The sequence below is a fragment of the Callorhinus ursinus genome, unplaced genomic scaffold (genome assembly GCF_003265705.2).
Source record: "Callorhinus ursinus isolate GAN/ISIS: 27379988/994484 unplaced genomic scaffold, GSC_fseal_2.0 scaffold7, whole genome shotgun sequence".
Taxonomy (NCBI): Eukaryota; Metazoa; Chordata; class Mammalia; order Carnivora; family Otariidae; genus Callorhinus; species Callorhinus ursinus.
Window position 1 is genome coordinate 61,046,270 of NW_027397069.1, and position 61,782 is coordinate 61,108,051.

Here is a 61,782-nt window from a genome sequence, read left to right on the forward strand (position 1 = left end):
AAAGACTTTATATTAATTTACTAAGTTATTATATCTTCATTTCAATAAGGAGAAAACTGAGGCACAACAGGTTAAATGACTTGTCCAAAATCACATAGATAGTGGGTAATAGAGCCAGGATAAATTAAATTCTAGTGCTAGTTAGTCTCTACTAAAAATCCAAAATTGATAAAAATTGGTATTAAGCTTCAGGTATATTTTATTCTGAACCTCTTGGAACATTACACCATTTCCCATGCCTTATCTGAAGTCCAATTTTAAAAATCCAAGTATTTTTTTCTCCAAGTACTTGAGAAAAAATGCACAATAGAGACAAAGTTTTTTTTCTCAGATATTTACATTACTCGCAATTAAAAATTTAAGAATGCAAGTGATAAAAATATTGCATATAGAAAACTATTTCATTTTAGTTCAGAAAAAAATCATTGAGCATACAAAAAAGACTGGAAATACTCTACAACCTTAATCAGTATATTAAGATGGTGGGACTATTGGTAATTTCCCAATGTTTTGAAACTAAAGTATACATTCGAAATAAGTTTAAAATATTTAAACACTTAAAAGACAATTTAAGCTTTTTGGAAACTTTTTTAACTCTACCTAAAATGTTTTTTTAAAATCAGATACTGGTTGGAAAAAAGAAGCTTTTGACCAACAGATTCGGAAAATAGCTGGAAAGAATTATAAAAAGTCTTGGGCTTGGGGCGCCTGGGTGGCTCATTCAGTTAAGCGTCTGACTCTTGATTTCGGCTCAGGTCATGATCTCAGGGTTATGAGATCAAGCCTTGCATCAGGCTCTGTGCTGGGTGTGGAGCCTGCTTAAGATTCTCTCTCTCCCACTCCCTCTGCCTCACTCTCCCTCTACCCCACGCCCCTAAAATCTTGGGGAACCCTGCTCTATTCCCAGAGCTCTTCAGGAAATACACAAACTCTTCCATCTGGTTGTATCAGAACTGAGACATTCTCTTCTAATACTATAGTTATCTTCCAATGGTTCTGGACATCAACCAGGGGAGTCATTTTTACCTTCCGTTGGCTCATGCTAAACAACTGATAGAAAAAGAGAAATTGCCTCACTGAAGAATAAATTTGGACCCCACCTTTTACTCACCATTTGCTTCACTGACATTAAGCTTTTCACAATTACCTAAATAAACCATGCCCTATACTTTTTTCTTTCCTTAAAATACCTTTTGTCCTCTCTCATCTCTACCTTGAATTTTTCTCATCTTCAAAGCCCCCCCCGCTTATGTCACCTCAACCTATGTGAAGTCTTTTCTGCCTGCTCAAGGCGAAGTTACTCACATCCACATTTAGGAACCCTCTGGGTCCAAGATCCTGCCAAGATCCCAAGAGATAATATACCAGAGGGAAACAGAATATGTACAAAATAGTGGGAATCCATGGGCCCCGATCTAGCAAGAACAGAGAAATCAAGAGAAAATAGTCTCTGGAAACCAAATAGCAGGAATGCCATAGTCTGTCCACACACACACACACAAACACACACACACACACACACACACACACACATACCATACCATGACTGTTAGTTACTCAGACTCTTCAACAGATTCTGACCTGTTATTGACCTTAAAGCCAATGCCTCAGATTCTTATTGCCTGAACCCCTGATACTGTGCCTGACATCTGAGTCTCTGGATCTTACTTTCCTTCCCTAAGTCAAAAAAGCTGCCTACACCTCCCTTAGCAAGTCTCCCTGGACTGGACCTGGGCCTAGACCAGCTTACTGTTTGAAGGATGCTTACTTAGCCAGTCCCCCTCCGGACCACCTGTGACTTATTTTCTCCGGGGTCCTGGTTTATTCCTTGAGAAAAAATAATACATAATGTCTGAACGATTTCTCTAAACAGTGTGGAATAAATACATAAAGGAAATAAATCCAGAAGATTCCAAAAATATTTTTGAAGAAGTAAAAATATGTAATCCTCCAGTGACCAAGTTCTGTCACCATGACCAAAATATCTTGCCACTATTCTTGACTCTCCATCTGCTTTGCTATCATCTTTTCTTGAAGACAGTGTTGCAATAACTTACCAACTGGTCGTCCCACCTCCAGTTTGACCTTCTTCTGATCCAAGGGTCTAATAATTCAGATGCTTATGAAGAAGAAAGAAGAAACACAAATGAATGACCAGAGGGCTGAGTATAATTATATATGCAAACACAGTGCAAATAGTGGGTTGGGGCCAAGGGGAAAGCATTTGTACCATATATAAGGGGACCCATTCTTCAGCTATAGCTTATGGTTTTCTTCCAGAAATGCAAGCCAGTCTTTCTAGAATACCTTATTTAAAAAAAAAAAGATAAAAAATTCAGACTTCTATGTAAAAAAAAAAAATCTGAACGTTGGCTGCCCCTCTTTCTTTTCTTGATGTAATAAATTCCTCCGTATGCCTGAGCTGTTTGAAGTTGAATTTCTGTCACAAGCAAACCAAGAGTCCTGACTAATATAGTTCCTTAATGAGCTGTTTACATGACTTCCTCCCAAACTCAAGGGTGAGTTCTCAGAGTTGGAGACTGTGGCAGGTTCACTTTTATACCTCTGGTACTGTACAGGGGCTGGCACCAAACTGGAATTAATTATTTACAAATAAATGGATACATGAATAAATATATATTCTTTGAAGACCTAAAAGCAGGGAATAAAAATTCCAAAATAATAGGCAGCAGGAGATTAATTCTTGAAATTGTAGAAAAAGCTTACAAACAGGATTTGTGTTTCTTCCTCAGGCTCCAAGTTCTTTCAGAGAAGGAGGGCTTGCACCTGACTCCTTAAAGACTGCCCTACAGGTTGACCCCTCATGAGAATGGGCAGTCAGCAAACACAAAATGTCAATGTGTTCAAGCAGAATGAACACAAACTCACATTTCCTTAGGGTACACATTTACTCAGAGTAAACAGGCAGATAATGGCTGAGTCTTTTTAGATACAAGGACAAATCAAAGAAGCTTTAAGAAACAAAACAAAACAGAAAAGCTTTTAGGTTACTATTTTGAATAATGCCTTGGGTAATAAGATGCAATTATCCACCTGTTCCTTGTCAGAGGCCACTTCTATGCCCAGACTTGTTCTTCCATTCTGTTAACATTCATTTATTCATTGCCCACAAGGAAGTGCCTGCTATATCAGATACTCTGTACAGTTTTGACCTTGGCCAGTTACCGCCAGGCATGCACAGTGCTTTCCTCTGTGTGTGTGAGACATAAATATCTTCTCCATTTCCTTCCCTGAGCCCCAGTTTCCTGCCCCTGACACACCAGAACAAATTGACAAGCACCTTTGGAAAGGTGCTGGCATATAGCTTGTTACAGTGGGAGGGCAGTTATCAATTGTCTGCTCCAAACTTCTAACTTTAAAATGAGGAAACCAAGGCCCAGAGAGGATAGCATCCACCTAAGGCCTGCAGCTAGTTAATGGCCAAGCCCGACCCAGCCTGTTGGTTCTCCGTGTAGTCACAAAACTGAAACTAATTACACAGTTCGGCTGACCTTGAGGAATAAAAATGCCACTCCTCTAAAGGGCATTTAGATACATTAGCCAAATTGTAGCAGTTAATTTGCAAGTGAGCAGCTTTGGTTTTCGGGTCTAGCTATCAGGGGAAACATCTGAACCTTACAACCAACTGGCCTTAAAACAGTCAAGTCACGAATTCTCTTTATCCACATTGCACTGGGAGGTCGGAAGTCCCCCTGCTCTGCCTGGAGCTCCGAGGCACTCGTGACTGAAGCTTTTCCTGCCTCAGCCTGCTGAACCTTGGCGGTGAGAAGCCGAAGATTGCTTTCCAGGCTGAGATTATTTTTCGGCACACAGAGTAATAAGGACGGCCCCAGGGCGGTTTGGCAGAACTTTACGAAAGCTTTGGTTTGCAGGAAGCCCCGAATCATAAGGCACTGGAAAAGGCAGGGCTGCAAAGGCAAGGTCAGCAGCTGCTTCCAGGAGGGTCCAGCTCCCTTTCTGAACTTGGGGCATTTCATTTTCAAAGATGTTATGGACACTTGGCAGCCAGGGAAATGCTATTGCCAGCTAAGTCCCCAAGCTATTATTGCGCAAAAACAAAATTCCTACTCGCCTACCCTGCTTGTCATTGAACTCTCATCCATCAGTCTGCTGAAATGCCCTCGGGGATGCCTGGGCAGCATTTGCAATAGGCAGGTACCTAAATCAATCCCGTCTAATGAGTGTCTGTCTTAACTGCAAAGACATCTGCAAAGACCTATTTCTTGCTCATTTAAGCTGGCCGTTCACCACCCAGAAGAAAGCTTGCCATTCACTGTCTCACCATTGCCGGGCCAGCCCTGCACAACTTCATGAAGAAAGATCGTTTCTTCCACGTCTGTGTGTTGTGGCCCTCCTCATCTTCTATCCCCCCCCCCTTACTACAACCCTTAAACATGTGCTGACGTGTTTTATCAAATTTCAGGGACGCAGGGGCTCAATGGCACCCCCATAATCCTGTCTCCCCAGCTCTGCTCCCACTACCATGCTAACATGTCTTTCTTACATATTTTCTCTTTCAAATAACTAGTTAATCTGATCAATAAAATTGGTATCTCCCAAGCTTTTGTCATTTGACAGCCACCCTATCTGAGAACCACCTGCCCTGTTATTTACCTATTATTTTTATTTAAATGGACTCACTTTTAAATGTAAATAATTACTTTAATCAATTATATCTGAAATTGCAGGTTTGATGTGCTATTTCTTTTCTTTTCTTTTTTTTTTTTTAAAGATTTTTATTCATTTGAGAGAGTGAGAGAGCATGAGAGGGGGGAGGGTCAGAGGGAGAAGCAGACTCACCGCTCAGCAGGGAGCCCAACGTGGGATTCGATCCCGGACCGGGACCTGAGCCAAAGGTAGACGCCTAACCGACTGAACCACCCAGGTGCCCATGTGTGCTATTTATTTTAAATGTATATTAGGAGGAAATATATGTCAAACTATTTTTTATATATGTAAAACTATTAAAATAAAAATATCCCTTAGGATTTGTATATTTTTCTGTATGTAGGCATCAGCTTGAATATAAGAATAAGTAAATAAAGCTGTAAGTTTGGTTTTTTTAATGAAAAGCTGATCGCTATCCAGTGTTAAGCAGGGCTTCTCAAATTGCAGTAAGCATCAGTGACCTGGAGAGCATGATGAAACAAAGATCCCAATCAGTCCCTAGAGAATCTCAGCCAACAGGAGTGGACTGGGGCCCCTGGATTTTCATTTCTCACAGGTTCCCAGGTGATGGCCTTGCTTCTGGTCTGCAGATCTTATTTAGTGGTGTTGAGGGAAAATAAATTGAGAAAACACCATCCACTTTTAGATTGCCTTATATAAAAATACATGAGGTCTAAAAAAATCTAGAATAAAAATTTTTTTAAAAAGAAAGAAAATATTTCCCACTCATGTGTATCTACCGTACACATACCCTATCAAAACGGAACTTTTTTTTACTTTTAATTTGGAAATAATTTCAAACTTAAAGAATAGTTGAAGGGTGTAAGGAACTGAATAACCTTCACCAAAAATCTCATTCAGATTTCTCCAACTATCCCAGTGATGTTGCTAGCATCTGATAGCAGAAGGACCCAAACTGAGATCACACGTTGAATTCAATTGCCACATTTCTGTCTTCTTCTCAGTGACTCTGACCTTCCTCACTTCCTGACCTGTAAGGTTGCAGGTAGGTTATTTTGTAGAAAGCCCTGCTTAACACTGGATAGCGATCAGCTTTTCATTAAAAAAAACCAAACTTACAAATGTCTGACATTTCCTCATATTTTAACTTTGATGAATTGATGAAGAAGGTTCTGGCAGTTTTCCCCACTGTGAAGTTATACTTCTCCCTTCGTAATTATATATCATAGGGAGATATTTTGAGACTATAATAAAATTCCCTTCCCCATCCCATTTTCGCCCACTAGCTCTAGCATCATCAATGTTTGTTTGTTTTTTTTTTGCCTGGATCAATTATTATTATGATGGTTAACAAATGGAGTTTCTTTAATTCTGTCATTACTTTTACATTTATTAATTGGCATTCCCTTGTGAAGAAGCTTTCTCCTTTTGTACCTATTTACTTATATCCGTGTAAATTCGTATATTCCTCTATTGCTTAATGAATTATAATTCACTGCTGTCATTACTTATTTTGATGCTCAGATTGACCCAAACTTGATCAGAGGAAGCCCTTCAAGAAGGCTTTTGTGTCTTTTTTACATAGCCCCATCATTCTGTGAGCACTTCCTTACTTTCTGATACAAAAAGGTGTTCTAAGTTGGTCTTGTTCTTTTCCCTGCCCACCTGTGGAGTCAGCCAATTCTTTACAGAGTGTTTCCTTTCAGTGTTTTGGTGGAGAGTGCTATTTAGAAACCAAGTGGCGTCCATTGCTACCAGGGCATTCACTGCTACTGGGTTCTTTTTTGTGTATTGTTGTACTGTTTAATTCTAGCCACGGCTCTGAACAGTATTCTAGTTACTACACAATATAGCTTTATGTGGGGAAATGTGTGCCTTTTGTTTGTATTTTTTTACTATGGATGTTGGCCAGATCTAGGAAATATATGTACATATATATATATATATATACACACATATGTGAATACATATACACATTTAGGTGTATACATATGATGTGTGTATATATGTGTGTGTACACACGTGCACGCCATGAGTTCACACAGATACATCTGGTTGCCCTCCAACACCATCGGGTTCACTCTAGCTCTCCCCCTTTCCATATCTCTACCTTCTCCAACAATAACAAACCTGGCTCCAGGTGCCACCAGTATATTTACTCATTTGCTTAATCCCCCTCATGGAGCCAATCTCTTGCTACCAGGCTGCCTCTTCACAACCTCCTTGTGTCGACCCCAGCCCCGCAAGGGCCCCAACCCCTAAAATACTCGGCCATGAGAGCTCCAGCCTCTGTCGAGTCACCTTCCCACCCTGCTTGAAAGGAAAAAAGGAAGGAAGGCTAAAAGGGAGCCATCGAGGACCAGAGGGAGAGAGGCAGGGAAGGCAAGGCAGAGGTGAACCGCTCTCTCCTTCAACCTTTGTCCCATCCTCAAATATTCCCCATCTCTCTCTCTCTCTGTTTTTTTTTTAATTATTTATTTTAGAGAGGGAGAGAAGAGAGAGAGAGCAAGCGGGTTTGCACGTGCTTGTATGAGGGGGAAGGAGCAGAGGGAGAGAGAGAATCTCAAGCAGACTCCCCACTGAGTGTGGTGGAGCCTGACCTGGGCTCAATTTCACAGACCCTGAGATCATGACCTGAGCCAAAATCAAGAGATAGACACTTAACCGACTGATCCACTCAAGCACCCCTCCCCGTCTCTTTTATTAGCACCACCGCCATCCAGCAGCTCAAAAGAATGCTGGAATCATCCTTCAGTCCTCTCCTTTTCTTGCACCATTTCCTTCTAAATATATCTGGAGTCAACCTACTCCTCACCATCTCCTATTCTCCTATCACCATCTCTTACCTGGGTTGCTGCAAAATTCTCAGGAGTGATTTATCCACTTCAATTCTTGTTCCCCTGAAAAGATTCCACTTTCGGTTCAGCTTCAAACATTAGGATTCTAAAAATGGATTAAATGTGCCAACAACAAGGAAGTTTAGTATCCTTGCCATGCTAGAAATAAATTGCTTTTCAATGGGATATACTCTCCAGTAAACTGCTTTTCCTCATGTTTAAATAGTTCCATGCAGTTAGGATAAGAACCTAAAAGTAATGGATCAAAACAATAATACAGCTCCCAAAATGCAACTGAAAAATATCTGTTCATAAAGTAATATTAAATGTGTATATCTGTTTTAAGAAGCACATATTAAATATGGCAGGATGCAACCTTTGTTTCTTATGCTTAGGCCTTCTTATTAATGTTTATTTAATCCACTAACTTCTTGTTTATTCAATTCAAGGAGTGCAATTATATGAAAGGAAAGGAGAAAGGATCATTTATCCAAATAACAGAAGATCTGTCAATTTCTTACTCTTCCTCAATTGCAGCTCCTTTTATCTCAGAGAGTGGTTTGGAAGTGAGTGCTACTCTTTGGAATGGAATAGATGGCCAACTTAGGTGGGTAGAACATGCACTTATAATTTCCTTTTTCAGTACAAGCCTCTTATTTTTAGTAAAACTCCAGAATGGCTTCCTTCCTCCTCTGAATGGTGTTGCAACATTTGCACTATTAGACTTGTCATCTTATGAAACAGCCCTTCCCAGATAGTATTTATATCTGGCAGCATGATGATTGGGATCAGCGTTTAATTAATTATGCATATTAAACATCTGCAATCACACATAGATTCTATTAACCTGGAAGGCTGCTGGGATGTCCAGAATAAAAAGAATGCACACATGTCCCATTTTATTATCTGATTTTCAAAGATAACATTTTAAGTACTTTGAAAAATTTGCTAGAAGCACAATTTGTGAAGTCAGATCAATTTTGCTCTTATACTGACTGAAACAAAAAAAGAAAAGAAAAAAGAAATTTGGAGCTCCCGGAATACAAGCTGAGAGCTGCGTATAATATGAACATAATTCCTTGCAACACATATCCCTTGCCTTTACCTCAAGATCTAAAAAGTTATTCAAGGGAAGAATAGAGTCTTTCCTGAGAGAACATTTTAAATTTTGTCAAAATACCAAGTGTTCTTCAGTGGTTATGGCAATGGCTTTCTTACCGCATGCAATTTCTCTGAACAGCCACATAAACCTTTATCAAAGCTTTCAGCAGATATTAAATTGAATCACTATAATTCCCTGATGTTTTGTCCTCCACAACATAATTGTGCTGAATTATATGACTGTTATATGTGTTAGCAAGTGGTCTCCTTTCGGATCAGGCTAGGACTTGAGCAGACAGAAATTTGAGCAGTCCTCTATCCATTGCTAGGGTAGAACCAGGTAGAATCAGGAAAACCTTCTTGTAGATATTGAGGATCAGAACCCCATGCCTCTAAGGATAAAGACTGCAATCTTGAGTCAAGAAGCAGACAATAGGCATGGGCAGAGGAGACTAGACGACACACATTTTTCCCTTTCTCATTTGGTGTGGTTATGAAAATGCTGTATGATAATATCAGCTTTGACCCTGGAGCATCCAATCCATTCTCCACACTGCAGCCTGGATGAGGTTTCAAAACAGATGCAATCATGTCCATCCCCAGTTTAAAATTATTCATTGACTCTCCATGGTCCTCAGGACAAAGTCCAAATTCTTTATCCCTGCTTGAAAGTATTTTACCATTTGGCATTGGCCTATATGCCTGGCCTCAACTCTTGCCTCTTCATTCCAGCCAAACAGAACAACCTGGGCTTCTTAAACCTAGCCAGGTCAGCTTTTTACCCAAATTATTCATGCTATCTGGATATGCTTCCTACAATCCCATGTCCCTTGCTGGGATAACCCCTATTTATTCTGCACATCTCAACTTTTCTTGACTTCCCAAGCCTGAGTTTGGGGATTCTCCTCTAAAACTCTGTGTTTGTCCTTGTAAGAGCATGGACCACATTGTATGTAATTATACCTGTTAACTTTTCCATATCCTTGATGTGTACCTTGTCTTGCCTAATATAGCCTAGTATAATCTTAGTGTATACCAGGTCCTTAGTCAGCGTTTACTGAACGAACAGAAGGATGACTTCCAAACCCAAGAGTGTGCCCATCAGTAGAAGAACCTGCTGTTATAGACATAAGGCCCTGTTCTTCATTTCCCATTCAAAATAGTCCAGTTCCTCCATCAGAACGCTGATGTTGAATAAATGATTTGCTGACCAACTCTCCAAAGTTTACCAAAACTGAAGATATTTTCACCTGAAGCCTTGAACTCTCCCTTCTCCGCTTCATTTATCCAAACCGTCTCTGACTTTAAAGGATTTCTAAAGCACTCTCTCCCCTCCATGGAGCCACCCCTGACTATTGACACCATAGAGCCTGCTCTCTTTTTTTCTTTCCAATCTTCACAGGTTTTCATTCTGCATCTGTAACTTAGCTCTTTATATCCTATTGCTTTCTTATAGTTTTATGTTTAGTTCATCCCCCAATTAAACTGCGATTCCCCAAGCACAGGGATCAGTTCTTATATTTCTTATTAAACATATCATGACTCTAGAATAATGCCCACTAAAGTGGCTATCCCTATATCTCTTACCCTATATCTCTTACTGTGTAGTACTTTCTGCTGAAATTTATGTGTTATCATCTTTGTAGTCATATTTAGTTTCCCCTATTACAGTCTAGAGTTTTGCTCTTCTGTGGTCTAATCCGGGTAATGTGTGTGTTACACACAAAATAAGTTTTTGTAGTTGATGACAAGGACGATGATGGTTTATCTTCAGTAAATATTTGTTGATTAGTTGGTTGATTTTCCGTGGCAATACATCTTCCATCTGAAAAGAGAAAAACCCATCTTTGTTCCCAATCATCTGATTAGTGGAGCCCCAGGGACCGGAAGATTTCATGTCCCATTTCTCTTTCACATTTGAGCTTGAGCATTTCCATGTGGATATCCAGGGACCCCAGGGATGGCACCCTTCCTGATAAGTTGCTCCCTTTGGCAGAAGGAGCGACATTTCTACTGTGGAACATTTACCTGTAAAGAATTCTTTTGTAATGAAGAGCACACATTTTGCTTAATGCAAGTCGCTGCATAACAGAAGGCAAGTAGTATTTAATTACCCCAGCTGCTGATGCTTCCTTGTAATTATTGTATTTATTTTGAGATTTACAGCTGTAACGAAGACATTAAGAAATGAAATCCTGGAACTCTGCTGCAGTCCCAAGATATTCAGGATTAAGTTGATGATTAATAATATTCATGCACAAACAGCCCAAGATGATAAACACCATCATCATTCTTTTGTTAGGTTATCTTGGGATCTAAAATTACTTATTCTACACTGATAATGAAGACTTAAAATCTTCCTCTTCCCATTGTGAAGACCTCACCTTCTCTAGATATATAAGCCCTTCTGTGAAGGAGACAAGCAGATGCAGGACATGCATCCCCATAGAACGTGACAGCAATGACAACTCTATCCTTTAATGATGAAGGAAAATTTTCCCAGAGATCCTTGGTTAGTATTAATATCAGTATATTATAATGGTAATATCTGTTCTGAAAATAATGTTGACACTTATATATAGCATTGACAATTCTTTCATTTTTTTGATAATTACCCTATAATCTTTAAGGACCTCAAAACCTAGGTTTGTGGTCTTGCCTAAAATGAAGAACAATTTGTACATATCTCCCTACTCCCCCCGCCATCAATCATATAATACCAATGAGAACAGCAAGTTATTCAATATTCCACTGTTGCACAGTTCCAGAAAGGACCATTCACACTGTACTGTTGGTGTACAACATAGGATACTGTATAATGTGAATCGATCCCCTCAAATTGAGCAACATGGCAGATGTGAACATCTCTTTCCTCCACAGAGGTGAGCCTCAGGCTGCTTACATTATGATTTGGAACCAGACCCTGAAAATGTAAGTAGGATAAGGTCTCCAAATTCTCCTTGTTTTCAGGTTAACAATTGCATTTCCCATGTATTCTTGCCAGGGGTATGAGACTTAAAGCAACAGTAAGAGATAATAGAAAGATATATAGAGCTGACCTACAACAATGGTGGTGAGTACTGGTCAGTGCAGTGATACTAATATACTGACAATGATGGGTGGGAACGATGCATGTGGTATGTTTGTGCTGGCTCAGAAAGTTGAAGAAACCCATACTTACCCAGTACCTACAAAGTGTCAGGCAGCTTAATGTATATTACCTTATTAAACCACCTGTCAGGAAGGCACAGTTACCCCTAATTTAAAATCAAGGAAACAAAGCCTCCAAAAGTTTAAGGAACTGGAACAAGCTCTGAGAACCCTTTCCATGACAACACGCTGGCAGTCTAGAAAACAGAGACGTTTCAAGGGGATCATGAGTACACTCTATAACAGAGCTTCCAGTGGAGATATAATGCAAGCCATGTATGTAATTGTAAACTTTCCAGTAGTCACATTTTTATTTTTTTATTTTTTTTCAGTAGTCACATTTTTAAAAGCAAAAATAAACAGGTGGTAATTTTTATATTTTATTTAACCCAGTGTATTACAGGCATTATAATTTCAACGTGTAAAACAACTATTGAGATTTTTTTTTTCATCCTAAGACTTCAAGGTACAGTATATATTTTATACTTATTGCACATTTCAATTTGGACCAGTGTACGTTTCGGACTTAGACCACATTTCAAGTGCTCCACAGACACATGTGGTTAGTGGTTACCATGTTGGACAATGCGGCTTTATATTGTGCATGATCTGTTGCACAAAAGGAATATTAAACAATATTAATAGTAAGTGGTGAGAGGTTGCCTTTGCTGTATTTTATTCATTCACCCATCTGATATTGGCTAAGCACCTAGTACACAAGCAACCGTAGGGGATGGATGGAAAACTAATCATGCTTTCAGGGAATTCAGAGTCAAGCAGGAGAGATAAGAGAAACAACAAATAAGAATAATGGGGGCGCCTGGGTGGCTCAGCCGATTTGATTTCAACTCAGGTCATGATCTCGGGGTCGTGGGATTGAGTCCTGTGTTGGGCTCCATGCTCAGTGGGGAGTCTGCCTATCTTTCTCCCTCTACTCCTCCCCCAACCCCCTGTAAAATAAATAAATAAATAAATACAATCTTGAAAAAAAAAAGAATAATTAGGATGGGGAGAGCTAAAAGTGCCAGAAGAAAAGCACAGGTAGATAAAATGCTACGAGACTTCAGCAGAGGGAGAGGCTCTTTCTGGCTGGGAGACCAAGGAAATTTTGGGTCATTTAAACTGAAAAAAAAAAAAAAAAGAATAGAGAGCAGGCAGACAGAGTTATGGAGAAGGGCACCACAAGCAAAAGAAACAGCTTGAGCAAAGGCGTGGAGGTGGGTCAAGCATGGAGTGTCTGCGAAAAATGGTGAAAAGTTCTGTAAGCTTGCAGCTTAAAATGAGTGAAGAGGAGGAGGAAGGGGAGAGCTTTGAGGAGTAGGCAGTGGGCAATCATTACAGCTTATGAGCAAGAGACTGGTACCATGTTCTGGCAACACAGTATGTCATGTGGAACAAATACTCGGAGATGGTGAGGGGCCTTCTGTAATCACCTGAGTGAGAGGTACCGAAGTCATGAACGAGAAGGAGAATGGAAATAAAAAGGAGCAGGCCCAATAAGTAATATTGGAGTTTCCATGGACAGGATTGGCAGCTGTGTAGAATGAGGAGGAAAGAGTCCAAGATGCCGGGGTGCCTAGTGTCATGTCAGCACCAGGAACAGCAAGCACGTGGAAAAGAGAATGGAGGAAACAAATCTGGGGAGGAAAGATGATGGTCCAGTTTGGGGCCTACTGAATTTTACCGGTAACCTTTTATTGGATTGATAAATAAGTAAATAATAAAATACAGATACTTGATCTCCGCAAGTGCAACTTAGAGAGAAAATGAGCTAGCGTTTAGGGAAGTTGGAACTTTTTATTTTCCACATCGGTAACCTCGGCAAGGAGCCTCATGTTTCTGTGTCTCATTATCCTCGAATGTAAATGACGATGATGGAAACTCCGTCTTGGGGTTGAGTGACAATCCAATGAGTTGGGACAGGTAAAAGTTGAGAACAGTGCCTGGTACAGAGTAAATACTCAAGAAATGCCAGCTCTTATGACTATTATAACAATTCTTCCATTTGGGAGATAAGTGAAGACCCACTGTACCTGTGGCCGTGAAGGTTTCCATCATTTCATTTCTACGTGGAAGGCAGAATCAGCAAAAGCTTCTTAGATGGACTCAAGGCCTGGGATTCCTTGCACTCTCTCTAGTTTGCGGACAGTTCTAAAAGGTAATTCTGCTTCTGTGGTAGAAGAATCAGTGTTAAGGCGCCTGGGTGGCTCAGTCGGTTAAGGATCTGCCTCCGGCTCAGGCCCTGATCTCAGGGTCCTGGGACTGAGCCCCGCATTGGGCTTCCTGCTCAGCGGGGAGTCTGCTTGTCCCTCTGCTCCTTCCCCCACTTGTTCTCTCTCTCTCTCTGTCCCTCTCAAATAAATAAATAAAATTCTTTAAAAAAAAGAAGAAGAAGAAGAATCAGTGTTGGTGGGGGAATATCAGAGTCAAGAGTTGCAGCATCCCCTAGAATAAGTGCTAAATGTAGTGGTTTGGGAAACCACCTTGTACCAACGCGCAGAAGCCAATTGTTAAGTTTTTGAGAATTTTGCAAGTTGGTTGTTGCCATTATTAAAAATGAAATCATATAATCTTACAAATAAGTGAATAATATAAAAGTAAGGTAATAAATACTCAAAACTCAGAATTTCAAATTATTTTACTATGATCTATGCTCTTGAGGTTATTCTTACCTATTGTATGTATGGGGTGGAAATACAATATAATGTTGTGCTACTCCTCATCTCTTCCCAACATTCGGTGGTGTCACATTGGTAGCTTGAAATCAGCCATAGTGGTAATCTTTATACCACGGGATTGGCAAATGCTGCAAATCAGAGCTTAATTTACTGTTCTGTGGCCGGACAAGATTAAGGGAATGACAAACTACAGCTCATAAACCAAATCTAGCCCACTGCCTGTTTTTGTATGGCTTATGAGCTAAAAATGGTATTTATATTTTTAATTGTTGAAAAAAATCAAAAGAAGAAAAATATTTCCGGATATATAAAAATTACATTGAATTCAAAGTTTAGTGTCCACAAATAAAGTTTGGCTGGAATACAGCCATGCTTATCTGCTTACATGCAGCTTCTGGCTGCTTTCATACTGTGATGGCCGGGTTGTACAAATAGAGATAGTTAAGATAGAGACCTTATGAACTAAAAAACCTAAAATGTTACTATCTGACCCTTTGCAGAAAACACTGGCCAATCCCTGGTTTGGACTTAAGAAAGTGGTAGAGAAAACTTAAATAATACAGATTAAATTTTTTAAACGTGTCGTGTCTGGTTATTACAATGTGAATAAAAAATTGAGGAGACATTCTTCCAGTATTCCTCCAGTACTCAAATCATTGACAAGTGAGTTCCAAGATACGTCTTTCTTGTTTTACTTAGTCTTACTCACTGACTTAAATGAAAACATCCACTAACATTCACGTAAGAACCATATCTGGTTCTCAATTGCAACTATAGACTGGTTATAGGTATAAGAGTTTGGCACAAATTAACAAAAATATTCTGTAAGAATCAATTAGCTGTATGGGATTTACAACAAAGACTATTATGTATTTTATTATTATTAATAAATTGTGTGCTACATATCCTTTACACCAGTATGGCTTATAATAAACTTATGTCTGTAAATAGAGGCATACTCCCCCACCCCCCAACCCCGCCTCACGGAACCAGTTGTTAAACACTTAGTAGCACATCACTGACTAAGGTCCTTTTTTCACCTCCTCACATTCTTACCTCTCCTAAGAAATAGTGGGAAAATCCCAGTTGATTCAGTGAGCTGTAGCAATTATCAGTCTGGTATTCTACGGTGACAACAAGTTAGGAGTCCAGGGACAAGACGAGTCTAAAAGGAAGATTGGATCGGGGCTCCGCTGAGAGTCTTTAAGACTAGGCATAACAACAACCTATTATTCATACTTCAAACAGATTTCCTGAACAGTACTCTTGAATTCCCAACAGAGTTTTGGCTTCGATTATTTTCATTTGGAATTTTTTTTTCATTCTTTGTTCTCTTTCTCCAAATTGGACTGGAATCCTGCCTTCCAGAACCCCTGAAACATGGAACTCTTTTGATAGTCTCCCAGGTGACTTAAAAGATTGGACATCTCTTAAACCTGGAGTGCTTCCTCCATCTTTCTCTTACCTCAATGAAAATTACATAAACTGAGACCCCAGGAGCTATCACTCAAATTAAATCTAGCCTCTGGGCAAACATTAGGTAAAAGACCACCAGAAGGATGTCAAGCGGTTTTTGTTCTCATTGCACATTTCTCTAACCACACAGTCAAAGAAGGGCATGTTCAAGGCCCGATGGCAGAACTCGGGTGTTAATGTTTTCAGCATTTCTCTTTTTGAGACTGAGGGTTGTTGGAGTCACTCACAGAAAATAGACAACTTTCTTTTCTTTTTTCTCATACTGCAGCTAATCCAGTATCAGAAAGTAGGTGATAATAATATTAACGTAAAGACAAATGTAATAAAGCTTTGGGTTGCTAGAATCCATAAGAGAAGAATGTATTACCTAGTTGTTTTCTAAAGTGAAGACAATGTTCACTGCACATTTAAAAACTGCTCATTTCACCTCAGTGTGCTTTCTGAGGAAATGTGTCTCAGACACCAAATCAGTGCTTTTAGGTAATCATTTTTAAATTGGAGGCCAGTTTAAATTACGACCATCAGCAAAATTAATAGTGTAACACTTTTTGAAACATTAGGTGTCTGAGAGAACTATCCCTTGACTTCGCCATGGGACTGTGTTACCAATTGATTTTAAAACTACTCTGATGATCTCATGGTTATCTTGGGCTGTCATTGACTAACATGTCACATCCCACCTTTCATCAGCTAACCATGCTCTTGCCAAATAATGTGAAGTCAAACTGCTTATATTTTCTCAAACTAAGGAAATGCAGGGGGTGTGATGTTTTAAATTAAGCAAGATTGTTATTCTCATAAGGATAGAAGAACTTAAAAATAGTTGTACCAATCCAGAAAGCCTTTATTTGTATTTCATATATTAAATTAGCTCTAAATATTATATTCCATCCTTTTAGAAGTTTCAAATTGAGCAATCACTGTTTTTTTTTTTCCTTCTCATGGATGACTTGCAAAAATAGTAGAAGCTATTTTTTCAATATATTGTCCAAAGCAACAAGATTTCTAGTATGGAAGAAAAAGATTGCTGATACTTGTTTAATGAATTGTTGCCCTGAAATACTGCCCTAAACTTATGAAATTCCTCCTGAAAACTGTTTAATTTATTAGAATGGAGATCCATTTCATAAATGACTAATGGGCACATCTTTCAATGTGTTGTGTATAATAGCAGTAGCTAATGCTTGACAATGGGTTGTGATTATGACCTTTACTATATCACAGTAAGAAATTTGAATAATTTATTTGTAGTAATAACACCAATTAAGTGACACGACGGGCTTGTATGTCAAGGCTTTGCTACATAGGATGAACATTTCTAATTCCAGAAAACAAAGCATACGTACATCTATATCCATATGTGTGTGTATATCTTTGTGTATTCATATACGTATAATCTGCAGTGAATTTGATTTGCTCAAACATAATTCACTTCCCCCAAATCAGACAGACAAAGCAAAAATAAATAAAAGGCCATTGTGGCATCATCTAGTTGTTTGAAGTCTGAGTTTTGCGCTTCCTTTTAAGCACCTGACATTTTCGTCTTGTTCTAGCAGTCCCATTTTTAGTTCCTCCCTCCTGTTTGGCCAGAAATGAAACCTTAACAACGTGCCGCATTCCCCTGAAATCTGATTATAAATTGCATCTGTGTGTTTTCTCAGCAGCAAGCAAGAGCTTCATATTGGGTTGTAGAAATCTACACAGCTGGCGCTAAACTGATTTTATTCAAACTCTGCATGAGAATTGGAGAATTATAGACATAAATAATAAATAGGCCTCTAGGAGAAGAGCTAAAAAAGACAAAAGGGCAAAGAAACACAGGCAGAGGGGGATACAGTGTGATCTCGGCTGCAAAGATTGAATGCAAGACTGCTTCCTATCAAAATCCACATCACTAAGCCATACTGGAGTTAGGTTAACAAACACTGTGCTTACCAAGTGCTGGTGATGATCTAGCTCTGGTGATACCAAGACCAATAAGGAGGCATGATCCCAACCCTGAGGGAGCTTACAACAGTGGATTCACACACAGTGTGGAGAGCTAGTGATGTACAGAATGCAACTAGGAAGAGTGTTGGGGCACTTGGCCAGGAATGGGATGGGATCAGAAAATGCTTCCTGAAGGAGATGATGCTGGAAATGTGTCTAAAATCACGCACACTGCTGCAAAGTGAAAAGACCACTGGACTTAGAACCTGAAGAAGATGGTTTGAGTCCTAGGTCTAATGTGATCACACATTAGCTGTGTGATCTGTCAGTAATCATAGTAGCTAGTAGGTGTCACCTCTTATTGTGTTCAGGAAGCCACTATGCTATAGTCTTCACATGCACCATCTACCTCGTGGGCGAGACTCAATTATTTTCCTTCCCATTTGCAGATGAGGAAACTGTATCCATCCCAGAGACATTAAGTTACTTGCTCATGGTCAAGGAATGAGTGAAGTGAGTGAATTTAAGCCACAGCTGTCAACTACCACTACAAACTCTAACCTTGCCAAGACTTGGGTTAGTTTTCTATAAAATGGGGCTAATCACGCCTGTCCTATTTGATGTTGCAAAGTCTTTTGAGGATCAAATGAGATAATATAAAGTGCTTTGACAAGTGTAGGTCCAATAACATACAAGATACTAATTCTTTTTCCAGCCACTGTAGCATTGAATTACCACATCCTGTTGTTCTGTCAGCACATGCAATGACTATTTTCCCCAGCCCAGAGCTACAAAAGCTCTGTGTGATAGTATAGCATGTTTAACATGCGGAGGATGTACTAAGTATTGACTTTTCCAACCATGGGACACGTATCCGTGGATACACACCATTCTTGCCTAGATCCTCCACTCTCGATATTGTGATACCTGGAGCTCATATGAGTCTCAGGAAACACCACGAGGGGGTTGCTCAAGAGAAGTCTTGCTGAAGGATTCCATGTAAGGGCTATTCCTCCACCATCTCCCTCAGACCCGAGCCAGGTGCTGTCCTAGGAGGAGGAGCTAGGAGTCCTGGATGTGAACTTGGTTCCTTTCTATTTAAGCATCCTAGGTTGAGGTAGAGGAGTTGGTTGGGTACATAGGACTGTGATATGGCCAGATCTGGCAAGCTTGGCCTGTGAAGTTTAATGATGAGAGAAGAAGGGAAGGCAGACTGAAAAGCTTTGAGGGCCTACCAACTGTAATCAAAGGTCTCACCCATGGTCTTTTCCCCCTACATGGGTGTGGGACAGACACCTCAGAGCTGAGAAATGGTAACTGGAGTCTAAATGCTGACTTTTCCTCACGTTTCTCAGAGTTATACTGCCACATAGAGGTCATTACGTGGTCACAGAAAATGGGAGGGTGGCAGAGATGGTTCCATCTTCAAGTTGTGTTTTGTTCCAAGTGCAGGATGGAGAATCAAATAGAAGGTGCTTAAAAATCCCACTTTAAATTTATGTAAATCTGGGCTCACTGTTTATTTCTAGCAGATGTGTATTGGTGAAATCTAAAGTTCACAGCAACCCTAGAGCAAAGAAGTTAAATGCAGCTATCAATAGAAGATTCGAATCCATGAACAACAGCCAAACTAACATTCTCTGATACTTCTGAGGTAGGTGCTGTAGAACAGTGCTTCTCAAACTTTATAAAGTGCATGTGAATCACCCAGGTGTGTTATTAAAAGTATGTGTAGACTCAGTAAATGTGGGGTGCTTGTACATTTCTAACAAGCACCCAGACAATGCTGATGTTGTGACCCACGGACCACACTTTGAGCAGTGAAGCTGTAGGGGATGCAAAGATAAATAAAATAGATGAAATAGTATTTCTGCTCTTAAGGAGCTTGGATTTTGCCACAAGACGGACTAATCTTACATTATTGCTTAAAAGAATCAGTGTAAAGCTGATTCTCAGATTATTTTTTAGTTGTAGGAAAATACACATGTAAAATTTACCATCCTAACCATTTTTAAGTGTACAATTAATGTTAACTATATTCACATCGTTGTGTGCAACCAATTCTTAGAACTTTTTCATCTTGCAAAACTGAAACTATATCCGTTAAACAACAACTCCCTATTTTCCCTTCACCCAGCCCCTGGCAACCACCATTCTACTTTCTGTTTCTATGAGTTTGACTACTGTAGATGCCTCATAAAATTGGAATCATGCAGTCTTTGTCTTCTTGAGACTAGCTTATTTCACTTTGCATAATGTTCTCAAAGTTAATCCATGTTGTAACCTGTGTTAGAATTTTCTTCCTTTTTAAGGCGGAATAATACTGCATTGTATGTATATACCATTTTTATTTTATTTATTTATTTATTTATTTAGTTTTATTTATCCATTTATCCACTGATTGACACTTGGATTGCTTCCACCTATTGCTACTATGAATAATGCTACGATCAATATGCACGTATAAATAATTCTTTAGGATGCTGTTTTTTAGATAATTGTAAGAATCTTTGAATAATTTTCAAAACGTAACACCGGAAGGATTCTCCTAGATGCAATATTAGTATGTGCTGTGGGGGTTCAATTATTTTCTTTTCTTTTTTTAAAGATTTTATTTATTTATTTGAGAGAGAGAATGAGATAGAGAGAGCGCATGAGAAGGGGGAGGGTCCGAGGGAGAAGCAGACTCATTGCCGAGCAGGGAGCCTGATGTGGGACTCGATCCCGGGACTCCAGGATCATGACCTGAGCCGAAGGCAGTCGCTTAACCAACTGAGCCACCCAGGCGCCCCTCAATTCTTTTCAAAAAGCCACTGCCCTGGAGTTATAAATGTTTAGCATTCCATACTGTCAAATGTTAGAAACCAGAACTTTAGTTCCTCCTGAATGAGATATTATAATAAAAACTCTAAATGCCTGATAACATTCTTAAGGATTCCAGAAATCCCTCTTGCATCAATACTTAATATATGGTCACTAACTTGGTGATTTGTGTGACCAGCATTCAACAGAATACCCCCAGGGAACAGGAGGTAGAAGGCTGTAGCGTTGTCCTACCCTGATGCCCAGGGCAATAACTAGAGTGGTGTTGGGTCCTTAGTAACATCTGAAGGATTGTTTTAATCCAGAAAACTGAAGTAATTAGGTAAGCTAATGAAAGAATTACACTAATTAACAGAGAATTTAAACATATGTGTACAAATCAAATGATAAATAACATACAAATTAACATGTAGATTGGCTTAGTTAATTATTAATTAATCCCTTTTCTCTAGGGCAGCATTTCCAATCCGTGTTCCTTGAAATATTAGTGTCCTTTTTTACGTGCCGGGTTTGTGTAAAGAACATTTTCTCTGGCCAAGTACATTTGGGAAACACTGTCTATCCCCCCTTTACAGGTTTACAAGACTTCTGTGCTAGTCTGGGGCCTCTGAAAAGCAGACACCAAGATGGTAGATGCACAAGAGATTTATTGGGGAAATTGCCTGAGAGACGGAAAAAGGGGATGGAGCTGGAGGGAGGCAGGGGGAGCCTTCAGACCACAAAGCAGGCCCCATGAAGGAGAGAAGGGAGAAGTGAGGGTTGAAGATGAAGAGACTCAGACTGTAGTACAGTGCTAAGGAAGTATTTGGGAGGGGCGCCTGGGTGCCTCCCTTATTACTCGTCTGCCTTCGGCTCAGGTCATGTCCCCAAGGTCCTGGGATCAGCCCTGCATCGGGCTCCCTGCTCAGCGGGAAGCCTTCTTCTCCCTCTCCCACTTCCCCTGCTTGTATTCCCTCTCTGCCAAAAAAAAAAAAGTATTTGGGACACTGTTTGTTATGAGTCCTGGAGCCAAAGTCCCTAGTCAGAATCCCACATCTCTTTGCAATGGTCTTCCATTAGTATCCCTGCTCTGCCCAGTCGTCAGGAGCCGCTAGAGAAGTGGGCCTCCTCCACGCAAACACAGCAAGGGACCACAGAGCGCAACAGCTGGGCGCGCCATCAGTTATGTTCCCCTCACATCGCCTTTTGAAGGGAACACATCATGGCCACCACAGCTCATTAGCCAGTTAAAGCCTAATTCCAATAATAGAGAAATCGTTGAAACTATTTAACCACCAGGCTTATCTGACTACAAAATGCCTCACCACTACTCACATGCACATGCTTCCCCTGCCGGCCTCCATGAAAGAGCACTCATCAGCATCTCAAGGAGCACTCGGGTCCCCCAGAACACAGCCTGGGCAACACTACACCAGGGTAATAATACCATTCTTGTTCTGATTCTTTTGTCGTTCTTGTCCACCATCCTTGACTGTAATCGTTCAAACTTCAATGCTTGAAGAACATTTTTTGCTTTCATTGCAGTTCAGAATGCAGTTTTACTGCCCAGGCTATTTCTGTTTCTAATTCCCAACTCTCAGATTCAACAGAGAATCTACAGAGATGTTAACCATCGCAGCCCTTGGTATGTGTTCATCTAACCATTTCCTTTACCCGGGGAAAAAAAGTTAAGCTACTTTTTCCAGCCCCTGTGTCAGCAGAAATATGTGCAGTTCCAGCCTGAGGGTAGATATGTTCCTGTGTGTTTTCTCCATGTTCTCTTATCCACTGATGCATCTGAAAACAGAGGTCTCCAGGCTGGCAGAGCTGAAAAGATGGAAACTACTTGGGGCTCTGAGTCATGGTGTAAAGCAAGTATATAGGCAAGCTGGCCAACTTGTTTTAAGCCACTGGAATTTGAGCCTTATTTGTTATTTCAGCATAGCTTAGCCTAAACTGACTAACGTAACAATCCATACAGTACAGGAGTCCTAGGAAGGTGTGAATTCTGCAAAGCTTCTTTCAAAAACCTAAAAGCTTAGCTCTATGCTGTTACTGCAAGAAGGTCTATCTCCATCCCCCAGAATTTAGGGAAGAAGGAGTATCTTCCATGATGAATGAGCCCTAGAAGAGTCTTCCTTACAACTCAAAAGCCCCTTTCTCTGTACCTATTTCCTACCCACCCCCTATCCCCTACCCACCAAATCACTGTCCTCACCACCTTTGCCCCCTAGACTGAGCTCATTCTGGTTGCTTTGGCCTTTGCTACTTAACTGCTCCATAAGCACAAATAACCCTGCATCAGTCACTCTATTTCTGGTGAGCCTTGATGAAGGTGCCCCCTTACCACTCTGCCACAGAGCCAAAGTTTTTCTTTTCTTTTCTTTAAGGGATCAAAGAATAAATCATTCCATTAAAAGGACTTTTCTCTATGCATTTCAAAAGCGAGTATGATTTATGATAGATCAGAGCACATGCAAAATAAACCTGTTGTTGCTCATTAAATGGCAGCTCAGAAAGACCTCTTCTGAAGGCAAAAATCTTCTCTTTAAGGCAGATGGAGAAATATGTAAAGGCCAAAAGACAGCAAAGCCCTAGATCTGTCTCTCAAAAAGCCACTGTAGTCCCAATTCTCATCTAAGAAATGCCTTTTGTTTCAAGACCCTAATGAAACTTCTCCTTTTATTTTCTAGTTTCTAATGGTAAGAATTATGAAAAGAATGAATTTTGTGCAATAATATATTGGTACCTTCTACTCTTACCTTCAATCATGACTTCTCCCTTTTTCTTTCATTTAGAGAGAGAGCATGGGCGGGGGGGGGGGGGGGGCACGTGCAGAGAGAGAGGAAGAGAGAGAATCTTAACCAGGCTCCACACCCAGCATGGAGCCTGAGAAGGGGCTTGATCTCGCAACCCTGAGATCATGACCTGAGCTGAAATCAAGAGTCAGACATTTAACTGACTGAGCCACTCAGGTGCCTCGCAACTTCTTGTAACTTTATTTTATCCAAATGTACTTCGAAAAGCTTTATACTTTTCAGCAGTATCACTTTATAATTGATTAAGTTGAGGGCTAGCAATTGTCTATGAAAAGTATAATGCATTCATTCATTCAATAAAGTATTATTGAATCTTTAGCATGAAGCCCAATGCTAGGGGTACAGGGGTGAAATGTGTACTCTAGGGGGGGAGACAGACATGGGCAACCAGACGAGTAACAGCTGGTTGTAGTGAGAGACACTTACCCTAAGGCTGATGGGGAGTTGAAGCCAAAGCCGGGTTCTGAAAAATCACCTCAGCGGTAGCCAATAGGTTTTGAGAAGTGGGAAATGTTTTTCAAAGACAGAGTAGTCTGTGGGAGAGAGTAAGGGAAGAGAGAACATGGCCTATTCAGGGAACCACAAGTAACTTGGCAGGGTAACTAAAGCAGAAGCCGTTAGTTAAGGGTGGGCACAGTCTGGCTAATGAAGGGCCTGCATGCCCGCTATTTTATCCCACTGGTGATGAGACACTGAAGAATTAGATGCAAGAAAGAGATGTCATCAATTGCACTTCAGAAAACTCTGGAAATGGAAAAGGAAACTGAAGAGCCATTAGGAGGTTGCACAGCGCTTGATGCATATGAGAAATGACGGGGTCTCAGCTAAGGCAGTGACAGCAGGAGGATAAGGACAGAGATAGATGCAGGCATCAGGAAAATAGCCCCTACTATGTTTGATTTCTCTGGGAAATTCTAGTAGGACATATCATCTCAACTTTAGGCACCTTTCCCAGCCCTTTTCTTCCCTTAAATGTCAGAACTTCCACATCAAAGTGTCCATTCTAAACAGATATGTCAGTCTTCTGTCTTCCCTGGCTTTTGTTTCTAGTGCTTGAGGAGGAAGGAAAGGGCAAAGAAGTAAGGCTGAAATGAGATGCTATCCCATGATTTTAAAGGCCTGCATCCATATCACCCCTCTCTGTGGCCCTTAATCATCCTAAGATAGTGCCATTCTCAGTGTGGTTCACAACTAACCCTTCAAATACCCTCAAGTTTAAGACACATTAAAAAAGTGAATTCTTGTTGGCATTTACTTTCTGAAGCATTACAGATTTTCCACAGAACTGGACAGAATCTCAGATAATTGAATCTGGTGTTTCCCAAGGGGTGACATATCATACAGAATTTTAAGTGACTCACGTTCAGTAATTATATATTGGAATGTGTACTAGAAAATTTGTAACTAGCATATCACATCCATTATTTAAGGAACATTACTATTCAGAAAAGGTTTCTTTAAAGGGTCATTTTAAAGGAGATACTTAGATATAAGAGAAATAGTAAAAATGGATAAATAACTCAAAATTGACAAAGACTGATCCAATCAAACTCATCGTTCGTGACGGGATTAAAGTCAGGGCACTAAGTGAGATGCCCACTGGCAAGGACTGATTGTTTATCCACACTGAATACCCTTCTCGTCCCAGGCCTTACAGCTCAATTACATTCCCCAGGCCCTCACAGTAAGAATGGGGGTGTTTTTTCCATGTTTCTTCTCTTCCCTCACCTGCTGAAAACAAGAATCCAGTGTGGGGGCACGCCTAGGGAAGGATGGTCATGTGAAAACAAAAGCCCTCTTTTTCCTAATACATACTGGAAAGTGACACAAGAGATAAACCTTTAATGTAATGAGCCACACAGATTTGGGGGTGGTTAAGACAATCAACTTACCCAGTACCACCAACGTCATTCAGTTAATAGTCAAGTTGGAATTAAGAGTCTCATGCTCTACCGACTGAGCTAGCCAGGCATTTTGAAGTTGGAATTAGGACCCTGGTCTCCTAAGGGTCTTGGTTAAGGATAAATTCCTGGGTGAAAAGAGAGGCAGCTCTGGCCTTCTACCGCATGTATCTGCCTCTCAGTTTCAATTCCCATAAAAGAATGAGCTGCTGATAGTCACCAGAAGAGTAGAAAGGACTTTTTAAGATTTTATTTATTTGAGAGAGAGAGAGAGAGAGTGACAGAGTGAGAGAGAGCACAAGCTGGGAGGAGAAGGAGAACAGACTCCTGCTGAGCAGGGAGCCTGACACGGGGCTCCATCCCAGGACCCTGGGATCATGACCTGAGCCGAAGGCAGACACTTAACCGACTGAGCCACCCAGGCACCCCTAGAAAGGACATTTTAGATGACACACCTTTGAAATGAGTTCTCTGAAGACTGACGCACTCAACTCCACAAACATATCTGGATGTATTTCTCTCTCATCATTGATTAAACTGAGGAGAGAAAACTCTTCCCAGTAGGTTGAGCTTAAGCACATGAGCCCAAGCCAGCCCCCTTGCCTCCCTCCAGCACCTGATCCTAACAGTTTCCTGACTGCCTCTCTCTAGTTCAGTGTGGGGCTGAGGCAGGAGAGCAGGCACCCTGAGAACACTTTCCTTTCATTCTTGAGTCAGACTCTAGCATCAGCTACCTGGAGAAACAAGGGGGTCCAGAAGATAGCCCAGCTCCTGCAGCTGGTAGTTCCAGAATCCAGGCTTCCACTGTGGGATTTGAATGTGATGACAAATATGTCCTGACCACACTGCCTCCACGAGCTGAGTCCGGGCTTGGTAGAGTGAGCGCTGCTGTCTACTCAGTTGTATGTACTATATGCACGGTCCATGAAGTTGAAAGGAATTCTATCTGGCACAGGGGCTTGGGCAGATCTATAACAACTGCAGCCCAACAGCAGATTCCCTGCTGGGATTGTGGCTCTGGGACCCTCTTTCTCTCTTTGCCTACCAACCAGGGAGGGAAAAAGTTGGTTTTGTCATTGAACACGATGGCCCATGTGCTGGGCATAAAGATGGGAGACCAGCATGGATGTTACATGGAGGATGCTTCTACAGGTAAACTCTTGATGATGCAGGAAAGGGGCAGCCAATGTGATGATCAACCATGGAGAAAGTAGGAGGACGTTTAGGATAAAGAGTTACTGTGATCATGACTCAGTTGAGAGTATTTATGTATTGGCAGTGTGTGGCTGAAACTACACAGTGACCAGCCAACATTCCACGGTGTTCACTGTAGTGTGTGAATAGCCACACCTGTTACCTAGTTGATCAAGTTTAAAGGTAGCAAGTAACTTGATGCAAATAATAGCTTGACTGATGCAAGCAGGAAATCTAGTCAGAGTGAAGGGAAGGAAACAACTAAGGAGAAGCAAATGTGTAGCCTGGGTGAACACCTCCCCTACAGGGTGAATGGGACCATGGGCTCAGTCAGTCAGCTGCCTGCCCCAGTAAGCCTCCTCCTTATGACGGACACTCCATCCACAGATCCTGGTTTGACTTGTTTTAACTTGTGCGTGTCACACACGATCTCCTTCCTGTTGCCCCTTTCCCTCGTGCTTTTCCACTTGCACCTCCTCCACCATGATGCTCTTGAATTAAGATTGGCCATTCAGTTGTGTAAGAATACCATCAAGTCCAACAATCACTAATAAAAGTTATAATTTCTAAGGGAACGTCCTCCCTGAAGTAAAAACTGTAACAGGGTACTCTGGATTTTCCATGCTGGGCCTTCCCCAGCAGGCCGGAGGCTAACTGGGGTCATAGCCATGAGCCCCACGGGGTAGATCCCATCCTCCCCACCATCTGGACACGTGAAACAGAAAGCCAGATGGGAGCCGCGGCAAGGGCACTCTCGGCCAAATAGCGTGGGCTTCAATTTCAAGGTTGTAGTGGTGAGTCGGGTCTAGATGTTTTAACTCTCTGGTGGCAAAAGCTTACTGGGAGGACAGAAAGCTTACTGGGATGACGGGTATATTCGACCTCTTTCTTGGGCTCCTGATAACGGGTGGGTAAATACTGCTCCCACGGTCCTTTCTCATGGCCCACTTCACCAAGCGCCCTTCAATCTGTGTCCAGGGAACTTCCCAGAGTTCCCTGGGAAGGCCTGTACCTGCCTGAAGCCACAGGCCAAAGAGGCCACAGAGGCAGACAGGTGGGGCACTCCCACATCCACGGCCCTGTCCCAACCAACTTCCGACGCTGGCGAACAAGTCGTGCACGGGGAGCGGCAGGGAAAAAGATGTGAGAAAATCAAGAGAACAGATAAATCATGGTATATTCATTTAACATTCCTCAATTGTATAAATAACTAGGATTCTACTCTCATTCTACTCTCAACACAGATAATCTCAAAATGCAGTGCTGCCTAAAACACATAACACCGAAGGATATGCAAGGTCGTCAACAACCATTAAACTTTAAAAGCAAGCATTCATGTTTATGGACACATTCTTATGTAGTATAAAAACCATGTGTCATCAACACCAGATTCAGGGAAGAAAAAGAATGGGATGAAAGGAGGGACACATTGAATGAAGGCTGCTATTCTGTCTCAAGCTGGCTGGGAGGTCCATAGGCAGCAGTTATATACTAGTTCTAAATAAAGTATTTCAGGGACACAAAATAAGACAAGCAAATCAAAGTTGAGGACCAGTTCTTTGCAACCGGTGGCTGTGTGTGTTGGGGGTTGGGAATAAGTGCGTGTAAATCACTGGCAGCAAAGAACATAAGAATTATGGGTTCAGACCTCTATGTGCTGTAGCGTGGTTTTGTGACCTAAAGTCAAGGTTACATTTTGGATCCAGGTTAGCAACAAAATCCTCCTTTGCAAAATAACTCATAATGAAGGACTATTTCTCAGGTCCCGTCTAGCTGAAGCAAAACATTCTAAAACAAGAATACTGCTAGTAAAAGAAAACGGTATTTTGTCAGGATCCAAACTGCAGTTTGAGACAGGCATGTTTCACAGAGAGGTGGTTGGCCCATGCCAACTGGTGGAGAATGAGAGGAAGTTTCCCCGGCCAGGTCCCTCAAAACTTTAATGCTAAAAGGGGACAAACACAGCACTTCTGCCATGAAAATCTTAGCCAGAATTGCTAAGAGGAGGGGGCAATTTTGTGGCAAACACACAGCATGTCTGTCATGCTGCCAAGTGCAAAAGAATACCCACAGAGCTAAGTGTATACATGCGATGAACAGAAATATACCCAGACCTAAGGGAGAATGGGAGATTACAAATTGCTGATTATATAACATAAAAACAGAGAATTCACAGTAGCGACATAGGCCGTGTATCTCCTTTGTGAAACTTATGCAAAATAAATCACAGAATACTTAAGGAAATGTTGATCTCTTCAGTGGAACCAGAAATGGAGGCACCTTGAGAATGTTTATCTGCAGAGGGAAAAAAAAGGCAATGCTAAAACCTTTTAAGAGTTTGTGGGTACTTAAAAGTCTTCACAAAATATGTAAAATATGGCTGTATTTTTATATTAATAATTTCATTAGAGCTTGAAACAAACATAAAATTTGGAGTTAATTTCACCTACTACCATTTTACCAAAGCCTATCTGGGTCTACTCTTTTCTATGTAAAGGGATCTAGAAAACACGTTTCCTGTTGTTCTTGCCTCCATGGAGCCATCTGGGCTGAATCCCCCCCCCAGGGCAGGCCTAGAGACAGAACACAGCACAGAAAGTTTATGTGCCTCCTGGGCCTACTGGTATGAGATTTACAAAATTTATATTCGATCCCCAATAAGCGGCACCCTGCATCAGGTTAAGTGTACTCTGGATTTTCCTTCCAATCTTTATAAGAAAGTTAAAACAAGTATTTGGTTGCTTGGCTGTTTTTTCAATTCTCCTCATCTTAACGTACTATATAAGTCCTGTTGCAAGGGGCCATAAATGAACCTGTAGTGAACTGCAGGATCATGAATAATTTGAGCTAGAGCAGAGCTTAGCATGGGTATCTCCCAAGGGTTAAGTATGAGGCGTTAGCTTCATTATTCTGAAGTCCCATCCTGTGGTGAAATTTTCTTTTTCTATCTCTCTGAGCATCTTCTGAGGCTGAAATATACGCTTGATGGGTGACTAAATGAAAACACATTGACATAATGATATCTACAAAATGAGTGTCACATGCCTGGATTAGAATTAAATGTAAATCACCCCTCAGAGGTACCTGACCACATTTAGTCCTCAGCTCACTGTCTTTAGTCCATAGGGTCCTTGAGGCAAGCTAGAATAGAGAGGGCCTGTTTATATCCCTGCACTGAGTCTAAGCTTGGAGTTCCCTCCTTTGCCAATTTATGGAGAGCTGTGTGAAGAGTAAAGCAATAGGAAGGAAAAAGTCTCAGGGGGGCCATTCACCAAACAAGAAAAATCTCTGAATTCCTCAAAACACTTAATCCTAATAGCATGCCAGATTTATGAAACCAATTTAGGAGAATTCTTGAAATAGAGATGACATTTATAATGCTCCCCACTAAAATTCCAGGTGAACATAGGGGCCATCCTAATTAATAAATAAGTCTAACACATGGTCACAAGGCAAGTTGTTTGTTTATTCTTTAAAAAATGTTGGATGATATTACAAGCTACTAACGTCTAAGAGGACTTAACTACATTTACATTTTTAAAAATACAGCATCTATCTTGTAGCAACACTAGATGACCCAACCTGCAGAAACCTATAAAAGTTAAGGCGAATTCGGTTGATCTGGAGGTAAAGTTCTGAAAGTGCTTCCGTAGGAAACTTATTGCAGAGGGAGAACTGCAGGTGGTTCCATCAGAGACACGTGCATGTACCTGAAAAGAGACCCAAAGGACTTCAGTTTTGTAAAAGCTCAGGCCATGGAACTTTCCAGGAGTTTCAACAGAAATGGAAAAAGCTTTCTAACTGTATGTACTCCAAGCTGACAAATTATAAATCTAGGCCTCTCTACACTGATTTTCCTGATTTAACATGCAAGCCTAGCACGAGATTTCCAATTTGTTCTATTTTTAGTTCTGACATGACTATAACCCATTCAAGCTTTAAATTAGTAAGCCTAGAGAAGAAAATTTCAGAAACTTACTTTGAAGCCTTATACTTCTCCCTAATTGCTTGCTGAGGTCGATGGGGTATATCAAGGCATGCTTTATGCAGCTCACTCAGGCAGGGCACAATTTCATTTAATGAATAGCCTGTAAATGCAGCAAGGGTTTCTGGCTAATCAAGACAAAAGAAAAAAACTGCATCATATAACTTTGTATCAGACAGCTGAAGATAAAAACTGTGAAATAAAGGGAATTAATTACTTAGGAAGAAGTATCCACATTCATCTCAAAAGAAATTGTAATACTCCTCCAGTGACTTTAGAAATAAAATATTAGGAAGAACACCAGAGTTCTCCATTTGCTCATATTGTATATTTATAATGCTCAGTTTGGGGGCAGGTTACTTTTGCCAATTCCCTCATGAACAGGATTTCTACTGGTCCCTAAAAAAGCCTCTACTTACCCAAACAACCTATTTACACCTTATATATGAAAGTGAATTAGTGAATGCAGAATAATAAGTGTTCTAGAAAATAAAAGTAGGGGCGCCTGGGTGGCTCAGTCATTAAGTGTCTGCCTTCAGCTCGGGTCATGATCCCAGGGTCCTGGGATGGAGCCCTGCATCAGGCTCCCTGCTCTGCGGGAAGCCTGCTTCTCCCTCTCCCACTCCCCCTGGTTGTGTTCCTTCTCTCGCTTTGTCTCTCTCTGTCAAATAAGTAAATAAAATCTTTAAAAAAAAAAAAAAAGTAGATACCCCACTTCTTTTAGCACAAAAGTAAACCTTCAGAACCAAATCAAGGGGCCTATTTCCAATCTTGCTTCTTCTTGGACCAAGAGGGGCAGCACTAACTGCCCTATTCCCCTGAAAACCTGATGCAACCTTCTGGCCATCCTAATTGGATCCAGGTTGTTTTACACACAGAGGACAAAAGTCAAGAACGTTTGCCTGAAGTGCTCAATGCTTGCACCACAAGAGCACTCCTCACGTGAGGTGGGCGTTGAGGTTTCCAGGCCTGCTCCTTGACTATCTGCAATCTCTACTCAAAGCCATTGAGTCGAAGTCATGAACACTGACCTTCAAGACTCAGTGGCATGTTGGGGCGCCTGGGTGGCTCAGCTGGTTAAGCAACTGCCTTCGGCTCAGGTCATGATCCCAGGGTCCTGGGATCGAGCCCCGCATCAGGCTCCCTGCTCGGCCAGAAGCCTGCTTCTCCCTCTCCCACTCCTACAGCTTGTGTTCCCTCTCACGCTATCTCTCTCTCTCTCTCTCTGTCAATTAAATAAATAAATAAAAATCTTTAAAAAAAAAAAAAAAAAAGACTCAGTGGCATGTTGTCATCTGCTGGCAAGACAACCAGTTCCTTATTAAACTAACTTTCCCTCTTAAGAGGCCAGTCCATTCTAAATCCTGAGAGTTACTGAACAGATTCTTAGATGGGCCTGGAATTTCATCTAGAAAGTAGTAGTTCGAATCTTACCCAGAAGTCCCTGTTCACAGTATAGTTGGCCAGGCAATAAGCTGCTGCAGCTATCAATGAAGGAAGATATTTCAAGAATGGGTCAGCTTCAAGAAGGCTCAGTTCTGCTACATACTAAGCACAAGAGAGAAAATCCCAGTGGAATTAGAAATTTGACTGAGGTTACAAGTCAACCTAAAAATGTCAAGGGAAAAAATCGTCTTATCTTTGTTCATCCTGTATCTAGTGATGAGCAGAAAGAAATAGATGCTTAAAATTATTCACTGGGTTAATAATTGCTATGCCTGTCCATAACCAGAATAACATTTATGCTGTAGTAAATGTCAATATACAAGAATTTGGTCCACCTGCACAGTATACATGAGAGGTTACTTTTCTTGTCTTATACTACCAGTACAGGTGTATGTTAGTCACATAAAGTAGCATTGTTCTGGGCCACTGGAGAGGGACTAGAGTATTTGGTCAATGGCATAACTATGACCATATTGAAGCTATTAATTGGTCAGGCAAATGCATGTAGTTCAGAGGCTAGAACAGTACCTGTGAGAATAGAAGAAACACACTGGGAAATTTATACATACATCCTTATTACTCTTTGAGTAGCATACACATACCAGATATACTAGATCACAGTGGCTGGACACCAAGTTTTCCAAACCAATACTTCAGTGCCTTCAACTAAAGTACTATAACCCCAGATGACCAAATAAGGCTTTATTACTTAATACGTTAGGGTAAGATTAGAGTGAAATCAAACTGCATTTACTTTGCTCCCATTCTGTAAACTAAGAAGAGGTGTTGCCTGCACATGGTCTGTATTTGACAAGGCAACAATTTCCAAACTCAAATTTCTTTTAAAAGTTGGGTGCTCAGACAACCCGTGCCTATCAAACATGATCAATAATACTGTCTCGTAACCAGAAATCATGATCCTAAAATTGGCTCTCTTCCATTGCTAAAACGTTTTCTGGGGCCAAGACAAAGCACTGAAAAAGAAGGAAGAACTGAAGGATGATCGGGAAAAGCTACTTTTTATCTCCTTGGCTCCCAAGTTCCCAGAAGTCACATGGCATACCTTGGCCAGATTCTCAGTTCTGACGCATACTCCTTGTCTCCTTAAGTACTGAAGGAGAAACTGGTTGGTGGTTGGCACTGTGAGATCAAAAGCCAGGACTTTCAGGAGCAGGTGTTCCATTCTTAGCAGTTGGTGTTTTGTGTAAGTATCATCAGTTATGTAGACAAACTCGTCTACTTCAGGTGGATATATTTCTTCATATTTCCTATGAAAGGTAAAGAGTTTTTGGAAGTAAAGCTTGGAACCTGTAGTGCTCCTTCCTATGCTAAGCCTTTTGCAGACTTCTTTACTTTGTATCCACATATCCTCCTAAATATCACTAAATGGTACTGGCCTTAAAAATATTAGGGATTTCATACCTAAGCGCCAGAACAAGAACATGAGTATTACAAGGATATGTTGTACTTACTGCTAGCAGTAGTAACAGAAACAATTTCCAACTGAGAATTTTAGGTTTGGGCCTCTGATATGCTGAAAGATTCTGAATGACAGACACACAGATAAATTCGTCTTAATTCTATTGACCCCACTCATCTTGTGGAAAAGAATGTTACATTGAACACAATTGTAGAACAACAACTCCTTAGATCTTAGATCTTTAGAAAGATCATGTTCAAAATAAATAAATAATAAAAATAAAGAGATCATGTTCAGAAATCTCTACTAATTTAGCAAATGATGCTATGGATCCAAGAGTAAGATAATGATATAATTTCATTGTTACCAACTTTTTGCTTTTGCTTTTGTTTCTGTTTTCTGTAGTTGGCAAGTTTCTAGGCATTAATGACTAGACTGTCGGAGACCAGAAGAATTTAAGAAACTGCCATCCACCAACAGGTCACTGAATTTAAGGCAGCTCAGGCCCAAGCCAGCTCTTTTTCGTACACAATGATAGTTTGTTCACTGTAACCAAATAAACTGTGTTATTACAGGTCATTTGCTAGCTCGTGAAGCTGGCTTTTGTATAACCAAAATCTTTTATATAACCAAAATATTTTTGTATTAGAATGCAGTCAAAAAAACACCCTGCAAAATAGTTAAATTGGATCTTGAATTTGAGCCGATGGCTGCCGCAGTCATGATACTGAACTTGTTGCTATAAACCTTAAACACCTGAATTGAAGAGCGAACATGTGTTAAGATTCAGTTTCTCAGTAAATACTGCAAAAATGATGATATTTTATCAAGGGAGGCATGAATAAGCTTTAATTATCGAGCACTGGATTTCTTCAATAAATGGGAAAGAAAAGTGTTTTGACAGGCTGCAGTTTGACATTATTTAAGCTGAAAGAACACTTACGAAGCCAAAAGAATAGCTGCTGTTCCTACAAGCTGCAATTTCCCTCTCAGAACAGACATGCATGAAAGAAACCTGTCCAGAAAGTTGACAGCCAGGTAGAGAGTCTCTGCTCGAAGCTTATACTCTTCGCCGACCTCAACGAGCCAGTCCACCAGAATCGTTCGCATGCCTTCTGTGATGTCTGGTTGCTTCCTCATGTAGTGTGCTTTGGGCCTGTGTCTTACCTGTTTGAGAAAAGAGTTCTGATACTTAAATAGTTGCTATGTCAGAAAGATCACTCCACAGTACAGTTGCTATTTAAAAAAAGAATCTCCTGAGCAAAGGTTAGGAAGAAACTGACCAAGAGCCAAGTACATCTTGGTGGGGAGCGGAAATAGCAATATTTCCCCTTGGAGGGGGAAAGAGCAATATGGGTTATTCCTAAGAGTGCAATACTTATGTATAAACCCTTTTGAGTCATGGAGAAATAGTCCAAGTAATTGCTACTTGCCTCACAACTATTATTTTTTTTAAGATTTATTTATTTGAGAGAGATTAAGAGAGAATCCCCAGCAGACTCCCAACTGAGCGAGGAGCCTGACGTGGGGCTCAATCCCAGGACCCTGAGATCATGACCTAAGCTGAAATCAAGAGTTGGACACCCAACTGACTGAGCCACCCAGGCGCCCCATAACTATTGTTTTTCATAGATATTCCTGTGTTTAGATGTCATAAGAATGCTATTCACTAGTGGTTTTGGCCAAGAGTTTATAACTATCTTATTATTAAGTGTTTTGAGTGCTAGAAATTGAAATAGAATTTGGGCAAACTCACTTCAGCTTCTCTAAGGTACTGATGAATTTCTTCAGCATATTCAGTCACGTTTATCACATCTGTACCAAAATCTGATGCATCTTCACACTGGGACTGGAGAGATGAATCTACCACCATTGGGGAAACTGCGGGGGTTCAACAATACCAGGTAAGACATTCAATTTAAAAATTCATTCCATGCACTAACCCTCTACAGGTAGTTGTGAAAATAAGTCATTACTTCACGGTTTTATCCTGCTAGTCACATGCTATTGAGTGCTGCAGGCCATTGTGGGTATAGGGTACTGTCAGCCACAGGTGAGTCAGATTACCTGTGTTAAAATCCAGCAGGAAGTGAAGGTCCGACTTGAGCGTGCTGGTGTCTGCCTCATACACATCTCCAAGCGCCATCTCCTCTTTCCCTGTGCAGCTCTCCCTGTCCCCCTGCTCAGCCTCCTCCATGTAGATATCAAATCCTTGCTTGGCCGGCACCTGGACCGTGCAGTCAGAGAGCACGTTCTTTCCAGCTGGAGGGAAGACATTTTCTGATCCCGAGAAACACCTGATTGTTGTGATCCCCTAGAAGAGGGTTAAGTTTTTTTATTAGAGGTCACCCCAAAGACCGTATAGGTGATGTAAGCCTGTATGACTCAAACCAGCAGGCTGGGAAGACGAGAACAGGCTTAAATTGAAACATCTAGGTCTGCAATTTAATTTCAGAAAATGAAGCTTCCGAAGTATGACTCCTCCTTTATCTTTGTCTACATCTAACATTTGGGAAAAGAGCTACTATAATTTGTCATCTTCCTCACATATTTATCAAAGGAAACTCAAGATTATAGAAACAAGAGAAACCATAGCTTTCCTCCAAAATGAAATAGGTATGGGAGGGAAGAGTGGGGGGAGATTATTAATTGGCTTTCATACTTCTAGCCTTACAGGATTTTATAAGTACCCAGCAAAGCTCTTGACACACAGTCACTGAGTTCCTATAGTCTTCCTCTTTAAACAGCTTTTAGGCAGTAAGTGCCTTTATAAAGTTCCCATTTTATACCCAGATATTTAGAAACCTGATTGTTTTAGAAACTCATACTACTAACTGCTCTTATGAAGCCGTAGAATCTCTTGTATGACATAATGTAATTACCCTTGGGGAAATCTACCTCGCAATCGCTTCTCCCTCCTATTTATTCCTATAGCATTAGCAATGGGAATGACTACGTGCACCCCCTCCATGAACAAGCACATTAAGGTGAGTCATGGCGGACAGCCTGAAGGTCAGCTGAACCAGGGAAGGTGGCCAAGGTTTATGAATCTGAGTTATATTTATGCAAACGTTAGGTCTAGCTGCTGTATTAATATTTTACTGTTAATAATCTTGTTGTTTACTTTTGAAGCTACTTTCAAGTTAGTATGCATTCTCCCTTCTAGCTAGCCAGCTAAATATTTGGCTTATGTCTAGTAAGAAAAAAAATTTTTTTTGAAGATTTTATTTATTTATTAGAGCGAGAGAACGAGAGCATGAACAGGGAGGAGAGGGAGAAGCAGGCTCCGGAGCCCAATGCGGAGCTCAATCCCAGGGCCCTGGGATCGTGACCTGAGCCAAAGGCAGACGCTTAATGGACTGAGCCACCCAGGTGCCCCAAGAAAACATTCCTTATGGTAATACTAGAAAAAAAAAGAACAGGGAACATATAAAAATCACAAGTTACTAGAACCATGATTCCAGGTCACTACCAAGTTTGACTTTTGCTTCAAAGATGTATGAATGGGGGTTGAGACATATATTCATTAAATATTTACTGAGCATCTATTATGTACCACACACTGTTTTAGGTGCTCAGAATTTAGCCATGAACAAAACATTCAAGAAGGGCTGCCTTCATGGAGTTCACATTCTAGTTCAGAGTGTGGGGGAAGACAAATAAGACATTTTACGTCAGATGGTACATTCAGTGCTCTGGAGGAGACTAACAGGGAAAAGAGAGTCCTTGCCATTTTAAACAGTATGGCCAGGGAGGGCCCTAATGAAGAGGATAGACGTGAGCAGAGATATGAAATGAGGTAAGGGAGTAAGTCACACAGGTAGAGGGGGTAAGAGCATTCTGAGCGGAGAGAACGGCATAGGTAAATGCCCTGACGTTCAAGAGTGTCTTAGAGACTGAGCAAGGAGCATAGAGGACAGAATGAGAAAGAGAGGGGTAAGGTCACAAAGTCAGAAAGAAAAGAGAAGCCAGATCAAGCAGGCCTTACCACAGACCATTTAAGACTGTCTACTGCTCAGAGGTGGGAAGCCGTGGGAGCAGCCATGGAGGAGGAGTGGTATGATGATTTATGTTTTATTATGATCACCCTGGCTGTGTACACGTACAGAGAGCAAGTAAGATGACCAATTATGAAACTTGCAAATTCACGGTGAGACACAATAGGGATTTGAACTAGTGTAAAGTAGTAAAGTAATAGTAAAGTCTGAGAAGTAGAGATTCTAGACATTCTAAAAAGTAGAGCCAATAGTATTTTCTCAGCAAATCAGATGTGGGGTGGGAGAAAAAGAGTAAAAGATGACAAAGGTTTTGGGGCTGAATAATAGGATGGATATTCCATTTATTGATATGAGGAAGACTTTGGGAACAGCTGTTTGGGGCTAGGGTTAGTGTTTGGTTTTGCATAAATTTGAGATGCCTATTGTAAGATCCAAGGGGAGATGTTAAGTAGGCTGAATGTGGGTGCCTATAATACAGCTAAGAGGTCCAGACCAGAGATAAAAGTATGAGTCATCAACAGATAGATGATATTTAATGCTAAGAGTCTTGAAAGGTTGCTAAGGGAGTGAGTGCAGATTCAGACCAAATACCAAGCCCTAGAGCACGCTTTTAGATATTGAGGAATGGCCAATGAGGTAGGTGGAAAACCAGGAGAGAGTGGTGTTCTCCACGCAGAGTGAAAAGAAATTATTTCAAGGAATAAAGAATAATCAACTGTGTCAAATGCTGCTGGATCAGTCAAGTAAGGAAAGGACTAAGAATAAAAGAAGAATTAGAGACAGAGAGTATTCATTCAATAAATATTTGCATGCTACCCTGGCCAGACACTGGTCTAAGCACTGAGAATACAGCTGTGAACCTCACATCCCAATCCTCATCCTGATGGAGTTTACAGTCGAGCAGGATAGATAAACTCTCGAATTATTGCTATAAAATGGACACTCACTGCAAAGAGCTTTGTAGTTGAAAGGTTTTTAAGATGGAAAAAAAATACAATATATTTGCATGCTTATGAGTTTGACTTAGTAGACAAGACTGAGGAGAGAAAAGAGAATTGCCAGAAATGACATCCTTGAAGAGGCAAGAAGGCATAAGGTGTACTCACGTGTGTGTGTGTGGGGGGGTTCACCTTGCATAAGAGCAGGGACACGTAAGTCCTGTAGCAGGATGGGCATGGCAGAGTATATGACACGTGGGAACATGTGGAAATACTCTTCTGGTTGCTTCTATATTTTTAGGAAAATAGGCTAACAAAGTCACGAGCTGAGAGTGAGGATGGAGGTAAAGGTTTGGGAGGATTAAAAAGAAATCTAGAAAACAGATTTCTGAGGAGGTTGTAGAGAAACGGAGCAGGGAAACGTAGAAGTAACTCTAGGCAACATAAGAGGTTAACTAATTGTTATGAATTTAAACAGAGCCTGGGCGGCACAGGCAGAACTGATGATTCGTAAGAACAAGGTTTCAGTCTTCCAGTTTAAAAAAGTAAATATTGCTAAGCACATTGTTTGTTAAAACCGCTTTCATTTAATTTTTTTCCCAAAGCTTTGGACAGATCACTTTGGGTATTTTTCCCCTACTAATCAGATGCCACCAAAAGGCATGGACGGTCAGTGGATGAAGGGCTTCTAATCTGGCCTCTACCATATCTTTTTTTTTTTTTTTTTTAACTTTCCTAAATCTCTGAAATTTTCTCACCTATTAAACGGGAAGAATTCCTGGCCTATCTACTTCACTATACTATTGTCAGCATCATTCCACTACAGATGTGAAATATAAGCTTTAAGGCATCATTATGAGAGGCTTGCCTAATAACAGACTCAGGGAAGCTTTTTTCTATCCCAAAATTCATTCTTAAGGATCCAAAGCCCTCATTTACATTTTTTAAAGATTTGATTTATTTATCTGACAGAGAGAGACACAGCGAGAGAGGGAACACAAGCAGGGGGAGTGGGAGAGAGAGAAGCAGGCTTCCTGCCGAGCAGGGAGCCCGATGCGGGGCTTGATTCCAGGACCCCGGGATCATGACCGGAGCCGAAGGCAGACGCTTAACCAACTGAGCCACCCAGGCACCCCCTCATTTACATTTTTAAGTGTCTGATTTTGTTTCCAATCTGTAGAGGGAGGTACCTATGATCGTTTAAGCATAAGCAACTAGTATCTAATGGCCGATGATCAATTTGCCCAACTGCCTTTGTCCAGTCCTGGGGAGATGTCTACTTTCAAAACCCACTTTTGGAAGTAATTTGGTCTAGCCTTATCCAATCTGGATTCTAACATCATCTCCAATGAACATAGCAAAGATTATTCAGGTTTGCCTCAGGTGCAGTCTCGATCAGTCTGAACACCACTCTGATCTGGAGGAACCCCAGTTCCATAGTTTATTTTGGTACAGTAATACTTCCTCTTAGCCCAGCACTGAAATAGCTTTACATATACTCAAACAGTTCCTAGACCTATTTCCTTGATATTGGAAAAATAATAAAGAAAATTATTCACTATTTCTAGCTGGAAAAGGGACCAAAGTGATCTTTAACAAAACCAGGGTCCCTACAATCCAGATTCCAATGCTAGAATACTCAAGGGTATTTATAGGTAAAACTCCAAGAGAAACCCACCTCCCACCATGACATGATAGCCCTCCTCCACAACCACCTTCCATAGCAGTTCTCTGTCATTACCTGGCCACAGGTCCTCCTGTACTGCCCATTCTCAGTTAGCACCCCTAGTACTGTTCTCTGTGGGGGATCCTGGCCGAGCTGGGCTCTGGTTATCATCTGACAGGCATCAGGACCTCGAGGCACTGGAGCTAGGGCTACTCCGCTCTTGGAGCTGCTGCGATGCATACCCTCACTCTCCACAGAATGCAGCTAATCAGGGAAGGAGAAAGAGACAAGCCAACGGTTAGTCAACCTCTTCCACCACGGGCTCCAAGCATGCAGTGAATCTCTAGGAGGAAGAGGACGAAGGCATATGACCTTCTCTGCAATTATTAGGGCTGCACGGAAGGGCATGAACCTCTGTGCAAGCGATCAAAGCTCCTTGGAACCAAAACAGTGATTTGAATCTCTCAAGGCTTTCTTCCAAGACCTGGTTGAGGCTGGAGGGAGAGATTAATCCTGACAAACGTCTAAGCAAGGATATACTAAGCCCCACGTTAATTGGTAGTTTAAACCCCGAGTCTTTCCCTGACTGCGATGCTTATCTTACCCCTCCTACCCCCACCGTTCCCCCCACCTCCCTGCAAACAAAAGATCCAGGATACATCACTGCGGGAAAGTACGTCCCCTTCCCAAATGACAAGCAGGGTCCTCCTCCACGACCCTCCTTCCACCACACAGAAGGCCCCAAAACCTGCTTGGAAACCACAGCGGGCCTCGCTCTTCTCAGTCTTATATCTTTATATAAGTCTCGAACAATTAGCAAGTGCACACGAGGATTGGGGATGAGGGGCCGCCGGAGGGGGCGGGGCGGGGGCGGGGCGGGGCGGGAGGGGACCGAGGTGTTAATAGATTCCAGCGGGGGCGCCGGGCTCCTAGCCGCGGCGCTCAGCGCTAATTACTTTCAACACCACCCCCCCGCGTCCGTTGAATCAGCCAATCAGCGGCGCTCCCGGGCCTCGCGGGGGCCGCTTCCATGCCAACCGCAGCGGGCGTGCGCGCCCCGGGGCCGCATCGCCATGACGACCTCCTCACCTGACACGCTCCTAGCGGACGCGCCGCGACCCTTTGGGGGTTCAGGGCCGGGCGGGGCCAACGGGCAGCAGCCCCGGAATCCCCCAGCACTGCCCAGCCCGGGCGTGCCGGGGCAGGCGGTCGCCGTCAGCACACGCGCCCCTTCAGGCCGGCGCCCCGGGCCTGGGAGGGAAGAAGGCGGCCCACCCCACGATGGCCGGGGTTTTGGAAGGGACTGTTTCCGTAAACCCGTTCTCCCAACAGCCGCTAACTCCTCCCGCTAACGTCTTTTCCCCGGCCCGCTCCTGAGAACCTTGGCTCGGGAGAGCGACGCGGGGCCCTCGGGGCTGCGCAGGCCGCGGAGCCCTGACCGCGCCCGCTTGAGGGCGCGGCTCGCTCCCGGTCCCCGGCTCACACACCTACACTTCCTCCCAGAGAGAGGCCGAGAAGCAGCGGGTTGGCCCAAGGTTTGAGCCGGGGCCTCCTAATCCATGGTGGCGGCTTGCCTTCGGTCATTTTGGATCCTTGTGCACCAGAGGCCGCACCTGGCCGGCCCAGTTCCAGTGCATGTGGCCTGGCCGGGCGAGAGAGGTTGGGGGTTTTAGGGTCGCACGTGGTGCTCGCAGTCCCCACAAGAGGTATTCCCGGACGGGTTTCAGCAGGCACGGCGTGAAGCGGGTCTAGGAACAGCGAGATAGTGGCCCAGGAAGAGGAAGGAACACAGGCGGCAGCACTGGGGCCTGGGGCGTTGCCGGGCACTCGGAAGTGGGGGCTGGGCAGGCGGCCTGGCCACGTGGGGAGGGAAATCCCTGGAACCCGAGGCCCAAGGCGAAGTATAGAGAAAGCAGAGGGCCTTATTTAAGGGGAAGGGGCCCTCCCGCAGAAAGGAAGGAGAGGGTCCTTTGAAACCAGGGAGCTCTGGCACCCTACAGAGGTAACTGGCAAAACAGGTAAAATAATCTTTATTATTATTTTACAAATGTGTGTGTAGACACAAACACATTGCATATATGGTGTTACTGCTTTCGTTTTGTTTTTTTAAATTTTTTTAAACACATATCCCTAAATTTCTAAAGCAGACCCCCCCAAAAGCTATTTAAATGGCCACTTTAAGAAATGGTTAGTTATCGCCGCCTTCCTTATTTTGAATGGAAATGATTGTTAATCTTACCAAAAAAAAATATTTTAAGTGTTCTTCATTAGCGAGCTGGGTATGCATTATTTTAATGGGAAAATTGAAGTTCAGATGAAAGCGTTTGTTCGAGTCAGCTGTTGAGGAAGTTGGGAAGCATGTTGGAAATCAGTGCGGAGTGCAGGAACTAATTTTTATCACGTTTATCACCGACTCCTTCCTTGGGAGGCAGGAATTCCCTTGCACCCTGGAATTCTGTACCTTTGAAAATGAAGGTAACACAGGATCCCTAGCAACATCTCAACTGCCGCCACGGGTTGAGTCAGATGCAGGCAGGGACCAAATGCTTTTGCGAGGTGCCTCCACCTGGCGGAGGAAAAGGGCCTTTCTGCCCTCGCCTCGCGCGGGTTTTGGAAGTCTTCCAGAGAGCCCTCCCCCACCTGGCGACACTGTTGTGATTTCTGGGGACGCTGAAGGCCTCAAGCGGTGAACTCCGTCAGGGAGAGAGCAAGTCTTGCCTGGAGTCTTGGTGGCTTTGGCGGGTTCAAGAATTCTCTGCACTCACGTGACCCGACCTGCCGTGCGTCATTTTTGATCTGATTTCCTCAACAAAAAAATGACCAAAGACCTCACTCTGCCTTTCTTCCAAAACAAAGGAGCCAGTACAGTGTTTGTTCCTGTAGCCTGTGGTTTCGATCCGCTTTTCTGAGATTGAAGCTTGAGCGGGGAAAGGGTAGCAGCTCCTTGAGAAGCAGCAGAGGCAGCTTTGTTGAAGTTGGGTGTTCCCGACCTTAACTTAGTTGGGACTTGGAGAAGACCAGGCTTCTAAGGTGTCCAGTGTCACTCAGCTGTCTTGAGTCTGAAAACTGCCTTTAAAAAAGAAAACTTTTTTAACAAGGTGAGATCCTCGGATTATTTCATAGTCCTTTTCCCTTATACATATGAAATATTATCATTACATCTTACCATCCTCTCCTTCCACTTTGTTAAACTTGGCAAAGGGAAGTGATAGTGGCTTATGTTTTTATTGTGCTGCCTTAGAATTAAGTACTTAGAATTAAGTATTAATTGTAGTCCTCCAGTCAGATCTTAAATTAGGAAGTAATTCAGATGAACTGATATTTATATATATTTTTATGTGTATGCATATAAATCCACGTATTTGTATAACTTGTACAATATTATGGCTTTCTTGACTTAAATCTTCACTAAGTATTTGAACAAGTAATTGTTACAGGATTTTTTTTCTCTCCGTGCCCCCGGTTTTTGGTCAAGCAACTTCAAAGAATGAAGAGGTAGCCCAGACAGAGTGGTGGGCAGCAAAGCAAGGTTTATTGAGCGATAGCAAAGGGATAGTACAAAGCGGGGGGGGGGGGGGGGGGGAACCGGAGAGGGTTGTCATTGGAGTTTCTTTCTTTTTTTTTTTTTAAGATTTTATTTATTTGACAGAGACACAGCGTGAGAGGGAACACGAGCAGGGGGAGTGGGAGAGGGAGAAGCAGGCTTTCCGCACAGCAGGGAGCCTGTTGCGGGTGCTCGATCCCAGGACCCCAGCATCAAGACCTGAGCCGAAGGCAGACACTTAACGACTGAGCCACCCAGGCACCTGTCACTGGAGTTTCTAAATCCAGGAGTTTTTATGGACTTGTTAGTAGGCTGTTTTAATCTGATTAACCCTCTCTGTGCCTGTCTTCCAATCAGGTTTTGTCATCTGCCTATCATGAGGGAAAGGGTGGAGGGCTCCTTCCAGGGTGGTGTAAAATTCTTTTAAGGGTGGTTTCCTCTCGGAGGGGGGGCAGTGCTTGTCCCTGCCTGCCTGCCTTCCAGCTATGCTTTATCATAATGATTTATGTTTTATAAAAAACAAACCCAACTGATTAATAGGTGCACAATTTTCATTAAGAATTTAAACAAAAAAACAGCCTTATAATTTAGAAAAATAGGAGCAGAGAGAGTAGAACAGACTTTCTCACAAACTATGCAGTTTCCATGAGATACAGTTTTAATTTTGCTATTATAGCAAAATCAGGATTAGAACTCAAAGTTAAGTCAATTTTAAATATCTGAATTGTTAATATCTTGAGAAGTGAACCATACATTTAATTATAAATACATCTTTAATGTCTAAAATATTTGGGGAAACTTACATACTGATATAACACTTTCTTAGCTTAAAAATTATGTGGTCAGCACTTCTGCCTGATAATCAGTACTCAGCTAGTTTTGACACTGGGATTAATTTCCATAATAAGGATGACAGCTGAATTCTTTGCTAGGAATTTTGAAAACCCAGTGGTCCTGTTAAAATCAATTCCTCTCCCCTCCAAATTACAATTCAAAGACAATCTTTTCTGTTTGCCAGCAATTACCTGGCATTTCAGAAGCTGTTATTCTATTACATTTGCTCATGATAGCTAGTAATTAACCTCCTGTTCAAACATTTCAGTTTTCATTAATTTGTATGAAATCAAGTTGATTTTCACATAGGGCTAAAAAAGAGATGAAAAAGTAGAAGAGCCCCTTTTTTTATTTTAAGGACAGAAGTCCGCCTAGGGACATATTTTGTCTTTTTGTGGGCCTACCACTGCCATTCTATACATTTAATTTCAGAAGATAGCTATATAAGGTGAGGGACAGATGTTGGAGCTGGTGGGCAATTTGTGACATTTTAGCCCATAGTTCCAGGGAAGATGACCAAAGGATCAAGTAAGTCCAGTTTGAGAAGCATCCCTAAATGTATAACCTTGGGAAGCATATATCCTCACAGGGTGCAAAGTGCATCCCTTCATTCATTCACTCATTTTACAAATATTTTTTTAGCATCCATTTTATACCAGGCAGTAGCTGGGTATGGAACAGCAATTAAAAATAATTTCTGCCCTCAAGGAGCTTTTTGTTCCAAGCAATGAGATGGTAAACAGATAGTTATGGTGCAGTATAATTAGTGTTTATTTCACCATGGGGAACATAGATATATAAACAGGGAGCAGTTGGAGCTTAGAGAAAAGGAATAATACATGCTGTGGAGATTTGGAAGCAGTATCTAGATCTGACAATAAAGATGATTAGTGTAAAAAAAAATTGGCAGGGCAGATGGTATAGTCTACATATATCCTAGAAAGGGGGAGCCCAAAGAACAAGAATTTTCAGCTGTGTTTATCCAGTATCTTCCAAGATAGAGCAATAAACTGTGATGTCCAAAAATATCCCTCAAGTATGTCTCTGCTGGCTCTGGGACAGACTCCACAGTAACTATCTCATGAAGTCAACCTCCCAGGAACTTGGGTAGAAGGAAGAAGATTCTGGTGACTTTAGTTACCAAGACACAGTCCCTAATAATGTGCCCAACTAGAGGTGCACAATTAAAATCAGATACTTGTGAGTGCAGAGTGCAGAGTTGAGTTTTCAGGGAGTATTATCCTCTCCAAGACTGAGCCAAGAGAAAAACAACTTTCAGTGGAATGATGGAGCCATTGTGGTTTAAATAATTTAAAAAGTTTTGAGTTGCCAGATCTTTAGTGAAAATCAATCTATTGTTAGAGGAAGTCAGGAACCTGGATTTTACACAATCTTTCATAGGTCTAAAATTCATATGAGGGGCTCCTGGGTGGCTCAGTCGTTAAGGTCTGCCTTCGGCTCAGGTCAGGATCCCAGGGTCCTGGGATCAAGCCCCGCATCGGGCTCCCTGCTCCGTGGGAAGCCTGCTTCCTCTCTCACTCCCCCTGCTTGTGTTCCCTCTCTCACTGTGTCTCTCTCTGTCAAATAAATAAATAAAATCTTAAAAAAAATAATGAAATTCATTTGATAACTCAGTATGACATCATTGCATCCTTAAAGTTAACTGTCATTTACTGGTTATATCCTTTTATTTATTTTTTTAAGATCTTATTTATTTGTCAGAGAAAGAGAGAAAGTGTGAGCACAAGCAGGGGGAGTAGCAGGCAGAGGGAGAAGCAGGCTCCCTGCCAAGCAAGGAGTCCAATGTGGGACTCGATCCCAGGACCCAGGGATCATGACCTGAGTCAAAATCAGACGCTTAAGCATCTGAGCCACCTAGGCATTCCTGGTTATATCCTTTTAATTAATAGTCCTGTTTATACCAGTTTTTCTGTGCAAATCAATTATTATAGCATCAGTTCTGTGACACAGTGGACTCTATAAAATAGGTTTCCTGTGTTTCACATTTATCTCTCTCAGTGTTATAGAATTTCCATGTCAGCTGCCTGTGTCTTTTATTGTCCAGATAAATACTGTATCTAAGGACAGGCTCATGCCCTGTTAACTCCATCAGCCATTTAGTAATATTGTCTGCCTATTAATATTTTTGTTAATTAAATCCAGCTGCCAGTAAATCACAGAATATTTGTAAAATTTGTTTTGCATTGCCTCAGTCCTTTTATTGCTCATCTACAATAGTATCAACAGTGGTCACAGCAAATGACATTAGTTCCTATTCTAAACTTTGATTGTTAGAACAAAGTTTTCCATGCTAAAGACAAAAAAAAAAAAAAATCCAAACCTTGTTGCAGAATTGTTAAACCATTTTGATTACTATCAGAACTATCTAGCCCAGAGAATTTATATAGTCCTCACTTGTGAAAATTCTATCTGGATAGAAGAAATCTCAGACACATATAACTTTTCCTATAGCAACAATGAGTCATAAAGTTGTCTGCATGTATATGTGTTCTTTTTTAGGCATTTGATATATTTTCTGATTAAGACAGCTTGGTGGTTTGTTCATATTACCAAAGTTGTTTATTATCATTAATGAACCATTTGTCTAGTCAGTCAAAACCACTGTATCCCTCTGAAGTGCGTTGTGTTTTGTATATGAAGAGCACAACACATTTTAATTGTGACTGACATAGGGGTTACATAAATGAGTAAGAGTCTGAAAGTTCAGGCTTATAGAGGAAGAAATATACACAATTGATTTGCCACAATGTAGAGTAAGGCTGTTGTCTAAAAAGTCCAGAGAAAGTTCTGGCTAAAATCCAGGTATGTTTTCAGTTAATTAAGGGAATCAGGAAAGGTTACTTGAAGATAGCTTTTTTGTGTTTAGCCTTGAAATTTGAATATGGTTTTGGATGGGCCCCATTTGAGGAGTCTATTTGAGGAAGGGGGGGCATGCTGTGTAAGTAAAGACAGGAGGAAATTGTAAAATATATTCTGGGGAATGCTGATGGTACTCTGTCGCCTGAGGTTATAATATACAATATAGTTTGGTAATAGTGGACAGTTAGAACATTGAGATAACATCTTGTAGGAACTTGCTGTGGGACTTTTGAACAGAGGAATGATATGTTAGAACTATGTTTATAGGAAAACAATCTAAGACGAATGAATAGCCCAAGATTTGGGCTAGGAGATGCTTTGGGAAACAATTGCTAGAGGAAATGAAGACCTGAGCCAGGACCATGCTGTGGGCCCAGAAAAGAAAAAAGGCTCATGACCCTGGAGTCTACATGAGTTAGCAAGTGATTGTATGTTGGGCTTGAAGGAGAAGATGTGGGCAAATGATTTTGCAATTTCTAGGTCAGGTTGATGGAGGAATAGTAGGGTGGACAGAATAAATTGCAATGCCAGATGAACTGGATTCAGAGGAAAAAGGAAGTGAAGAATGAGTTTAATTTTGGACATCATAATGATAGAAGTTTTTCTAATAACTGTCCAGGACCACCACTGTTTCCCTCTACCTCCAACTCTGTGTGTGTATGAGTTACAATGATATTGAATATTGTACTTGTTTTCAGGGATTGATGATGGGATTGGAGGTAGAGGTGGATTGTAACACAGTTTTCAAGTGTTGATCTAGTATTCCCATCAAAAAATAATTATTAGTATTTAAATACTAATTCCAGGAAAAACTACGAAGAATTAAAGATCAGCAGCTTCCTATCTCCTGTTTCAGGGTCTCACTCTTCTATTCAAGAGGCCCTCTTCCAGGATCATAAGCCCCTTGTGGTCAGGGACTGAATCTTCTTCAACTTTGTAAGATCATTTCTTGGCACAGTGCCCAGAACATAGTAGCAGAGTAGGCACTTAATAAATGTTTGTTGATTGAATGACTGACTTTACACTTGTTGCATAAATGAGCCAATAATGGCCCCTGTATATTGACCCTGTGTTGTCTACTACTTCACAGCAGGCCAGGACCATTAGCTCAAAAGCCTGCTTAACACCGAACTCAAATTCTGGCACATGCAATTGTTTTAAATATGCCCAAATAAACAAGTTTTTTAGTTATTTGGAGACTGCCTGCTTTGCATATCCCACGAAACTGCGCCAAACATCTGTTAGCCTTAGATAAACAAACCCTGGAATTATAAAAACCCCCAAGTTACTGCTGCCCTTCCAACTGTCTGACCCAGAGACTCCCCATTATGCTGCAGAGTGACATCACCTAGACAGGTAACCTCCCATCTCTGATTCCTCTCTCCCCTTGGAGTTCCCTTGCTTTCATTCTCTTTTGGGTGGTGGTCCCATGCCACTGTCTCTGGAGGGTTTCATAAATGGAGGAACTTTCCCCTCTACACATCTGCACCCCTTCCCCAAGCAAACCGCTCAAAGCACCACCCAAATGAAGTTCATTGTGTGCTCCTGCCACCTTGTGGTCATATCTTTCCCCCGATGGGCTCTCGAATCCCTGAACTCACAATACTGTAACTATACAAGAGGAGAAACACTAATTTCTTTAAATTGCTTTCTTAAGACTATATGGATTTTTTTTTTCTTCCTTTTAGTAACTTCAGATTTTGGCACTCACTGAAAAATTCTCCGACCTGGCAAGCTAAAAGGATACTTGGAGGTCATTTCATTAATCCCTGCCCTAAATAGGTGAGGACACTTGGGTTCAGACTTCTCTCTCTTTCAAAATTCAACTCCTGAAAGTGAAGTTACAGAAATTAACACCCAAGGATTCTAAATCCAGGGCTTATACCAAGAAAGTGATCATATATAGCTTCAAAAATAGCAATAATCTGAATAACTATTATGCAGCCATGTAAAATAATGCAGATTTTAAAATAAGATACAGAAATGTTCATAATACATTTTAAACCATAAAGTAAAAAACAGTAAGTTTAGTATGTTGCATTTTTGTTTAAAGTTTTATGTGCTTAGGGGCACCTGGGTGGCTCAGACGGTTAAGCGTCTGCCTTCGGCTCATGTCATGGTCCCGGGGTCCTGGGATCCAGCCCCGCGTCAGGCTTCCTGCTCTGCGGGAAGCCTGCTTCTTCCTCTCCCTCTGCCTGCTGCTTCCCCTGCTTGTGCTCTCTCTGTCAAAAATAAATAAAACCTTTAAAAAAATAAAGAAGTAAATGAAATTTTTATGTGCTTAGAAAAGCACCAACAATACCATATATTAAGTAGTTATCTATGCATCATAGGATTAGCTGATTATAGTTTAATTTGTTTGGCTTCTCTGTGGTTTCTAAGTTTCCTATCATAAACAATGTTAATCACTCAATAAGATAAACTTATTCTTAAAGATGTAAATTATCATGCAAGTCACAGGCTCAGACCAGCAGTACTGTCCAATAAAACTCTGCAATGATGGAAATGTTTTATATCTCAAAGTCAAATATGATGAGTGGCCAGATGTAGCTTTTGAGCATTGGATATGCCAGTGCAACTGAAGAACTGAATTTGTAATTTAATTCACGTAGTTACATGTAGCTAGCGGTTACCATATTGGCCACGGCAGGATAAAATATTTGGTGGTTGGGATCAGTCCCAGTGTATTAATAGACATCGTGGACAATCTCATTCTACAGTGTATGCAAATGTGAATATCCTTCTTGACTAGCTTCCTCCTAAGTTATTCTTACACTTTTTATAAGTTATTCTTGTATTTCATGATTTGGGATAAAGTGCACTAACAAATAATGAGATGAAGCCATGTATTCAGTATAGGTTCTTTGAGAAACATTGAGTTCATGCAGTTCAGTTCATAAAGAAGACCCATTTATAAATGAACAAGGAGAGTTTATTTAGAAATTATATGTTGCTTGTTGAAATGTTTATCCTTTTCCTTGGTCAGGCAGTTGTCTAGAGAGAACCAGAACAACTGAAAGATCAAGTTGGATTCTGTTAATCTGGTGAACTAATCACACTTTCACCATTTAAATTTATAGATAAAACTATTACTTAGATTTGCTGAATGCTGGTATAACAGTTAATGTAAATTGAAACTTAAACTTCATTTTTGTTACTCAAGTTGTATGTTGAATTTTGTGACCAAATTCGTACTCTCCTTCCCTAATTTAAGAATTCACCTTTCTGGCCAGTACCAGTGTTTGTGAAATCTTCACCTCTCCACCAATACCTCATCAGCACCCAGGATCTGTCCTCATTTGGGATCTATTGTTTTGTCTCTTGCTTCCTGACTGAGGAGGCACTTTATCTATAGGAACACACTTTTGCTTTCCAGAAAATAAGTAGTTAATTTATGCAGCATTGTGCTCACAATTCTGCTTCTTGATGTTACTGGAAACAAATTTTATCCTGAGTTTCCTTGTTTGAGGTTGATTTTTAATAGATTCCATAGTGGTTCCCCTCATCTATTAATTTACCTGATAAAGCAAGAACACTATAGTGAGTAAAAATTCTAGAGATGTGCTGAGAATACATTAGGAACATTATTAAGATAAGTTTTTCTGGTAGAAATTTTTTGGGAGAAATTTTTATAATTACAATGAACACAGAAGATATACAGCTATAATTATGAGTTTCTTTGAATTTCAAATCCAAGAAAATCCATTTAGAACAAATTACAAATTTTCCTGAAGATGGCAGAAACAGAGAAGAGAAATGGAGAGTTTGTAATTTGGGCTGGAGGGAGGGAAAGGAAGCTAGTAAGCTAGAAAGATCAGTCTAATAGTGTGTTGCTGTGCCAATTCTTTGGGAAAATAATCCAGAAACTTATTTACCCAGTTAATGAAAACAAGTTCAAATAAGCAGTGAAGTCATGTGTACTTTATAAACGGATTTGGAAATAAGAGAATACTCTGAGCAATATCTGAGGTGGTGAAAATAATAGATATTTTCTTTGTTTCTGTTTGCTTGCTTTGAATCCACAATATTTTATCTTAATAGAACTGAACCATTTTTAAGTTGTCTTTGTTTTGTAAAAAGCTAGCTTTTGATCCTTTTACTAAAGGAATATGGGGGGGTGGGGGGGAGACAAAGAAATTTGTTTTGTTGGTAAATCAAAAGGAATAGCCAATATGGAAACTTCTCAAATCCTGATTAAGGTTTCTGTTGATTTCAAGCAAAGACCAAAGCAATACTGAGGGAGAAACATTCCATGAGAATTGAATCCCGTAGGGAGAAATAAAGGAGGAAAGCTTCTGAAGCCAGGAGGAATAGGCAGGCCATGTTCCCACATACACTGGGACGTAATGCTCTACCTTACTGCTATTGTTAATAAACTTCAATCTGTTAAGGGTTAATCAACCGTGTGTCCGTTCAACAATAGCAATGTTTTTATGCGATGAGTAAACTGGAAATTCTAACACATAGAAATGAATTAATAATCTGCAGCAATGTATGCTAAGGGTGTTTGAAGGTAGAACTGATTTAAACATATCCATTTAAATTTTGATTTAAGTCATTAATCAAAAAAACTTAGTTTAATAATTTTTTTTCTATAAGTTATAGTTCACCTCTTTCTTAAGTTTCCACTTTGAAACTGCACTTTTGGGGAGAGAATCTGAGTTATGTAGAAGCAAGATTGAACACCAGTTTTGTTTTGTTTTTTTCTGGATATTGTTATATTCCTTTGGGGGGAAAACTGTATACTGCACGTTATCTTTGGGAAACTTATAATTTAAGAATTGAAGTCTGTCATATTCTACATATATATTAAATAGGAACTATTTTGTTCTTACTAAGTACTGTTTCTCAGAACTAAAATAGGCTTAAAACCCCCAAAATTCTGATTTCCATGGTACCTCTAAAATACTCTGAAATCTAGCTTCTACTACTATCTTTGACTTCTTTAATTTATATGTAGAACTTTTTAAAAGTTTGGATGAGGGGCACCTGAGTGGCTCAGTCAGTTAGGCGTTGGACTCTTGATTTTGGTTCAGGTCACGACCTCAGGGTCCTGGGATTGATCCCCAGGTTGAGTCCTGGTCAGCCCCCATGCTCAGCGCAGAGTCTGCTTGAGATTCTCTCTCTCCCTCTCCTGGTCTTTCTGGCCAGAATTAGCCATGGATGTTTAGAGACATGATAGAGGTGCCCGATGCCAGTGCTGTAACCAGAATTTTAGTGCAACCATGTCCTCTATGAGAACAGGACTCTCTAAAGTTCTTCACCTTTTGGGATTCTCACCTCTCATCATCCTTCCTCCTCCTGCAGCTGCAGCCTGAAACTCTCTGGTGCCCGATGCCCGATCTTCCTATGGTGCTTAGAATGTTTTTGGTAAAAAAAAAAAAAAAAAATGCCTTTGCAACATCAAAAATATGTATTTTTTAACTTTAACTCTATGAGGATGTTACCTCTGAAACCAGAACCCTTTTTCCTCATCAATCTGAAATTATGCATTTTTTAAAATTCATTCGACAGTATCAGACTGCTACGTTGTGCCAGAAGCCAGAAGTCACAGGAACGAGGAGAGCGTAGTAAGATGGAAAAGGCAAAGTTCTTGCCGTCAAGGACTTTACTTTCCATCGAGGGAAACCCAAACAGCTTAATATATAATGAGAATGAATGATAAGCGCTAGGAAGAAAATCTAAATCAGAGTAAGAGGGGAAAGAGTCAGAGGAGAACCTACCCTTTATAAGATGGTCTGGGAAGACCTCTGATGAGGTGACATTTGAGCTGAGATCTGAGTAAAGAGAGAGCAAACCCTGTGGCTATCTGGAAACAGCTCTAGGCAAGGGAACCAGCACGTACAAAGATCCTGAGAGGGAACCTCTTTGGCATGTGTGTTAGTTTGCTAGGGCCATCATAACAAAATACCACAGGCTGAGTGGCTTAAACCACAACAGTTCATTTTCTCACAGTCTGGAGGCCGGAAGTCTGAGATCAAGGTGCTGGGATTTCTCCTGAGGCCTCTGTCCTTGGCTTGCAGATGGCCACCTTCTCCCCATGTCCTCACGTAGCCTTTTCTCTGTGCGTGCACTCCAGTTGTCGCTTCCTCCTCTTGTAAGGGCTTCATCTTTATAACCACACTGAACCTTAATTACCTTCTAATAGGCCCTCTCACCAAACGTAGTCACAGTGTGGGTTAGGGCTTCAACATATGAATTTTAGGGGGACATGGTTCAGTTCATACAGAGCATTTGAGAAAGAATGATGTCAGAAAAAAGTATCAGCATTGCCATTCAAAAAAAGGACATTTGATTTATTACAACTCATATTCATGTGTTTATTCAAGAATTTTTTATTAAGCATTCACTCTGTGTGGGATACTATGTTTAGGACTGGGAGATACAGTCTTGAACATGAAGAATTTGCCGGGGAGTAGAAGATGTGGTACCAATGCACGGAGCACCATAAGACACATCAGATAAATGTGACTTAGAGACTGTGCCCATTTTTAATGTGATGCCCTTAACCTTGCCTTTATCTTGTTTTCTTTCTTACATTGCTCTTTTTCACTGAATTATTCTTCAGTTACACCCATTGAAGAATGGGAACAGTTTTATTTTTCCTGATAAGGAACAACTTTCAAAGAAAGACATTTTATTTTGATCCCAAGAGCCTTTAACAGAAATTTTATCTTTTTTTTTTTTTAAAGATTTTATTTATTTATTTGACAGAGAGAGACACAGCGAGAGCAGGAACACAAGCAGGGGGAGTGGGAGAGGGAGAAGCAGGTCTCCTGCTGAGCAGGGAGCCTGATGTGGGACTCGTTCCCAGGACCCTGGGATCATGACCTGAGCCGAAGGCAGACTGAGCCACCCAGGTACCCCAGAAATTTTATCTTCTTGATACTTATTTTATTATCATCATTCTTTATGGAGCAAGATATGTACTATTCTATAACCCATTTTAGTTATCCACTGTTGTATAACCAGCTACCCCAGAACTTAGTGACTTAAAACAACAACAGGATGTATTTTGCTCTCAAATCTACAATTTGGGCAGGGCTCTAGTTGGTGTTGGCTGGAACAGCTCAAAGGCTGGAATCCTCTGATGGCTTATTCACCCACATACCTGGCAGGCAGTGCTGGCTGTCGGTTGGGACCTTAGCTGGGCTGTTGGCCAGGAGAGCATTATATGCATGGCCTCACAATATGGTGACTGGTTCAAAGAGAGGTGAGAGAGAACCAGGCAGAGGCCATGTCACCTTTCTAGCCTAGCCTCAGAAGTCCCACGGTGTCACTTTCACAACATTATATGTGTAAAAAGTGAGTCACTTAGGTTGGCCCATATTCAGAAGGAGGGGAATTAGATTCTATCTTCATATGAGAAAAACATCAGAGAATGTATGACCATGTTTTAAAACTACCATCCCATGTACAGTTAAACAGCATAGAGAATTTCTGTGGCTTTGAGGACGGAAAAGCCCTCCCTTGAGGAGTGATAAGGAATATCAAAGCCAAGATTAGCACAGAAGGTGAATAAATATTATCTGAATCAGAATATAAGGCAAGTTATTTGTGAAGCATGTTTTGTTAGTTTTGTGTTTTGCAAAATTAGTCCTCAGAGAAAAGGGAGTTATATTCAATTGAATATATTGAATATATTGAATATATTCAGTATATTGAATATATTGAATATATTCAATTGAATATTCAGAGAATATTCAAAGTCCTTTTAAAAATTCTTATATGATGGGGTGGTATTCTTTCAATTACTCTATTTAAATTACAAGAAGCTATTTATAAAGATTCATTAACTTGGAAAGGTCTCAATCACTGTTATATTGGGAATTTTCTAAGATCTTCTAATGGAACTGGTAAATGCGGAGACAAAGGCTTTTAGTACAGACTCGGTCATTATTTCAGTCAGGACCTTCCTATTGTAAATGTTGGTATGTGGATATAAACAAGGTGATCAAAATCACATTTTGGGTTTTTTTTTAGATTTTATTTATTTATTTGAGAGAGAGAGAGAGCACGCGAGTCGGGTGAGAGGCAGAGGGAGAAGCAAACACCCCACTGAGCAGGGACCCTAGTGCAGGGCTCAACCCCGGGACTCTGGGATTGTGACCTGAGCCGAAGGCAGACACTTAACCAACTAATCCACCCAGATGCCCCCAAAATCACCTTTTTTTAAAGCAATTTAGTAAATTGTTTATCTTGTGGAAATAACAAACATATGTCTTACAAGATAATGAAAAACAACTGTCTTACTGCTTCACAGTTGCCTGTTTTTTCCATGGATAAAATTCCCAATTATAGCATCAGATGCCAATTCAGTTTTTATCTTAACTTAAAAATTGTTTTATTTCAAAGGACTTAAAGCTAGGAAACTGTTAGATGGCTTAGAAGATGACTCTTCTGAGGGTGAAGGCTCATCATATTTCTAAATGGACATATTTATAAGATGATGTTAAATATGATTATGTAACCGAATTCATTATCACATAGTTCAAGTAAACACTGACTATCCTATTAACATCCATTTTGCTTGTATTTTCATGTTGACCAAAAAGATTTTTTTATCCTTTTTATTATGAGGACAGAGGATTAGCTCTCATTTAGGGTTTTTTTTAAATCAACATATATAATATTTTTCAATATTAGTACTCATTAATTTATTATTTTCAAATGCATACATAACATAGTCTGTATTTTCACTAAATGGATTTCATTTCACTTTGTATCATTGTGTGAATGCTAATACATATTTTTATGGAGTAAATTCATTATCTGTGTGATTAATCTTTGTACACAAGTGACCCAGTGCAGTACCATATACATAAAGGCCCATTCAACATAGAGTTCGCTGAAATAATTCAGAAGGTCTAATTTAGATTGTCCCAATGAGCAGCACAAAGAAATGATAGGACTCTTGTTAGAGAAAGCTCTCTTCTCAGTCTGTGAGGTGATGAGAGCCTGACAGTGGATGCTCCGGGCCATGTTCAGAGCTGGAAAGACCTGAATCCAGCACACACTGTCTTCTGTTGGAAAAGAGCTAGAGCTCACACATCTGCAAAGTCAGGTAACACCCTAAGTTCTTCTGTGTAGACTGACATTTTCTTACACTGAAGAGGGTTATTATGCTTTTTATGTATCTTAAGAATATATATTGTTCTATATCTATTATAATGAAATTAAGGAAAAATATTGTTCTTTTTCTTTTTCATCATAATGTTAATTTTTTTTTTAAGGTATACCTTTTGGCTCATAGGTAATAGTTATGTCTAATGTCTAATTTGTCCAGGACTTGGATTCTTGAGATGTCAGGCCATTGCTAATGCACCATTATTCTATTTGGTTGATCTCCATGGTGCCCAGAATGTTAGGAAGAGCAGAAGCTCAGCAACCCTCTGTGGACTGATAAAAGCAGTTACTTATTTCTAAAGATTTTATTTATTCATGGGGGGGGAAGGGCAGAGGGAACTGGAGAGAGAGAATCTCAAGTTGACTCAGCACTGAGCGTGGAGCCAATGTGGGGCTCAATCTCGTGACTCTGAGACCGCACCCTGAGCTGAAATCAAGAACCAGACGCTTCACCAACTGAGCCACCCAGGCGCCCCAAAGCAGTTACTTATTTCTAAAAACAGAAGAATATGGTGTTTTCTGTTGTGGTTAAATATGACTGTTGACTCACTAACTGATTTTTACTTAGAAATTACATACAATAATTTATTATTTAAAATAAGCAGACATCATTATTTCCCTTTGAGATGAAGAATTAAATTAATATTGAATACCTGTTCTGAATGAAGATGATTTTAAAATCAGGTCACATTAAGATCTCTTCATTTGCTATGAGGGTATATTTTATGTTATTACCACCAAAAAAAAAGGGGGGGGGACAGGAGAAAACTTTTGGAAGTGATAGATATGTTTTGGCATTGACTGTGGTGATGGTTTCACTGTTGTATACTTATTCCCAAATTAATCAAATTATATACATTAAGTAAAGTTTTTTGTATGTTAATTATAACCTAAATAAAGTATTTTTTTATTGGTCTTCTTTCCCTGTGATAGAAGGAATGTGAATTAGTATGACAGTTGATTTGAGTAATTAAATAATATTTCAGGATTAATTAGATTTGAAGCTTTGTCTTTCCAACTATTCTGAATCAGTTTTCTTATGATATTCTGCTGGTACAGTTTGTTGAAATAAGTTATCCGCTATGGCTCTTGGTCTCACTGATAGATTCAGTGCTGGCAGTACTATTTAATTCTGTTATTACTCAACCACTATATAAGGATTACATGACCTTTATGAATATTATATATTTATCTTTCAAACTCTAGGTGGCTGAATCTTTACCTTGTGAGAATATGTGCTCAACAATGAAAATATTGAAAAGGTGATTAAAATTTAATAAAGCTGCCAAGTCAATGAGATTCATCTCTTTAGAGATAATTTCCCTTGTGAGATTTTAGAAATGATATAAAATTCATTTTCAAACATTTGTCTGCAAGGCTTTTCAGATTTACTTATACTAAGGAGATACCACTGAAGCTCCAGGAAAAAAAACCCTGAGTTGTAAAGGCTTCAAAGATTTTTTTTTTCTTGCTAAGACAAAGAAAAGCATTCTAGCAAAGGTGTACGAAGTTACAAACAGCAGTATATTATCTAAATTTGCTTTGGAAAGAAAATTAAAAGGGCATGTGGAACTGTTTGATGCTATTTCTCTTACATGGTTTTCTTGAAATTCTGAAGCCATACAATGAACAAAAAGGTCATCTGATAAAACGCTTATATTTGGGACAAACTATTGCTCAGAAATGAAGCTGACAGTATCTCTCAAACTTTTGTTTTTAATAATGATTTGACGAATGTGCTTATTTTTTAATTTAACAAAGCACCACACTTACCTACTAAGAATCAAAAATAAGTCTGCTTCTAGCAGTAGGGCAGACAGGTGTTTTGGTTTTTTGTTTTTTTGTTTTTTAATCCTCTTGCAACAGAACACCTAGATGCCAGATATATTTCACAAAAAATGTGTAGCTGAGATCATACAAAAGTAAGAGAATGCCTAGGGATCTTACATAAAGAAAAGTCTAATATCTGAGTGCTAATCTAGTTATGAGGTCTCGCCTGATCTCAAGGTATCAGAACAGCAGGGAACTAGAGCCTTGTTTCTTCATCTTCTTCCTCTTTCTCCCCCTCCCCCTCCCCCTCCCCTTGCTCCTTCTCCACCTCATTCTCCTCCTCCATAGAGTCAGTTTTATTAATAAAGCACCCTGAAGATCTACATATGTTGCAGGTTTCATGTTTACAGAGAAGGAGCTTTTCACCATGATGTGTTAGGATTTCCAACTCCCTGGTGAGTTTTTCAAATACTGAAATAGAGAAGCTGCCTCAAATACTGAAATAGAGAAGCTGCCTCAAGGGACCCTAGCTTCCCTTTGGCTCAATATGCATGAGGTAGTGGTTCCCCAAAGTAAATATAAACTAGATATCCTTAGGAGATTCTTTTGGTTAATCTACTGCTAGTCTCTATCTTGGAAAACAATTCCTGCAGAGATCTATAATCTCTACAAATATAATTACAGGAAGACTGGCTGGCTTATTCCCATTTAATAGCATTCTGGAAAAAAAAGTGTTAGCATCTAAAAAGGGACATACCCTTCACCAATCTATTAATAAGAATAAAATTTGTATGAAACACCACAGATTAGATATTAGATGGATTTTGTATTAAATGACCTTTAAGGGATAGTGAGCTCCTTTTTAGTGAGTTTTTTTTTTTCAAAGGAGATCTGTGTTGACTTCACATGGTTTAAACTACAGTTTGGGGGCACCTGGGTGGCTCAGTCATTAAGCGTCTGCCTTCAGCTCAGGTGATGATCCCAGGGTTCTGGGATGGAGCCCTGCATCGGGCTCTCCGCTCCGCGGGAAGCCTGCTTCTCCCTCTCCCACTCCCCCTGCTGGTGTTCCCTCTATCGGTGTCTCTCCTCTGTCAAATAAATAAATAAAATCTTTAAAATAAATAAACTACAGTTTTTCTGTGAACTACTCTCAGTGTGCACCTACGTACTCATGTGTCAGAGCCACATGACCCTTTTACTTGGATTTGTGGTTCAAATTACACTTACTTACAGCATCCAGGAAAACACCAAACACTTAAAGGGGTATCAGGTTGATAGTGAATGGGAGCACCTGACAGAATGAAATACAAGTCCTCTGTGGAGAAGTATGCCTTCAACTCAGAACTCAGGATGCCCCAAATCAGCCAAATATAGCTCCCAATATGAAATGGCAAAACACATAAGCAAATAAACCACCATGGGCAAAAGTCATCAGAAACTGAAATGGCTGAATGAGACATGAAAGGATTCAGACACTGAAATTATCAGGTGGATAATATAAATATTTACAGAGGCCAGCTGTCAGTTTCATTGTGGTTCCTTTAAAGGTATCAAAAATATGAATAAAGAATGGCAGTACTGTAAATGACTAGGCAGTTTTGGGAAAGAACAAGTGTTGATGAGGATGGGGAAAAAAGCAATCCTTGTACACTGTTGGTGGGAATGTAAATTCGTGCAGCCCCTGTGGAAGACAAAGAACTAAAAGAACTAAAAATAGTTCCTCAAGAACTAAAAATAGAAATACCATATGATATAATTCTGCTAGTGGGTAATTACCCAAAGAAAACAAAAACTCTAATTTGAAAAGATACATGCAACCCTATGGTTATTATAGCATTATTTACAGTAGCCAAATATGGAAGCAACTTAAGTGTCCATCAGTAGAGGATAAAGAAGATGTATATATAGAGACAGCGGAATATTACACAGTTATAGAAAGGGATGAGATCATGCCATTTGAGGCAACATGGATGGAACGACAAGGTATAATGCCAAGTGAAATAAGTCAGATTGAGAGAGACATACCATTTCATTTATATGTGTAATCTAAACAAATAAACAAAAAGCAGAATCAGACATATAAATACAGAGAACCAACTAATGCTTACCAGAGGGGAGAGGGGTAGGGAGTTGGGAAAAATAGGTGAAGGAGAGAGGGAGATACAGGCTTCCAGTTATGGAATGAATAAGTCATTGGGAACAAAAGGCACAGCACTAAGTAGTCAGGGACATTGTAGTGGTGATGTGTGGGAACCAATGGTAGCTACACTTGTGAGGAACATATGTGAACTTGTCGAATCACTGTGCTGTATCCCTGAAGCTGATGTAACATTGTGTGTCAACTATACTCAATTTTTTACAGAAAAAAAAAGGAAAAGAGACTGTACGTTAAAAAATAAAAAGACATTTTCCTAAGGATATACTTTAGAAAGAAGCAAAGTTCTAGAAGGTAGAACCGAGATAAGGAATGGTAAAGAAATTTGCGAATATGGATAAATATACACAATTGTCAAAATTTGGGAGATAAAATATGGTAGGGTCATCAGAGCATTTAATCTGCTTCAGAAATTTCTTCTCCATCATATTCCTTTCTCCAGTCATGGGAATTTTGCAATATCTGAGCAGTCCTTGGCTTCATCTTTCAAAGATTTTAACATGTAGCCTCCCTCTTTCTCCTTTTTTTCTCCTCTCTCCTTTCAGTGCTGTAGACTGAAAATTTATAGATTTAGGACTTTTATTCATGTTTTCAGCAAATATTCATTGAACGCTTGCAATATAGCAGAGATTGTTTCAGGCAATGAATATACAAAACATCTTGCTGTCTAGACACATGTATGAATGAGTATATGGAATACAGTGCTAAAGATGCTGCGATAGAAATATTCAGATCAAAGAAAGGAGTGATTAATTCTGAACCTGGAGGAGATGGAAAAGACTTCATAGAAAAAGTATTTCCAAGCCAGCAGGAGAAATCAAGGACATCCCAGGCAGAAGTATGCATGTGTGTGCGGAGAGGACTGATATGAAATCATACGACGTGTTAGAGGAACCTCAAAAAAGTTTCACATGGCCTTAGCATGAAAAAGGAAGGGTTGAGTCCATAGTAAAAGATAAGACTGGAGAGAAAATCAGGGGGTCAGCCCATGAAGCACTTGTCTATCAAGTTTAGAAGTTTAGGCCTTACTGAATGGACAGCAGGAAATCGTTGAAGAGTTTTTAAGCTGGGAAGTTACATAGTTTGCCTTTAAGATATATCATGTGCCACTGGTGTGGTAGGTAAACAAACCATAAGACAGAATTCCATTTGAATACCAAGATATATAGCCAGTCTGTAGAGCAATGCAAGAAAACATCTGAAAATTTAAGGGTAAGGTCAGAAAATATGACCATCTAGGGGTGCCTGGGTGGCTCAGATGGCTAAGCGTCTGCCTTCGGCACGGCTCATGGATCCCAGGTCATGGGATTGAGCCCCATGTCCAGCTCCCAGCTCAGTGAGGAGTCTGCTTCTCCCTCTCCCTCTGCCTCTCCCCCTGCTTGTGCTCTCTCTGCCTCTCTTTTTAAAATGAATAAAATCTTTGGAAAGAGAAAGAAAGAAAGAAAGAAAGAAAAGAAAGAAAAAGAAAGGAAAAGAAAGAAAA

General features: G+C 40.6%; 1 protein-coding gene across 6 annotated transcripts; it reads right to left on the reverse strand.

Annotated features, from left to right (window-relative positions):
• Positions 1-29,982: 29,982 nt before the first annotated feature.
• Positions 29,983-41,935, reverse strand: CCNA1 (cyclin A1). 6 transcript variants are annotated; one of them, XM_073894676.1, is made up of 9 exons: positions 41,565-41,935; positions 40,066-40,254; positions 35,456-35,702; positions 35,145-35,269; positions 34,332-34,555; positions 33,032-33,236; positions 31,957-32,070; positions 30,517-30,650; positions 29,983-30,247 (listed from the first exon to the last, which is right to left on the reverse strand). In XM_073894676.1, exons 2-9 carry the CDS (start codon positions 40,228-40,230, stop codon positions 30,196-30,198), a joined length of 1,266 nt encoding a protein of 421 aa, XP_073750777.1. In that variant the 5' UTR covers positions 40,231-40,254; positions 41,565-41,935; the 3' UTR covers positions 29,983-30,195. The 6 variants fall into 6 exon arrangements, with proteins under 6 accessions (XP_073750777.1, XP_025731081.1, XP_073750778.1 ...); XM_025875296.2 differs by lacking the exon at positions 41,565-41,935 and adding an exon at positions 41,080-41,406; XM_073894677.1 differs by lacking the exon at positions 41,565-41,935 and adding an exon at positions 40,743-40,865.
• Positions 41,936-61,782: the final 19,847 nt, after the last annotated feature.

What these genes read in the sequence shown, in the direction of transcription:
- CCNA1 (XM_073894676.1), bottom strand. Translation starts at nt 40,230, where the DNA reads ATGCATCGCAGCAGCTCCAAGAGCGGAGTAGCCCTAGCTCCAGTGCCT. An exon ending in AGTACCTTAGAGAAGCTGAA is followed by an intron (nt 34,556 to 35,144) that starts GTGAGTTTGCCC and finishes TTTCTCAAACAG; the next exon opens with GTAAGACACAGGCCCAAAGC. An exon ending in CTGTGAACAGGGACTTCTGG is followed by an intron (nt 30,651 to 31,956) that starts GTAAGATTCGAA and finishes TGTCTTGATTAG; the next exon opens with CCAGAAACCCTTGCTGCATT.